Source organism: Telmatherina bonti (genome assembly GCF_933228915.1).
Source record: "Telmatherina bonti genome assembly, chromosome: 12".
Classification (NCBI taxonomy): domain Eukaryota; kingdom Metazoa; phylum Chordata; class Actinopteri; order Atheriniformes; family Telmatherinidae; genus Telmatherina; species Telmatherina bonti.
In genome coordinates, this window is record NC_136610.1 from 7,025,300 (window position 1) to 7,096,502 (window position 71,203).

The 71,203-nt window shown below is 43.2% G+C and overlaps 3 protein-coding genes across 6 annotated transcripts; 1 reads left to right on the plus strand and 2 right to left on the minus strand.

Moving 5' to 3' along the window:
• Positions 1–4,295: 4,295 nt before the first annotated feature.
• On the minus strand, positions 4,296–9,128 carry LOC306763595 (polyadenylate-binding protein-interacting protein 2-like). The gene is made up of 4 exons (XM_079250442.1): positions 9,010–9,128; positions 8,603–8,772; positions 5,115–5,309; positions 4,296–5,027 (listed from the first exon to the last, which is right to left on the minus strand). Exons 2-4 carry the CDS (start codon positions 8,741–8,743, stop codon positions 4,962–4,964), a joined length of 402 nt encoding a protein of 133 aa, XP_079106568.1. The 5' UTR covers positions 8,744–8,772; positions 9,010–9,128; the 3' UTR covers positions 4,296–4,961.
• Positions 9,129–10,698: 1,570 nt separating this feature from the next.
• Positions 10,699–32,813, plus strand: matr3l1.2 (matrin 3-like 1.2). Its single transcript, XM_079250041.1, has 22 exons — positions 10,699–10,759; positions 15,283–16,175; positions 16,710–16,771; positions 17,846–17,884; positions 19,612–19,706; positions 23,474–23,517; positions 23,607–23,723; positions 23,833–23,958; positions 24,039–24,215; positions 25,427–25,551; positions 25,645–25,969; positions 26,031–26,237; positions 28,325–28,418; positions 28,513–28,529; positions 28,806–28,928; positions 29,007–29,135; positions 29,218–29,346; positions 29,418–29,548; positions 31,454–31,700; positions 31,785–31,923; positions 32,045–32,160; positions 32,246–32,813. Exons 2-22 carry the CDS (start codon positions 15,426–15,428, stop codon positions 32,288–32,290), a joined length of 3,237 nt encoding a protein of 1,078 aa, XP_079106167.1. The 5' UTR covers positions 10,699–10,759; positions 15,283–15,425; the 3' UTR covers positions 32,291–32,813.
• On the minus strand, positions 32,738–47,286 carry matr3l1.1 (matrin 3-like 1.1; the record flags this gene model as incomplete). 4 transcript variants are annotated; one of them, XM_079250044.1, is made up of 22 exons in its annotated part: positions 47,133–47,286; positions 43,554–44,550; positions 43,369–43,430; positions 42,120–42,158; positions 41,516–41,589; positions 41,400–41,437; positions 41,119–41,241; positions 40,388–40,513; positions 40,113–40,229; positions 38,908–39,032; positions 38,470–38,825; positions 38,229–38,298; positions 38,055–38,143; positions 37,855–37,964; positions 36,023–36,092; positions 35,910–35,938; positions 35,714–35,833; positions 35,186–35,316; positions 34,749–35,106; positions 33,246–33,300; positions 32,949–33,070; positions 32,738–32,865 (listed from the first exon to the last, which is right to left on the minus strand). In XM_079250044.1, exons 2-22 carry the CDS (start codon positions 44,448–44,450, stop codon positions 32,833–32,835), a joined length of 3,144 nt encoding a protein of 1,047 aa, XP_079106170.1. In that variant the 5' UTR covers positions 44,451–44,550; positions 47,133–47,286. The 4 variants fall into 4 exon arrangements, with proteins under 4 accessions (XP_079106170.1, XP_079106171.1, XP_079106169.1 ...); XM_079250045.1 differs by lacking the exon at positions 32,738–32,865 and having other exon boundaries at positions 32,913–33,070; positions 43,554–43,774; positions 43,847–44,550; XM_079250043.1 differs by lacking the exon at positions 32,738–32,865 and having other exon boundaries at positions 32,913–33,070; positions 43,554–44,513.
• Between the last annotated feature and the right edge of the window lie 23,917 nt (positions 47,287–71,203).

The following is a 71,203-nucleotide window of genomic DNA, read 5'->3' on the forward strand; positions in this document are numbered from 1 at the left end:
GATCTGCTAGCTGTGAGATCGTCTGTCTTCCCCACAGCCTTCAAGAGTAGCTCATGTGTCTGTTTCTGAGAGAATACCTGGCTTTGACCCAACCACCATCTTCGCTTCATCCTTATTGGTACGAGATTGACCACCTGTTGCTGAATCCTGCCTGAATCTGACCCTGCCTCTTGCTCGCCCCTTTTTCTTCCTCTCCCTCGTGTCTTTTGTTTGGACCCTGGACTGTTTTGGACCTTGGGATTTTGGATTGTGGAGATAATTTTCCCTGCTCTGGAGGACCACTCTGGGGCTTCCTAGCCACCCTGCTCCTGGTAAACATCTGTTTTTGGCCTCTTTATTATCATTCCACCCCTGTTTTTGGCTCACCTCTGTTTCTGTTCCAGGCCTCCTGATGACCAGAAAAGCAAGACACCATCATTTTTTCACTAAATCTGTTTCACCTCCACTGTTGGCTGAGTTTTGGGTTCTGGCTTCGACATTAACTCTGCAGTTTTTTCTTTTTTTTTCTTTTTGTCATGACACATAAAAACACAATATTTACAGTTTTGTTTATTCTAAGAGTCAAAAATATACTTTTGTTTAGAGATCTCATTTCAGACCATCTGATTTATACGAAACCGCTTGTCTCTAGTTCTACACAATGAATCGTAGAAACATCCTGAACAGGGGTGTCCAGCTCCATGTGTCCCTGCTCCAACACACCTGACTCAAACTAACCAGTCATTGTGCAGAGCTTCATTGGCTGTTGTATCTATTTAATGGAAGCCAGGTGTGTTGGAGCAGGGACACATAGAAAACCTGCAGGACAGCGGCCCTCGAGGACTGACTTTCGGCACCCCTTACCTAAAATATGCAGTGGAGGCCCCTGAGGACCAGGACTTGAGGTCCCTGGCTTATGTTTGCTGGGATGGGCTCCAGCTTCCCACAACCCTGAACTGGACTTGTACTGGTTAAAAGAAATGGGTTTAGTGGGTCCGCTGGTAAAAATGGTTCTTGTGTGAGTTCACATCGCAGAGCTGGAGCCTGAAACGTAGGATGACCAATCACTGAGCCTCTGTTGATGAAATGAAAAATACTGTGGGAAAATAACTGCTTCCCTGACTAGAACTATTCTGGATCACTGAGTGGAACCCGCCGCAGGTGATCGATCAGAATCACGCAGATCAGGGGTGTAAAACTCCGCTCCTCCAGGGCCAATATCCAGCAGGTTTTTATTGTTTCCCTGCACCGACACAGCCGATTCAAATCAAATGCATCCAGCAGTGTCTTGTCAACCAATTTATCAGTTTGGGTCAGGTGTGTTGGAGCATGGAGACGACAAAAACCCTCAGGATACCGGCCCTCAAGGACTGAAGTTTGACACCTGTGACGTAGGTCGATGTCTTTATTTGAGGCACAGCCGTCTGGTGACTCGGTGATTCTGAATGAATGAAATGAACCCACAGAAAATCAGGACTAAAGCAATAAACATAGAAAGTCTAAACTATATAGGCTAATATGACTGCTGGGTTAACCTGAAATGAATCTAAGCTTAAAATAATGACTGACTGAGCAATAAAATTACTGCAACTAAGAATAGAGGCAGAAAGAGGCGAAATAAAGAATTCTGGTGTCAGCATTAATAATGAGGCAACACTGCCACCTACTGCTCACAAGGCGCATTCTGCTTCCCAAACTGCTGCTTCATCCTCATTTCAGCTTTTATATAACTTGTCTACCAAAACGTTGGTTGTGCTACCAATGCAAGAATGTCAGACACAACATAAATGTTGGAAAGATACATACAAACCAGAGCAGTAATAAGCTTAGCTGCTTTTCAAAGTTCACCAGAAACAGGCTGAATTATCTTAAGAAGTATTCAACTTTGTAATTACACTTTAAAGGTAACGAACTGTCTCTCAGTCACTTCCAGCAGATGACAGCTGCGGTGAAAAACGGCAACACTCCAGTAAAAAGCGACTTGTTTCTGTGCAGAAAGATGCATTAATTAAAAAGCACAATGAGAGGCATGCTCTGATTGGCTGGCTGGTGGGAGTGGAGAGCCAGTGTTAGGCTGCCTTCACAGTCTGATTAACAAATACTTTATTAATCCCCAAAAGGGAAATTCAATATTCTAGTAAATAATAATTAACTAATAAATATAATACAATAAAAAAAAAAGCTGTATAATATATATTTGCCAGGTACATGGCTGCAGAAGAGAGCTAATATTCAGGGTCACTGAAAATGATGTTTATATTTTTGTTGTTTGTTTGTTTGTCTCTTTCTTTATGTACAGCTGTAAAGAACAGTTAAAAATGTGGAAATATGATAAACGGTTGTGGTGGAATTATGCGTATAGTGTAGTTTTAATATGTTACTCATTTATTAAGTTTCTTTTAAGTAGTACAAGATATATTTTCTGCATAGTTAGAGTAGTTCAGTCAGCTTGCTTTAGTAGATTCATGCATAAAACTAAGTGTTCTGTTCACGGCCTGTTTCAGCTTTGACTGTTGTTATCTCCAAGCTAGCAGTTGTTTTGACCAGTGCTGCCAGGCAGGTTGTTTGTGTATGTTTAAAGAACACTGGAGCACTCTGAGCAGGGGAGAGCTCTCCAGACCTCTCGCCCACAACATCTGTACATGATCAATAAATTGAACAGAAAACAGTTGATTTATAGATTTATTTCTCATCGGATAAATTCCACGACAACGGTAAACACTGATGGCAAAGGGGTGGGGTTTAACAAGCTTTATTTTTACTTCCGCCCACTCCTTTTACAGTATGTCTGGTTTCATTGCTACTTTTGGTTTTTCTATGTTTCATTTTATTTTATTGGACACATGGAAATAAACTTTCCACATAACTGGAGGAGGTCTTGTTCCGGAGGCTGATGGCTGCTGGCAGGAATGATCTTCTGTATCTTTCAGTCTTACATCGGACCTGAAGAAGCCTCTCACTGAACACACTTTGTTGTTTCATCACTGTGTTGTGGAGAGGGTGTGAAGAATCCTCCATCTTCATCATCAGCTTGTGCAGCATTCTTCTTTGGACAATCAGCTCCAGCGGCTCCAGAGTTACTCCAAGCACAGAAGCAGCTTTCTGGATCAGTTTGTTGATTCTCTTCAAGTCTCTGGTTCTGATGCTACTACCCCAGCAGATGCTGCAAAGCTGACTGCACTCTCCACAACAGACTTATAGAAGATAAGCAACATCTTGGTGCAGACGTTAAACCATCTCAGCTTCCTTAAGAAGTACAGTCTGCTCTGACCTTTCTTGTAGATGTAGTCAGTGTTGCATTTCCAGTCCAGTTTGTTTTCCAGCTGAACTCCAAGATACTTGTATTCCTCCACCACCTCCACCTCCTCTCCCAGGATGGAAACAGTGCTTTGTTTGTTCTTCTTCCTCCTGAAGTCAACAATCATCTCTTTTGTTTTGCTGCTATTTAATATGAGATGATGTTTAAATTCCTCCTGGGAAACATCAAGTTATTAAACACTGACACGATCAGTTTAATTGACTTAAAAACAGATAATTTTGCTGATTTTATTTATAATTTCTATGAACTTTGTAAAAATATTAAAACAGTTTGATGTTTATTCACTTGTTTCATTGTTTCCTGATTTACTCATAAAGTGTGTGTTAGAATATTGAAGAGAGCGGGTCGTCGAGTGTGTGTGTGTCATAGTGACACTTATCTTTCCGGTGGACAGAGAGAACTGGGAGTAACTGGGGGAGTGTGTGTGTGTGTGTGTGTGTGTGGATGGCAGAAACTACCAAACTGTTCGGAGGGGTATGAATAAGAGGAAAATAGAAAAAGGCTTCAGAGTCTCGGTTCTGCGGAGGATTTCCGGATAAATGAATTGTTCATTATAAACTTTGGTTTCTCATAAAAGTTTGAGCTTTAAAACTTTATTCTGTTTCTGATCTCATTTCAGTCAACGTTCCCGGCAGGATCGAGGGGAATATTTAACTAATTACACTGTTTATTATCGGCATTTATCATAAATATGACCTCATTACCATATGTAGTTATTGATCGCTTTATTATAATTTTAATAAATACTTAATTATTGAAGCTGTATTTTTGTATTTTACTGATGAAACCTGATCGATGCTTTGACTGGTTTGACGACTGATTCAATAAAACTGGTTTTCCCTCTTCTTGTTTGTTCTGCAAGTACAAAATCTGGTTAGAAACCCAAATCTCCTACAGAAAACCTTGCTTCTGAACGCCTCATCATCATGAAAGCTCTTCAGTTTTCAACCAATCCGAGCAGCCCGACATGTTTCTCACAAAATCCGACACATTTTCTCCTTTTTCTCCATAAACATTTATTTCCAAGTAGTTTAAGAAAAAATAGATTTTTTTTTTACAAGTTTTTGTTTTATTTGATTTTTATACAGTACTTTCTGTGCGTTTAGAAAAAAGTCAACACTATATCAGTCAACGAGGCAACAGAAGAAGAAACAGGGAGAACGGCACACCAACACGACCAGCTCAGACCGGATCACGCTCTAAACTACCTGGGTTAAAGCCGGACCAGAAAGCGGGTTCAGGTGCGAGGAACTCGGTGGCGCCTGCAGGACGTCTGACAGCAGCGAACAGAGAAGAAGAAAAGTGCAACAGAAACACGACACAGTTTGTCCTAAACTCAAAGTGACGAAAACTCCTCTCAGCTGATTTACATTCAGAGAGTTCACACACACACACACACACACACACACACACACACACACACACACACACACACACACACACACACACACACACACACGTGCGCGCGCAGGTGGTCCAGCCGGTCTGGCGTCCAACGGGAAGCAGGAAGTGATGCGAACGGAACGTTTGTCTCAACACATGCAAGGCGAGCGCAGAACTTTGGCAACACGTCAGGCTGAAGGTTTGAGTGGAAAATACTGCACACATCCTGGTGATGATGTCACAGTGCGGGCTGGAGCGGAGGGGGCGGAGCCCGGCAGGGTCACATGACGTGTTTCTGGATGCCCGGGGTGAACTCCTTGGCGTTGGGATTCAGGCTGCTGTTCATCTGGGAGGGGGGGGGGGGGGAGAAGAAACACGTCAGTCTGAGATGGAGGGAGCTGAGCCGTGATTGGTCAATGCAAACGGAACGCACCACGACGTCCAGGTCGTCGGCGTCGCCGTGCACGTCCGCGTCCAGCACCAGCAGGCTGATCTGCTCCTGCAGCTGGCTGATGGCGGCGGGGGGGAGGTCTCTGGACGGGATGAACCACTCCCACTCTTCCTCCTCCTCCAGCATCTCCTGGAAGCAGCGCTCGATGAACTCCTCCTCCCAGAGCTCCTCCTCCACCTGCACACACACACACCCAACAGGAGCTGTCAATCTCTTCTGGTTGCTAGGCAACCATATCTCGTATTCACAACCTCAAGCAGAGCGTCTTTCCACGCAAGAGGCCGACAGGCTCCTCTACTGCCTGATGGTGTTCCTGATCCGTTTGTGTCTCCGAGACTCAAACCGTGAAAGATGGGCGGGGCCGAACCAGAACGCAGCTTCATCTTCGTCACATGGAGACCAGAGTCATGTGACCCTCAGCAGCGGCTGGGGGTCACATGACCCTGAGACGCTGCACAGATCTGCAAGCTACAGGTGTAAGCGGTAGGGGTGGGAAAATCGTATCGAAAAATAAAAAATCTGGATTTTTTTTGCTTCACAATTTTAAAATCTATTTTTTTGTGAAAAAAATCTGTTTTTTCCCAACTCAATAAAAAATTTATAATGGATTATTTTTTATTGTTTTTATTGATCTTTTTACTTGTGTTCTTGGGCATTATAGCAGCAGAATGATGGTCTGGCTACTTTGTTGTTTTTTTTTCTCATTGAAATCAAGAAAAATGAAAACGTTTTATTCAATTATTTTGTTTTTTAATCAACCTGAACAACAAAACAGGATTTAGAACTAAACGGTGCTGGAAAACTTTGGCGGGTCTCTGAGCGCCATCGGCTCATCGGGAACATCTGCGTGTAACTCTACCAGATGAATGGATGGTTTTGTCTGGGCGTTTACATCCCGTCCAGGTTTTACACGTCTTTATTCAGACTCTTTCCAGTAAATCCACACATAGAGCCATGAGAAGAACACATTCTGTTTTAACCTGTAAATTATCTCAGACTTTCCACCAATCACGGCTTAAATAAACGGTAATGTCCAATCAGGCGCTGCCAAAGATATACAAGTGGGGAGAAAAGAAGAAAATAATGATCCTCTAAAGCACATATGTCAAAGTCAAGGCCCGCGGGCCGAATCCGGCCCACGAATGAATTATCTATGGCCCCCGGGATGATATTTGATTAGTATTAGAACCGGCCCGCAGGCTGTAGCCACCCGCTGGTGTTTTGCACGCACCAATACTACATTTCCCACAATGCAACGGTAACCCGCGAACTCACTGCAGCGCAGCAAGCGGACCTCGGCTTCATCATTCATTAGCAGTCAGAGCAGATGTCAACTTTCAGCTACCTCCTCCCCAAAAAATGGCTAAACGGAAGGTGGATGCTGAGAACAGGGGGTTTGAAGCTATGTGGGAGGCAGAGTACATGTTCACTGAGGTAAATGGCAAACCTGTGTGTCTTCTGTGTGGAGAAAGTTTGGCTGTAATGAAAGAATACAATCTAAGAAGGCACCATGAAACGTCTAAGAAACACACAGAAAGTATTGTTTTGTCTGTGTGCCATATATTTTTGTATTTTATTTTATTGTATTTTATTTATTTATTTATATTTATTTTTCAGTTAATGGACTCAGGGGGAATTGCAGATAAGAGCCATGAGAAAGAATACAACTGATTTGATTTATTCTATATTTTCGCATTTTACTATTTGAAGCAGTAATTGGTAGGATAATAGAGCAGCATAATATTGCATTTTCAGTTTATAATGCATGCAGTTTCATTTATGCATTTATCTTGATATAAGGAACTTATTTTGTTTCTGAAGGAAAATTGCTTTTTTGCTGTTTGCCTGTTGAAAATGTTTTCTCTTTAACTTACTGACAGAGCCATAAGAAAATATTTATTCATTTAATGTACAGGACATGTGATTTTTCTTTGAAGGCAGTTTGTTCTTGTCTGTGTGTCTGCTGAAAAATGTTTTCCTGATTATTCATTTAATCATTAAATAATATACTGTGTTAGGTCTTGGTTCAATAGACTACGTACAATAATTTCAATATGTTTTAATAAACATTGAACCAATCCGGCCCTCGGCTTATAGCCAATTTGTTTTTTTGGCCCTCTGTGTATTTGACTCTGACATCCCTGCTCTAAAGGCAGGAAGACGTTTCTGATGCTCGGCGGTGCCAAGAACCAGCCGGGCCAGTTCTGTGAGGATCGTAGACACAAAGTAACATAAATAAGATTGTAAATGAGGAAAAGGTGTTTGGGTTTAGTCGCTGCTGATCTGTGTTTTGTTTCTACAAACTTCTGTTTTCTTCTTCTGGCTGCTCTTTATGCTGCTTTTTCCACTCATACATTCATTTTAACTTCATAATCTGACAGCTGAGGTGAAAACATCATGTCTGCGTGCCTACTGGGGCCAAAAGGGACCAATTTCTATGTTTTATATAGAAAAAACAAATAAACATAAAAAGAAAAGGCAGAACTAAACAGCAGAGAGTAGCTCGGGGTTTTAAGGGTTAATCCCAGCCAGGCTGTGTTTACATGCTCACTGGGATCTGAACTAGGTCATCCAGGTCCCTGTTGTTCAGGTTTCACGTCTGCAGACAGAACCAGACCAGGACTTTCTTTTAGACTAAAACAAACTGGTTTCTAACAGATCTGCGGGGTAAGACCTGATCTAGACATGTTTATATCATGTCTGCAGACAGAACCAGACCAGGACTTTCTTTTAGACTAAAACAAACTGGTTTCTAACAGATCTGCGGGGTAAGACCTGATCTAGACATGTTTATATCATGTCTGCAGACAGAACCAGACCAGGACTTTCTTTTAGACTAAAACAAACTGGTTTCTAACAGATCTGCGGGGTAAGACCTGATCTAGACATGTTTATATCATGTCTGCAGACAGAACCAGACCAGGACTTTCTTTTAGACTAAAACAAACTGGTTTCTAACAGATCTGCGGGGTAAGACCTGATCTAGACATGTTTATATCATGTCTGCAGACAGAACCAGACCAGGACTTTCTTTTAGACTAAAACAAACTGGTTTCTAACAGATCTGCGGGGTAAGACCTGATCTAGACATGTTTATATCATGTCTGCAGACAGAACCAGACCAGGACTTTCTTTTAGACTAAAACAAACTGGTTTCTAACAGATCTGCGGGGTAAGACCTGATCTAGACATGTTTATATCATGTCTGCAGACAGAACCAGACCAGGACTTTCTTTTAGACTAAAACAAACTGGTTTCTAACAGATCTGCGGGGTAAGACCTGATCTAGACATGTTTATATCATGTCTGCAGACAGAACCAGACCAGGACTTTCTAGACTAAAACAACAGATTTCCAGGGTGAGACCTGATCTAGGTTTCTGAAGATCTAGACATCTTTATCATGTCTGAAAGAGCTGAAAATGTGCCTTCTCGTGCAGGACAGGTGTGCTGCGGCCTGCTCCTCCTCACCTGCCTGTTGAACTCCTCTTCGTTCTCCATCCACATGTACTCTGCGAAGGGGTTTTCCTCGGAGCTGAACTGGCTGCTGAGGACCACCTCTCCGCCCACCGCCATGGTGGGGACGACGCTGCTGATGCACGGGTCCTTCATGTCTCACGGTCCGGGCTCGGTGTGCGGTCCTGCGGGGAACAGAGGAGGGGTCTGACGGTGAAACAGGCGAAGCTCCGCGGGCAGAGCCGCCGTGAAGGCCTCTGTCTCAGACAAAAACAACAACAACAACAACAACAACAGGGGAGGCTAAAGAACGACGCTGACGTTCATACCGCGAACACACCACAAACTGCAACTCACCGCGACACAGTTCAGCAAAACAAACACACCCAAAATACGCAGGTCTGGTTTTAGCGTCAGATTACCTGGATGTTTGAGTCCTTCTGCTGCTGAAGAAGTCCTACGGTCAACTGTAACAATAATGGCCGCGCTGCCTATGTTTGTTTACATCTCACACGTCACTCGGTGCTCGCTTCTGATTGGCTGGACGGTCGTGCAGCGTTCAGGTACGCCTTGTCCGAGAAGTACTATTTTATGGAGTCGTTCTGGGACACAAAGTCCAGATATCAGGTTTTTTTTATTTGATGCAAAGTTAGAAAAAGAAAATTGGAAATATGAAGTAAGTTTTAACAACGAGTTTAAGTGTCAGTTCAACTGCTGTTAGCATTTGTTCTGTGATTGTTGCTGAAAGTGCACAAGTACTAGCATACTTTTTCCACACATTTTATATTTTACTCAAACATGTTTTTTTTATATTCCTTTTGGAATTGATCTTATTTTTTTTATTACAGATATAAATGTAATATTTCTTAATTCTATCTGTTATGTATTTAGATGAAAGTTATATTCCTGCTCTAAGTTACTGCATACTGAGTTCAGTGTTGTAAGCACTACTTTATGTTGTGCTGATGTGCAAAGTTGTGTAATGTGTCAGCTGAGTGATTTATAAAAAAACGTGGTTGATCTGACTCGTTCAGTTAAAAAAAAGCAGTGCATGAAGCAAATTTTCAATAAAATTCTTTGAATGTTTAATCTTCAGAAATAATTTACATATAATCCATCCATTTTCCTGTCGATGCACGGTGGCTGGGGCTTTTCCCCGCTGTTACAAAGACACAAGGATACACCCTGGTTGGGTTGCCAGTCCATCACAAGACCGATACACCAGACCACCATACAACTGCCTTTTACAAAGTGGAAATAGTACAGTATGGTTTGAACTTTTACATGATTTCACTGAAATAAATACAAGAAAACTCAATCTGCAAGTTGCTGTGGAAAATTCCTCATGTTTCTCTGCAGCTGTCCATGCACAACTGAAATCATTCATAAATATTTGAAGTATTTATCAGGCCCATTTATACAAAGAGACATCTGAAGGTGTAAATGAGAAATAAAAGATGATACTAATATCCCTGCACATGGCATTTCATATAGTCCCATGTACGTCGGTTTGGATAAAACCGTCTGCTAAATGACAGAGGAATATTACTGGCTTGATACAGCCTCAGATTTGGTTCATTTTTTCTTAATAAAAATATTATTTGGCACCATTTGTCTTTATTTAAAAGAATCTTGACAAGAAAGAAGGCAGAAAGTCCGAGACTCACACTGAAATAACTGCTTAAAGAGGATTCAGCCTCTCTTTCTGAGGCACTTGCCCAAATAGTTGAGCTTTACAAAACTCTGTTTTTATCACAGAGGTCATAGAAAATGTAAAAAACAAAGAAAAATCTCAATTTTCAGTCATCGTTCACCGCCAGAAAGGGGTAAAAGTGTAAGTTACTGAAGTCACCTCAATGCAACATTAAACTGTCCACTTCCGGTGGAAACTTACTGACTTTGCTGTGCAGAATTAACCTCATATTTTCACAAGCAGCTGTTTTTAGATAACATTTATACGCACAGAAAATAAGTCGTAAGATCTCCAGCTAGGCTTTTTAGACACAATGAGGAGGAAAAAGTCACAAAAAGCCAGAATATAAAAACAGAAGCTGCGCGAGACGTTTCGGCTATGAAGGCAAATCTCGCGATACTTGACGTCACGCCACGGTTTTCCTTTGAGCTAGCGGCAAATACAGAAAGCTAATCTGCTACGCAGTGAGAAAAGGTGTGGTAGGTGTGTTTAAATATGTTTATTGTTCTAAGCTGTGCATGTTTCTGATGGATAATATCTTAATGCACACGTTGCACGTTTTAAAGCCGGGACATTCAAGCGCAGATTAAACTGAGAGCTAAATACCGACTTGCGTTAGCAGGTGGAGGTTAGCCACGTGTTTGCTAAAGTTAGCCTCAACTGAGAACGTTTCTAATGTTAAATAAATGTGTTTATATGTTTATACAAATATGTTTACGTCTGAATTTAGGAAATATAACGTTTTCCTTAGGAAATACTAAATGAGTTGGTATTTAAATACAGTCACAGTGTCTGGAAAGCTTAGATCTCTGGGTGATGCTAACACTGTTAGCTCGGCTGTTAAAATGACTTTTAGTTTTACATAAAACTTCTCCAGTAAATCTAAACTATTTTATACTTAAAGTTTAAAATATGACACATATAGTTGATATAGTTAACATAGACATACAGATAACGTAAGAACACAGTTGGTGTGTAGAAAAGCATTGGTCGTGTTTGTTGGTTTTGTTTTTTAAAATGGGAAACAAAGATTATTTACGTTAGTTATTATAAATATGTAAAAGCAGATAAGTTTCCTTTTAAAATTAAATACATTCTTGTTAGAAACCTTTTAGTCAGATTGTTAGTAGATTATCTTATGAGTCATATTAATGATAAAAAATTGCTTCCCAGATTTCAGTGGAAACTGTGGAGCAATAACTAGAATATTAGAAATGTAATCAGTGGTTTCTGCTGCACAGGAACATAATTAAAGATAGACTTTAGGATAATAAAACACAAACAGTTTATATTTGCAGTCTGGAGCAGAAGTGTTTCTCCTTGTCATATATGATGACCCCATTATGGAGATGCGTGTGTCTTTCAATTCACAGTGTACATAAAATGTTTTGTTCTCTTTTTCATAAGAAATTCAGTACAAGAATCATCAACAATGTTCAGAGAATTCCTGACAACATTCATGTATTTATGATTATACATTTATTTAATAAACAGAGCAGCAGCGACATGATAAAACTGTTTTTTAGTGTGAGACGAAAGCGTGAGGAGAAAATGTGCTGCCACTAAAAAGTCCTGATCCAGCCTCATTCATCTGCACATCCAGGAAACCACCAAACAGCTGATTTACTGAATCCAGTTTGAGTCAGAACCACAGTCCAGTTCTGCAGTGAATATCTGGTCTGAGATGCTTTATTCTTCATCCCGGTTTGAACCCTCTTACAGAAGCTCTCTGTCAAGTCTTCAGAAACTGTTTAGACTTCCTGAAAGACTTTCCAAAACTCCTTTTTTTCTTTTATCTTTCTGCCATTTTTCCACATTTTCTGTCCAGATAGTCCCATGCTGCATCAGTAATGTTAAGGTCCGGGTTCTAGGGAGGATCTGTCCTTCCACTCGACCTGTTGCTGCTGGTCTTCAATCCAGTTCATCATGTAGCAGACTTCTCCCAGTTTTCCTTCCTTAAGAATGGCTTCTAACAGCATTGTTCCATTTCTGATGAGACTTCAGCCAAGAGTAGATGAAGTAGCTGAAGGTCTACATGGATCTCACAGGACCTGGTTCAGGTCTTCTCTGGATTCGTTCCTTTTTCTTTAGGACATCAGGTTCAGATCCTGATCATCAGTTTTTGGTCATGACACTCCTTCAGCCCGTTAACGTGTGTGATCACATGGCTGAGCCGGCTGGTGAACACGGAGACAGTCTGCAACGTCAGGCTACAATCCAGATTAAACTTCTAGTTCTTCATGTTTTCATTCCTTCAGTCCAGAAATGACCATTTTTCTGCTTATCGCCGCTTTAAGGACACACTGCCCACCATGCCAGTTTTCAGCTGACAGCTTGTTGTTGCTAAAAGTCAAGCTGTCTCTGTTGTTTTCCAAAAGAAATAGGAACAAATGATGTGTTAGGTATGTACGGACACAGTAAGGAGCCTCAGTAGAGCCCTCTGAGATCCGCTTTAGCTTTACCCAGACTTGGTTTTTACCCCTGATTTGTGTGTTTTACTAAGTGAGCTCTTGTGTTCCTGGAGGAATTTACTTGTTTGGAGTGAAACAAGAATGAAGTCTCCTCTTCGTCTGGCATCTGAGGTCTCATCAGCGATGATTGATAAAGTATTTATGAACTTCTGCAGCTTAAGTGCTCAGTCTGAGTGAGAATGACGGCGGCTCCTCTCGTTTTCTGGCAACTCGTTACCAAAAACAGATGCAGCTTTTTAATGTGGAAGCTCTTAACTTCTCTGAGGAGTTTTCCTGTCGGCTTCAGAGCCACCGTGGACCTTCTGGCTGAGGTTTGAGCCTCAATGGAGTGTTTGGGCTTCAGCTGTTGAGATGCATCTAATTCTCACCCAACTTTTCTCTTTCATTCGACTCCGACACCGCAGTTGGTAGGGAGAGTGCATCACGTCCACAAATTCCACAATAACCCATATTTTACACATGATTCCAGTTTCACCATCTATTTCTGAGTTTCTGCCCTTTTTCCACATCTTGGAAATGATTGGTCCTACTTTCCCTCCGTCTGAAGGATTCATAGGTCAGAGTTAAGCTGCAATGTACCCGACCATTACCTCCAAGTATAGTCAGGTACAAGGACTGGACTTATAATGTCCAAAGACTAGGGCTGGGCGATATATATCTTTTGGATGATAGTAAACGTTCATATGAGGCTCTATCGTTTACGCCACGATCAGCTGCTTTGCTGCAGTATTTTACGTTATGCACGCTGCAATATATAAACAAACATGGAGGAAGACGGTAGCAGACGTGTTTCAGAGCAGGATAATTCACTAAAAGATGATCAGCCAACCCAAACCGATGAGCTTGTTCATAAAAGAGAGAAATTTCTGTCTCATGGATGCGGTTTGGATATAAAAAGACCAACGTGGAACCGACAACAGACTGGCTCACAGTCCAACAACGGACTCAGACACAACCAACTCATTTTATCACCTGTGCAGGAATCAGGATAAAGAATACAGAATAAAAAATAGTCAACCAGTAAAAGCAGCGTCAAGTTTGAATATCTGCCCATACCAAATCTGTTCATGTGAATATTATTGTGACTATGGTTATTATTGCTGTTATAACTGTGTAAGATTTTATTAGGTTGTAACAAATGACCCATCCTTTCTGAAGTTACCTCACCAATATAAATATGACATTACAGATCTAACAATTTCAACAAGTTTTATTCTGATTTGGCACATTTTACCTAAATACAACTATAAATGTGTGGTTTTGGAACAAAGATCTCACTTTTAGTTGAACAAAAATGGCACATTTTAACATTTAAGGCATTTATTTCACATCCAAAGCATGTCATCAAGCACATCTGCTCTGGCTTGACTAGTGTGGTATCGGTACACTTTTATTAATACCAAATACAAGTACACACGCTTGGTATTGAGCCGATACTGATATTGGTATCGGTGCATCCCCGAGTACCGAGATGTTTTGCTCCACAATTTTAAAATTGATATCTTTTGTTTAAAAAAAAAAAAAGTTTTTTTTTTTCATGATGAAATTTTAGACATTTTTATTGTTGTTCTTGATGTTTTTATGTGTCTTCTTGGGTGTTGTAGCAGCAGAATGATGGTCTGGCTGCTGTGTTGTTTCTTCCTCATGGAAGTCAAGAAAAATTGTTTGTTTTTAGGCTACAAAAATGATCAATATCGACAAATCGTGAGAATCGCAATTTAAATCGAATCAGCACCCAAAAAATCTGAATCTAATCGGGACGAAAGCATATCACTACAGCCGTAGTACATCGTTACGGGGATAGAAAATGAGTTCTATCGGGACATGAGACTTCGGTCATGTGACCCAGCTCTACAGAAGACCGTGAGAAAAACGAAGAATTGATCAGGACCAGTTTAGATGAGGGTCAGAGATGAAGTCATGAGGACTGGACCAGGACTTTTACACACTGAGGTGAAATATTTCATAAAACATCCAGACTACTTTTTGAAAAACATCTTTGTATCGAGTCTTTTTCTATAATTAAATCAAATAGAAAGATAAATTTCCTGCCTTAAAGTGTCTTTCTGAACCTTTTAAGGTGACTTTTCCGTATAAAGTTAGACATTATGAAGCTGTAAAGCTTCCTCCTGTCTGAGCAGATGTCAGTAAAGAGTTTGAGACATCTCCCTTGACCGGTTGTCCTAATGTAGTTTCTCCTTCATCCACGCGTTTATCAGCCGTTTTCTGCTTTAAAGAGGCCTGATGTAATCACTCGTCTCTGAAACTGCCTGCAGAGGTCCTCCTCCTCCTCCTCAGCGAGGGGCTCTCCATCGTTGTTTTCCATCAGCTCATTTCTTCCTCCTGGTCTGAGGTGAAGTCTTCTCTGTCTCCGCCTTCTTTAATGTCTTCTCATGTTCCCTCTGCAGTAATCTCAGCTTCACCTGCTCAGGTGGACATTGGCTCCTCCCCCTCACCTGGCTGAGGGGCCTCCTGTTGTCTCACTGGACTCTTTGTTTGAAGCTTTTCTCTGCCTCACTGTGTTTCAGCAGAAATCTTCAGAGGAGAAGAGGATTCCCGTCGCTTTGCTCACGGTTTGAATGAGGCGTTCACTGACTTCCTCCTGCGCTGGTTTTTGCCAAACAAACTTTCATTCTTAGCGTCTCCTCCGAAGGCAGCGCCACCTGCTGGTGTTATGTCTCAGAAGCTGCAGTCGGACGGCGGTCAGAAACAGTTTTCTGTGGGTCGGGGGCTCCTCGCAGCTGCAGAGACCTTGAACTTCAACATGAACGAGCAGCGTTCTGGTCAGCAGATGGGGGGCATGGCCCCGGGTTTGTTGATGGGTGGGGTGCAGGGCCCGGACGGTGGCGCTCAGATGTCCCGGCTTGGCGGTAATCTTGGCAGCACCATGAAGCTGTTTGCCAGTTTGGGGCTGTCGCCCTCCGACCTGGACGCTCTGGCGGAACTCCCTGAAGATGAAATCAGCGTGGAAACGCTGCCGCGGATCCTCATGCAGCTGAAAAAGCGCAAGGCGGAGCGGGGGCCGGCGTCCTCCATGGCCTCTGAGGCTGCTTATCGAGGAGGACGGGACGGCTGGGACGAGGGCCGCATGGGAAGGATGAGCGGCCCGTCTTTGGGCCAGGGCCCGGCCCGGTCCACGCCCTCTTCAGACTTTGGATTCGGCTCCATGCAGGACGTCTCCTCCGGCCGCGGCTTCGGCTCCGGTTACGGCGGCGGCGGGAGAGGAGGCCGAGCTTTTTCTGAGCTCTCCCACCAAACTTCCTACGGTGGGCTCGGCGTGGGCCCGTCGCCGTCCGACCCCGTCTTTATGCAGCGGAGGATGGGCTCCCCCTCAAACGGAAAAATCCAAGACTTCTTGGGAGTCATGCCCCCCATGTTCCCCCATGTCTGCTCTCTTTGTGACTTTGACGTTCATTCCATCATGGTGAGTACGTCCTGCTTCTTCTCGGACTAACAGTAAATGTTTGAGCTCACCTGCAGCCTCCTGTCAGCCAATCAGAGCCGCTTACCATCCTCCCGCTCACAGTGCCGGAGTTCCAGTTCATTGAATTTGATGTAAATGTCTTCTCCAGTCAGACCGGAAGCTCTTCAGCATGTTAGATAGATGTTCCAGGTGTTTCTTCTGGTCTCTGTTCAGCCTGAAAACGCTTAAAGTTACAGCTTCGTATATCCTGAGATTCTTCTGCAGATGTTTGTGAAGTCAGACGAGGCGATTCCAGAAAGAATGATTTCATTTCCCCTCTTTTTTTTTTTTTTTTTTTTAACATTTATCATCTGTTAACAGTGAAAACTTTATTGATACTTGCTCCCAGAAACGTGTCGTGGCAGTGTTTGTGGAGAGCAGAGCCGTTAGCGTCCCAGGAGCATTTCTGACCTTCGTTAGATGAAACTGAACCTTCTGAGTGAACATTTAGAAGCTGTTTGCGTTGGTTTTTAGTCTCTTCGTTTGTTTCTGCAGGAGTGGAACCAGCACACCAACGGACTTCGACATGCTGAAAACAAACGGACGCTGCTGCAAATGTGAGTCACGATCTGGTTCAGCTTGATCTGCAACATGTGGATCAATATTCTGATAACGCAAAAACTGGAGTTCAGGCAGGTCAACGACAATAAAGCAGGAAGATGTTTACTGGTCTGGATCTCTGTTTGGCCAGGTCTGCAGGTTTGTGTCAGGTCTCCAGTCTCAGACCAGGTCCTGGTCTCCAGTGTGGACTGATATGTTACTTCTACTGCCAGATGTTTCTCCTGCAGGAGTTTGGTCTCCATCAGGATCTGGTTTGAAGTCAGAAATCCCAGAGGAATAGATGATGATGATGATGGTTCTCTTTCAATTATACTTTATTTATATAGCTTCAAATCACGGCAATGCCATCTCAAGACGCTTTACAGACAGAGAAGAAAACATAATGAAAGCCAATTCATAACAGTCTATATAAGGAAATCAACAGATTGAGCTGGAGGCTCCCACTCAATTTCCCATCCTGAGCAAGCACACGGCGACAGTGGGAAGGAAAAAACTCCCTTTTAACAGGAAGGAAACCTCCGTCAGAACCCGGCTCAGGACAGGCAGCCATCTGCCTCTGCTGTGTGGGGGGAAGAGGACAGAAAGACCACAGACAACAGGAACTGCTACTCCCGCAAAACTAAGGGATGCTAACCATCCCTAGCTATAGAACTTATCAAAAAGATAAGTCTTCAGCCTAGTCTTAAAGGTGGGGAGGGTGTCTGCTTCCCTAACACTAACTGGGAGCTTATTCCATAAGAGAGGGGCCTGATAACCAAAGGCTCTGCCTCCTGCTCGGCTCTTTGAGACTCTAGGAACCACAAGTAAGCCTGCAGTCTGCGAACGAAGTACTCTGCTTGGTATATAAGGAACTATGAGGTCTTTGATATATAGTGGTGCCTGGTTGTGGAGGGCTTTATATGTAAGGAGAAGGATTTTTAATTCTATTCTAGATTCAACAGGCAGCCAATGAAGAGAGGCTAAAACTGGTGATCGGCTCTGGTCTGTGACATCACGTGAACATGTTACCAGTCAGAATGATCCAGATGTTGATCTGTAATGGATGAATGAAGGTTCTGTTTGGTTTTTAGGTATCCAGACTGGGAACCTGGAATGGCTTCAGGTAGGAGGTGAGACTTACACACACACACACACATTTACATCACATGAAACTAACTTCCATCGACTCTACGGCCCTGAAGAGGAGGGCGTGACGCAGAAGCAGCGCATTCTGTCCCTGGAACGGAACGGAGCCTCGCCTCAGTGACGTAGACGCCGGATTAAATGTGACCTGAACGCCTCGCTCACCTGCAGCGCTGATGCTGGTTTTACCAGAGTTCAGATCTGAAACGTTGCCAGCATGGAAATCTGGAAGTTATTAGGACAAAAACTGGATATGCCGGGGTTGCTTTAATATGAAAGGCATAACAACGAATATTAACATAACGAATCAGAACAAGACCTCCTCAAGTTAATTATATACTACAATATTGAATTTCCCTTTGGGGATTAATAGATTATTTTTCATTTCATTTTCATTAAAAAGCGCTTAAAGTGCTTCTCATTCTGTCTGCTTACATGGGAGTTTTATTTCCTGTTTAATTCCAAATAAAAGTTAATTCCGCTTTAAACTAATGAAAAATGACCACATAAACACTTAATTCCTGATGCTAATTAAACTTAATTCCGATGTAAATCTCTGGTTTATTCACATTTTAATTCCAAACTATTTAATTCCTCTGTCATGTAAACCTTCATTCCACTCTAAGTTAATTCTGGTCGTTCTCAGCATGCTCGTTACCTTGTCCTGTCCCGATGTTGTTTTGCCTCCCGTGTTCGGTGGTCTATCTTTCCTCTCCTTCTCAGTTGCTGCAGAAAGTGAAGTAGTATGCTCGTGTTGAGCTGCTACTTCACATTTATAATAAAAATAGCGGCGAAACTGGTTCTTATGTAGTTTTTACACGTTACGACTGAAAAGACGAGAAGCAGGGAGCCAACTTTGTTTAGCTCCCTGCTTCTTGTCCAATCAGAACCCTTCCCCACCCGCCGCTCTAAAGAGGAATTAAGTAAAGACGTGTTTCATGTAAACCTTCATTCAGAATTATTTTCATCTGAACTCGTAGGAGAACACGTTAATTCCGAATTTAAAAAAAAAACATGTAACCGTTGCCATTGAATCCATTCTGCATTCACTCCTCATTCTTGGTGAGGTTGAGCAACATGTGTAGGCGCAGCTGCTCTGATGGAAACATGGCAGATGATCCGTGCCAGCGGCCTCTCCGACCACCGCCCAACATCCATCATACACCATCATAACTGCAGGAAAGAAAGGCGGAGAGTCCAGATTGACTGTGGAGCAGATCTGAAAGTGGATCATCTGATAACGACGTTTTTTCCTATTTAAATGAGATGTTTGTGCAATTTCAGACCCGATATGTTAAAGTAAAAAACATCAGTTACGGCTGCCACACCAGTCCACAGTGTCGCCGCCTCCTGCACTGATTATCGTAACTAATTCGTTTATGTATAGTTTTAATCAAAAATCCGCCTATAAGCATCAAGTTTATGCTTCATAAGCAGAACCCCGTCCATCCACCGCATCATCTCATATTATTATAAAATTAGTTTAGGTAGAAAAGTTAATGATCAGATCGTAGAGGTGAAGTTGTGCTGAAAGTTTTGTCTTCATGTGGGACATAAAGACACGATCGAAAGGTTTTTAATGGTGGAAACAGTTTACCACTGAGGGATTAATAACACTGATGTAAAAGTTTGACCCTTTCAGCTGTTTCGTCCTCATTTTACTTTCAGCTTAAACGTTTCACGGTTATCTGACCTTTAATTGTTGTTTTTGCAGCATGGGACGCCGGGATACTCCCAACCTGTCTGCAGGACTGCTGGGACCGGGCCCCATGGCTTCAGGACCGGCCGGAGGGATGTCCTCCAGCTGGGGTGAGACACTCATCAGGACATGAAGCTGATGGTCTGCTGACTCGGAAGTCAGTAACAAGATCAGAATTAGTTAGTTGTACAGTCATTTCTTCCTCTGAACATAAACACAGATCAGACACGACAGTCGTCATGTAAAGACACATGTTTCTCTGTAAGAACGACGCTCCAGGAAGCAAGACATCAGAGGTTAGAATGATCTGTCTGCGCAGGTTCCTCTGAGACCTTCTGCAGGAACTCTGTCAGGTTGACGTCTCTGGACTTCAGAAGCCAAGACCTTCATTTGTCAACTGTGCTGCTTACATGCAGGGCCGTGCGTATTTAGGGCGCGAGGAGATTTTCCCCAAAAATGTTGAATTTAGCATCTTGGATCCTGTAAAACAGAAGTTTTGTTCCCTTCTGGTTTAGGACTACAGCTGACTATTATTTTAATAGTCGACTAATATGTATTTTTTTTTTTGATTAGTCAGGATTATTTCTGTCCCGCCCACCATCTGTGCTTCCAGTTGACGCAGCTCTTTTTACAGGCTCCAGTATGTTTTACTCCACTCTCTTCATCTGCATCATATGAATGTCCCCCTGATTCCCAGTCAGTCCCAACATGATGTCCTTTAGTCAGTTAAAAGAACGACTCCTGAACCAGTTGAATATTAAATTTAAGCTTAAACAGCTTACTAATTTATTGTGAAACATTCAAACTTAGCTACAGTGTCATATCCAAGCTGTACAGAATTTATCTCATATTGAAAACAAAATAAAAAAGAAATATTTCAACATCTTAATTTTCGTAGAATTGCATTGAAATGATTGTTTACATCTTGAAAAAGCCTGTTTTGTAGGTAAACAAGGGCCAGAATCCTTTAAAATATTCCTGAATCCAAACGGTGATCCGGATCACCACCAAAATTAAATCACTTCTTCCTTTTCACATTTCCAACAACTCCTGAAAAGTCATTAAAATCTCTCCATAACTTTCTGAGTTATCTTGAACACAAACAGATAAACGGCAGTAAAAACAGAAGCTCTTTGGCAGAGGTAACAACAACACATCGCTACTCGCTAATGCTAACTTTGCCATCAGGAATGCTGGAAACCATGACTCCGGGGAGCTTTCCTTCCAGATGCTCATGCATGACTGTCGTACTGCCATGGTCGTACTGCCATTTGGTATCCCCAAACTTTTGAAATAGGTTGCTCCGCCGTCAGTTTCTTCTTTGTTGTTTAAACAAAGACAAAATAACAATACTGCCCCCATCACTTCCTGTGGTGCTTTGTGTCATTTGCTAGAGTTCTTATACTGTCTGAAAAGCCGTGGTTGGTAAATGGCGTTAAGTTTCCTGGAGCAGCGTTTTATTAGCAAAGCCGCTACGGCCATTTATAACGCAACGCGTCGACAATGAAATTTCGCTTCGATGAATTTTCATAGTCGATTTTGACTTTGTCGACAAATCGTTGCAGCCTTACTTCTGGCCTCTCGTTGACACAGTTGATTAGATTTTCGTGGATTAAACCTCAGAGATTTGACAACGGCCTCCAGAGTGAAACCTTCTTGCAGCACTCGGCGAGTCTTGTCCGTGTAAACGGGAGTCAGAATCTTTGGCTGAAGGTGGCGTCTTTCACATTATCTTGCACCCAGACCGTTTAAGCACAACAACAAGGCGTTCCTCCATGTCATGTCTGTTCAGCTTTGGTCTCGTGAAGACAAACCTGGTAGAACATTAATGCCGTCAGTGAAGACGGCGAGGTTTCGTGCTCCAGGTATCTAGCGGTTAGCATGCAACGCTTTGGGAATGTCTCTATGATCTCGTCCAGCCTCTGGGATTTTGGTCCATTTATTACAGTCAACCTAGTCCAGCTCCTTCAGGTTCTGGTTTTGGATTTCCAACACATTTTCTTCCTCAGGATGACGAAGGGGTTAACTTTCCAGTAAGACAGTTCCTACTGGAGGGTGAACTAGAGCTGGGCGATTAATCGGATTTTTATCTCAACTACGATCTGGGTTTTCAACGATCATAAAAATAAAAGGGTGTGATTATTTTCCTCTCTGCAGTTTCCTCTCCTGCTGTCTTCAGCTGCTAATCGAGCGTCTCTGGCGTTGCAGCGCTGTGCTGTAAACTCCTCCCACAGCCGCTTTGCTTTCATTCAGACACTGTTGCCAACTTGGAGACTCTCTCTCTAAATCTGGTGACTTTTTTTGTGAAAAGCGACAAATCTAGCAACCTTTACTGGAGTTATTGGAGACTTTTCTGGTGTTTTGGCGACTGACTTGAAGGCACATATTGTTCTGCAGTTACTGTAAGGAAGGAGCAGCGGGAGCCTCTCCCGTCCTAAAGCACTCCCAGGCGGCCAGTCTCAGTCGGCTCCGGCTGCAGGTCAATGTAGAATAACTGCAGTAGGTTGTGGAAGTTCACCTAAACATAGTTTATACCATTGTCAGTGACAACTGGCTGCATTATTTTCCTATACATAGTTCGGCCAGTTAAACACTGGAATATGCCTCCGTTACGGGGCGTTACCATAGCAACGCTTTAATCAGCTGGTTCAGATCAGCCGTCTTTTAACAGGTGAATGAGAGAAACATGTTGTAGCCTGACATAAAACGTACATCGAGGCCGACAGCAAATGTTGTAGAAAAGAAATACAAATTAAATATTTACTGTGTGGGACCATGGTAAAAGCGAATTAAACTACTCGTAACCGTGTGTTAGACGTTATAATGCCTGTCGCGGAGTTGAGAACACCAGTGTTGTTTAATTCTTACATATATTTATCTATTCAGTTTACATCAGTGTTTGCACTTTGTCAAGACAAAGCTTCATGTTATTTGTTTTCTGAAATATGTGGAATCATAGACATTTTTTTAAAAGTCACGGTTTAATGTTTAAAAAAAATCATGTTGTTAAAGATAAAAGGATAATCGTGTTAAATAATCGAGATCTCAATTTCAGTCAAAATAATCGTGATTATAATTTTTGCAATAATCAAGCAGTCAAAGAGTGAACCTCGGTCCCAGTCTCACATCTTCAGAAGACTCAAACTTTCCTCCAGAATCTTCTTACTTTACTTCCTTCCACCATTTGCCCAGTTTTGACCAGTTTCCCTGCTGATGAACACCATCCCACATCATGATGCTGCCACCTCTGTGCTTCACTGTGTGGATGAGACGAGTTGTTCTGTGATGTCCACAAATATACATTCTTAGTTTCTTCCAGATGTTTGGGGAGTTTTATTTTCAACTTTTCTGTCAGTAATGTGTGAAGTCCAGCTCTGTAGCGTGTCTATCTTCTCATGGTCCTCTGGACGGATCCATCAGTCTCTGATGTGGAGCTTTCAGCTCCTGCAGGACTCCCCTGGTTTGTCCTGTCTGTGACGGTCCTCTTAGCAGGTTTTTTTTATTGTAGTGATGATGTAAAACCAGCGCCGGACTCGTGTGGTCCCTACTTTCATTAGGAACGTCTCTGTCACCATAGCAACCTTTCTTAAAGGTTCCATGTTTGATGCTTTTTTTCCCCACAATTTAAAATATATCTAGTTATGGTGTTTTTTTGTACAAAATATCCCCAAAATTTCAGGTTTTTACAAAGAATTAGCAAAATTTTTCCCCTTTTTTTAATCCAGTGCTGAACTGTTTCATTCAGCTCTGCTGAAGCAGCTTCTGTTGACACAAATACCTCAGTAGAACTCCGGTTCTGCAGTCGGGTGTCCGTGAAGCTGTCCTCAGGTCCAGCTATTTGGTCCCGTCTGATCCGAACTTTGTGTTTGTGTGTCAGGAGGAGGTGGCGGTCCTGGTCTCCCTGGAAACCAGCTAAATACGGTCAGTCTGAACGTCACTTTGCTGCTGCTTCTGAGGGTTCTGACTGTTCTTTGGGTTCTGACGGTTCTGTGATGTAAACGTGTCTTTAGATTAGAAGCAGAGTGGTGGTGGTGAAGTACGACAGGAAACCTTTGAGCAACAAGACCCTGTTTGCCTTCACCGAGCCGTTCGGACGCCTGGCGGAGCACCTGGTTCTCAACAACAAGGTACAGAAACTGGTTTCGTCTCCTCCTGACCCAGTCGCCGGAGAGGAAAACCACCGTTGTCACAATAAGACTTCAGTTTCATCCCATGTTTGGTGTCTGTGTCCGTCAGGCCTTCCTGGAGATGAGCTCGCATGAAGAAGCTCTGGACATGGTGAACTACTACAAGCAGCGTCCGGCGTCTCTGTACGGCAAGCCGCTCAACTTCTACCTGTCCCAGAGGCTGATGGTCATCGAGGTACCGCCGTCCTTCGCTGAGTCTCGAACCAAACCCGTTGTTCTCAGAACCTGACTCTGTTTTCTCTGTTTGACCCTCAGAAAGACAACCGGTCGTCGGACTGGTCCATGGACAGACCTGATCGGGACATGAAAAGTCACGGCAGCAAAGTGGTTTTCTTTTCACACCTCCCCAAAGAGGAGGAGAAGAAGAAGGAGCTGCTGACCATCGCGGGACGCTTCGGCACTGTGGAGAAACATCTGTTCCTAACTGACCGGGTAAGTCGGACCAGAACCGCCTGATTCTGGTTTCACCTGCTTCAGACAGATTAAAGAGAGAACAGATCTATGTGACGTACAGAGAAACTTCAGTACTTCATCCTTTCAGCTTCATCAGACTCTTCGTCTTTAACCGTAGACCAGGACGGCCTGGGTCCGGTCCTCGACATCGACCTGTACAACTTTTAGACGTACGTCTTCTCCATCACACCCGAATCAATCGGTGTTATCTCAGCAGGAGAAGCTGGGTTTGGGCAGACTCTCGCCAAACATCACTTAGATATGCAAGAGTAGGATTACAGGAAGGTTTAACTTATCGATACTGGATTAATTCAATTCAAATTGTTCCAATACCATTTTTTTCTGTCCTAAACACATTACGATATCTGGGGTTTGCATATCTGGTGATAACAAGTACAGATCCAATAGCAGATACTTTATCAAAAAGTTCTTTTAAAATTATAATTGATAATGTCTTGTGACTGTGTGTGGTGGGGCAGGAAAAATTTATTGTTTCCATGGTATCGGATTGGCAGATCGACTAGTATTTCCAATGGTAGTTTCGATATTAATCCAACTCTAATTTGAATTGATTAAAATTGTATTTTTTTCTTGTGTAACTCTTGTGTAAACGTGTTAAAGTGTGTAAATACACGTTAATGTGTGTTAGTTTGCGTAAATGTGCATAAAAGTGTGTAAATATGCCTGAATATGTTATTGCACGTGAATGTGCGTAAATATGTGTTAATGCATGTGTTAATGCACATAAATGTGTTAATGTGTGTTAGTTTGCGTAAATGTGTGTAAATGTGCATAAGTGTGTATAAACGCGTAAATAAGTTAATATGCATAAATGTGTGTAAATATCTTAATGCACATTAATGTGCGTAAATGTGTGTTAATGCATGTAAGTTTGTGTAAATGCATGTAAAAGTGTGTAAAAACACGTTAATGTGTGTTAGTTTGCGTAAATGTGCATAAAAGTGTGTAAATACGCCTGAATATGTTAATGCGCGTAAATGTGTGTTAATGCACATAAATGTGTGTTAATGTGTGTTAGTTTGCATAGATGTGTGTAAATGTGCATAAAAGTGTGTAAACATGCGTAAATATGTTAATGCACGTTAATGTGCATAAATGTGTGTTAATGGATGTAAGTTAGTGTAAATACATGTAAATGTGTGTAAATGTGCATAAATGTGTGTGTTCAGGCCTTCATCCAGATGGGAACCACGGAGGACGCAGAGATGCTGGTGAAGTATTACACCGTCAACCCCCTCACCATGAAGGGACGCCTGATCCGCCTCAACATCTGCACCAAATACAAAACCCTCACGTGAGTCGGGACGCAATGTTCACCTGGTTACCATGACAACGGCATCCAAAAGGATGACGTCGGACAGGCTCCTTACTCCTGGCGTTTTCTCAGTGTGAACCGCAGATACAACGAATCTGGAGGCGATGATCAAAGCAGGAGAAGCAACCGGACAAACGCGTCCTTTTCCAGCTCCAGAACCTCCTCGTCCAAGTCTTCATCCAAGACCAGGGAGGAGAAGGAGGAGGAGGAGGACAAAGTGAAGCCTGCAGAGGAGGAAAGGGAGGAGGAGGAGGTGTCTGAAGTGATGCAGGGAGAAGAGGAAGAAGGAGATGGGGAAGGAGCTGATCAACACACAGAGGAGGAAGAGGAGCCAAAGGGGGCGGAGTCTGTGAAGGAGACATCAGGGGAAGAGGTGCAGGGAGAGGAAAAAGAGGAGGTGAGGAAGCTGGCCAACACAGAGGAGAAACAGCTGACACTAACAAGCCACATCCTGACAGGTTCCTGCGGCTGATGATGTCACTGATGATGTCACTCAGGAGACACCTGGAGATCCGGAGAGGGCGGAAGACGTTGCCACGCAGGAGGCGGCGCCTGAGGTCCGAACTGAAGCCCCCACCGACCAGCAGGAGAACAAAGAGGAGGAGGTGAACCTGGAACCAGCAGAAAGTTCTGAGGCTGCAGAAGGAGACCTGCCCACAGAAATGGTGAGACCTGCTTCATAACGTGGATCAGAGCCGAACCAGAGGGTGGTTCTGTTGCAGCTAACCTCTAGGTGGGTTTACTTTGCCGTTTGACCCGGTTCTGACCATCAACGGTCCCTCTGAACGCGGCCGTGGACTTATCAGGCCAGTTAAAACCAGTAAGCATCATGACATCATTATGTATTACGAGTCTTAATCAGGTGTCCGTAACACCAACCTGTTACCCTCCTTGACGCTACGCAGCGGTGGGACTCGGCCGCAACCGGACGCTTGTAGCAGAGGCTGGACGTTAAGAAAGTCTCTGACAACATCAGGTTCAAACATGGCGCCCACTCTTAAAGGGCCACACCGTTCTTTAAAAGTTAGTTCTCCGTCGCCGTGGGGTGGAACGCAACGCTCCACAATAAAAGACCGCTGACGGTGCACCATTGTGATTTATTCAACAGTTGTGCATATTCCTGGTCATAATAGACGACACATTCTGGTTTTCATTCTGAATCACCATGGTTACGGTTCTGGTCCGGTTCTGATTTGTCATGTTGGACTTTTTCTCATCCATGTCACAGCAGATTAAAACTTCTTCCTGTCAGCTGATTCTGTTGTGTCTCACTGTGTCCAAGCCCCGCCCCTTTTCTGGTTGGCTGTGGGAGTTTGGAGCTGAACCAATTTGACCATTAAAAGAGCTTTTTGACCAGTGCTGGTGCGAAAACCAGTGCTTAGGTGGTAGGGATGGGCGATATAGTCTAAAAAATGTATTCTGATCATTCCTGGCGGTTGTCACGGTAACGATAAAAATGATGATAAACACCAATTTAGCCTAATTTTTAACAATAAAACACAAAAATAACACTAAAGGCTTCTAACAACTTAATTTCTGAGGTTAAATTCCTCCTTAAAAAGATTTGGGGCTGGATGTAAAAAAGTATTGAGCCTAAAAACTGTATTATATGATTATTTTATCTGCAGCCTCTAAAGTAAAATAGTGTGTTATGAGCTGTAATCACTTTTTGCAGGCAGAACCAGTATTTCTGAGATCAAATTCCACCTTAAGAGGAGATTATCTCAAATGAAATCAGGCCATTTGTAACGATACACCCTAAACTATATTTTATCGCACATACCAGGGCTGTGGCGAAATGCTTGTCCCGATTTGATTCCGATTTTTCGGCTGGCGATTTGATTTAAATAGCGATTCTCACAATTCTTTGATATTCCTGATTTTTTTTGTAGATTAAAAACAGAAAAGAAATGCACCAAACTTTTTTTTTTCTCATCATTTTTTTTAAAATTTCAGTTAGGAAAAAACATCACAATAAGCCAGAACATCATCCTGCTGCTATAACACCCAAGAAGACGAGTAAAAAGATCAATAAAAACAATAAAAATTACAAAAAATTCATAATGGATTTTTTTATCTATTTGAAAAAAAATTTATATTTTGACAAAAAAAATTTATTTTAAAATTGTAAAGTAAAAATATCCCGATATTCAACGTTTGATGTGATTTTCCCGCCCCCAACGCATACCCATGAGGTGGTTCAGCTCCGGTGCGAGCAAAGAACCGGTTCAGGAATCCAGGATCTGGAAATGTTGGTTTTTACGCCGTTTGTTGCTCCTTTTTCTGGTCCCAGAAATCTTCTGTAGAATCTGTTGAACTAATTTGTTGACCAGTGGTGGAAGCCATGTTTGTAGCCGCAGCATTGTAGCTGCTCCAACAGACTTTGTCGAAGTTACCTCGGATCTCTTTGGACGACCTCAGAGCCAGGAAACGCCGAGTCTCCTCCTCGGACCAGTTCTATGTGTTCTTGTAGTCCGTTTTGTCAGCTGATGTGAAGATGTCGGTCCAACTGTCGGCCCAACTGTCGGCCAGGTAACCCCGCCCCCAGCCGCCGACGCTCACAGCGGGACGCAGTTCGCCACTCCGGCCCAGCGAAGAGTTGATGCCTGGATAAAACCGGTTTGAGGACCAGGAGCCAGTGTTCAGACAGTCTAAAGATCCAGTTCCAAGTCTGGTTCTGAACCAGTTCTGGAACCAGTACCAGTCCTGTAAGACGTGATCCGGGTTTCATGTTGTCTCTGCTCCGTTTCAGGATCAGGACTTCATAGAGAACATGGAGGACTTCGTCACGCTGGACGAGCTGGAGGAAGACGAGGGCGACTCCGACACAGAGTCCGGCGCCATCGGTACAGGGTCGCTGCTGATGTCATCATGTCACGCTGACATCGTTGCTACTTTTCTAATTGAACTAATTTCTTCTGGTTTTTCCTTTTTCTGTAGACAAGACGAAGAAAGGAGTACGTATCCATGGCAACGCAGTCCTGTTTGTTTACATACAGGATTCCTGCTGGTCCCCGCTTTCCAGACCAGCTGATGAACTCTGCTCCTCATTCATCCTCCTCCTCCTCCATCATCCTCCTCATTCATCCTCCTCCTCTTCCATCATCCTTCCTTCTCCTCCTCCATCCTTCCTCCTCCGTCATCCTCCTGCTCCTCCTTCATCTTCCTCTTCTATCTTTCTCCATCCTCCTTCCTCCTCCTCCTCTCTGATCTCCGTGTTTCTTCCCTCCCAGGGAATGAGGGTCGTCAACATCGTCGGCTTCAGGCGAGGCTACAACTTCCTCAACGAGCTGCTGGGACTCGCCAAACCGTTTGGAAAAGTGGTGAAACACCTGGTTCTGGACCTGCGACCCGAGGTAGCCGACCAACTATTTGTGAAGTTTGAGCTCTTCGTCGCAGCAGACTGACCCTGTCGGACTCCTCTTCCTCCTCAGGCCTACATTCAGTTTGATACGGAGGAGGAGGCGCGGGCTATGGCCCGCTTCTACAACAGCAACGTGACGGCGTCGGTGTGCGGCCGGCCCGTCAGAGTCAGCCACTCCATGACCTATCCCACCATCCAGGTGAGCCTTTGGGTCCCGCTGGTCTGGTTCTATGTCTGCTTGTCTTGTGTTAATGTGTGTGTGTGTGTGTGTGTGTGTTCAGTGTGGATCCAGCAAGGTGGTGTACGTCGGTCAGATCCCCAACTGTAAATACGCAGACGAGGACATCCTGAAGCTTGCAGAGCCGTACGGAAAAGTCCGGAAGTATTTCCTGAACCGGCTCAGAAGGGAGGTATGCAACCAGAACCAAGCCTTGCAGGTCCAGATGCCGGTTCTAGATAAAAACTGCTGGTGTGTCCGTAGTGTTTCATCGAGATGTACCAAGCGGAAGACGCGGAGAACATGGCGGAAGCTTACAAAGTGAAGCTGCCGCGATTCAACGGGAAACGCCTGACCATCTACGTCAGCAGGAAGTACCGGCAGCTGAAACACGGGTGAGGTTCTGCCGTGGAAACGGGTTTTAGGAGCTGCTCCTGCAGGGTGGCAGGTTTTTCTGGATCTGAGGAGCTGAAGTTTGGTTTCCTTTAGCAGCTTTATAGATAAAACTCCATTTATCACTTCCTCTGATCCAAACCACATCCCGGGTCTTGGGTTTGGTTCTGGAACTGGGTCAGTGTTGGGCTTCGTTCTGCTTGAATCCGACTATTCTACAGATACGTGACCCGTTCTGATCTTTTTATTGCAGTCGGAGCCATAACTCCGATGCATATCGGGGGTCTCATGGACAAACGTGTGCGTGGATTTCATACCGACACGTACGATCCAACTTAGAGAAGTACTTGCACCCAAAACTGTTTCCATGTATGAGCCTGTTGGTACGCTCGATCCTGCGCTCTCTGATGAAGCCCAACGGACCAGGGCAGCTTCAGAACCATCTGGTTTCCTCCCTGATGATTGCAGATAATTCCACAGCACATTTTTTCCTTTTAGTCTAAATAACAAGAAAAACACCAGAAATGTAAAACAAGTGGAATATTTTACATCATAAGGAACTCGTTGAGGCGGTAAATGGTTAAAATAGCCTGCACATGCTTTTAGCATGTTGAACATAGACCGTATATGAGACGGTTGGAGCCTCCGGAGGTTAAAAGTGAAGCCTTTGCGGAAGTGCATAAAACTGCAGTTCCCACTTCATCCACTAGGGACTGCAAAACAGCGAATCCCCATAGACTCCCATGTTAAAAAGACCAACTTCACAGCAGAATTAATCATGTTTACAGTCTGGTTCAAAAATCCATTTTAGGTCTAATAGGTCAGGTTTACCTTCATGACAACTGTCATGTCATGGACGTAGCCTCCGTGACATCACCCGTAGGTTTTTGAAGAGCTGAGTTGAAGCTCGGTGGGCGGTTCCTACCATCGCCATCTTGGCAGGGGCATGCGTGTCGTCTCGACACAAATATGGGCAAAGAGGTGGAGCTGAGAGGGGGGCTGTGAGCGTCATGGTGGATGATTGACATCGAGCGAACTCCAAGCTGCCTGTAGCTAAAAGCTAACCAGGAGATAACAGGAGCTAACCAGATAATGGAGGTAAGCGGGCTAAAGCTAAGTCACATTGTTAACCGGCTAAAAACCGCGGTTGTTCTGTGTTCTTACTTGGTACCTGTCAGTCAAAAGGACACGCCCCTAAATATGCCAAAGTTCGAGATTAAATTACTTTTAAACTTTTAAAATCACTCCCCCCCACAGTCGTCATGAAGGTAAACCTGACCTATTAAACCTAAAATGGATTTTTGTACCAGGCTATAAACATGTTTATTTCTGCTGTGAAGTTGGTCTTTTTAACATGGGAGTCTATGGGGATTTGCTGTGTGTTGCAGCCTCTAGTGGATGAAGGGGGAACTGCAGTTTTATGCACTTCCGCAAAGGCTTCACATTTAACCGCTGGAGGTTGCTGTTTGTGTGAAACACAGCTAGAAGTATGAGAATGGCGACGTATGAAAACATTTGAAAGTTACGTCCCCATTTACGTACATAAAGGATAAATGAACCTTCGGCTCTGGTGGCCTCGTTTCTGCTGATGTTGTCACTGCCGCAAAAACCAAACGCTCCATTTTTTTTCAGCTCAAAGTTTATTATTAATGAAATACAAAAACATTTCATCAGTCAACAAAATAAAAGTGAAATAAAACGTGAAGATTAAATGTCAGTTCAGACTGAAGAAATGTGTCATTTCCAGTCTGATGGGCTCTACACAGGAAACTGAAAGTTCAGAGTTTTATCTGGTCTTTGAACATGTCGGGGAGCTGCTGGACTGCAGGGCTCTGAGAGGAGAAGGAAGGAGGTCTGTTAGGGTTTGATTCCCTTAACCGTATTCCGTCTGATGTGTCTCCGTTCAGCCATCGCTGCCCGACTGCGCCAAAGAGGGCGAACAGCTCGCCGGCGAAACAAGTCGAAGACCCTCCAGCCAAGAGGTCGAAGGAGGAGGAAGACGAGGAGGTGAAGGTGAAGGAAGCGGAGGAGGAGGGGGAGAAGAAAAATGTGGAAAGCTGCGACATCAGCAGTGAAAACGTGATGGAGGAGGAAGACAACTCTGAGGAACGACTTCCAGAAGGTTCTGATGAGACTCCGAACGTCGACGAAGACGTGAGTTTCACTTCTTGTTCATCAATAATAAATACAGAGATCAGAAAACCTTGACCTTCATCCAAACCATGACATCACACACAGGAGGAGAAGCAAAAGGAGGAGCAGCAACAGGAGGAGGAGATGGACACATCAACCAATCAGAATGAGGCCCCGCCTCCTGCTGACAGACCCGGTGTGGCGTCTCTGCCGCTGCCGCCGTTTGACCCCGACACCCCGATCGGTGAGGGAACCCTCTCCTCCACACACACACGCACACACACGCACACACACACACACACACACACACACACACGCTTAAAGAAAAGTTTCCAAACAAGCCGGACATAACGCTCTTTGTTCAGGCGTGGAACACGTGAAGATGGGCTACTACTGCCGCGTCTGCTTCCTGTTTTACTCCAACGAAGAAACGGCCAAGAAGACGCACTGCAGCAGCCAGGCGCACTACGACAAGCTGCAGGTGAGACGAAGCTCCGCCCACAACGCCCGACTCATCCCTGAAACGCGGTTCTAATAAAGCGACGATGTGTCTGGTCTCTCTGTAGGAACATCTGGAGAAGGAACTGGACAAAGACAAGACGGCGGAGTAGAAGAAGAAGAAGAGCCCGCTTCGTGTTTTAGCTTTTTTCTTTAGTTTGTTGTTTAGATGTGAATTTTGCAGAAGCTGGATGGTTGCCATGGTGACGATGCTCTCTCACTGGATGCTGCTGAACTGTTTTTTTTTTTTTTTTTTAAATAAATTGAAAGACTCTCAATCCGTGATCAATAACCAACACATGACATCAGTGGTTTTGGTTTGTTACCATGACGATGTGACATTATGAAGACATGTATGATCTCCTTTTAAGGCTCTAACTCCTGGAATCCATCCAGAAAACAGTGCTAGAAGCTGGTTTCTACGTGGAACCTGAATGCATCGCGACGGCCGTGGGAGGCGTTTAATTACCTCCTGAAATGTTGAACCGCTCCTTTAAGTCTGTTGAACTTTGAATTTTACTGTTTGGATGTTTTTAGAAATAAAGTCAGACTTGACGTTTTGTTTATTCGGAAACTGAAATCAGAATTTTCTTTTACGTCAAACTAAAACAGGTCTGGACAAATCAATCAAATTGATTATGGACAGGCATTTTCATCAGACTGTCCACGGATCGTTCCCCGTCTTCTCCTGAAAGACAAGAGTTGAAAGTTAGAAACACTGCAGATTAAATAGTCTCACGCAGAATGGCAGCGTCTGGTTTCTATGGCGACCTGGTACTTCCTGTAGTGTTCCAGCGTGCTGCAGTGTCCGACTTTAGCTTCGTCCTCGTCGATGAAGATCAGCTGACACAAGTTGCAGAAATAACCGACAACCGGACGCACAAACTCTGATCCTACAGCAGGAAAACCGGGGAACAGTGAACGCACCACGGCTCATTAGAATGAAAATGTACAGATCAATAAAATTGATTTTGGAATTAAAAAAACAAACAAACTGTTCCTTATCATTTTTATTTGGCCAGGCCCACACAGTTTAACCAATCAGGGTGCAAGTTTCACATCACTTACCAACTGCTTTAGCGGGTCGTTGGGCCTCTGTGGAGTCGCCGTTTTGTCGCTCCACCTGAAAAGATCACCGGGCACAAACAAGATAAAAAAGAAATAGTTATTACTCAATTATTAGCCTAAAGCTAACTTCTTTCATTGGGGTTTGTCAGACTGTTGCTTGTTACCATGGCAGCATAACGGTAAATCCTACTAAAATGCACCAGCCTCGTTGGAACCATAAACTGTCCATATAAAGATGGACGGAGCCTCCGTGACTTCACCCGTAGGTTTCTGAAGAGCTGAATTGAAGCTCGGTGTCCGGTTCCTACCATCACCATCTTGGACGGGGGCATGCATGTCGTTCTGCCCGGAAAATACAAATATGGGCAAAGAGGAGGAGCTGAGAGGGGGGCCGTGAGCATCATGGTGGATGATTGATATTGAGCAAACGCCGAGCTTTCTGTAGCTAAGAGCTAACCTGGAGATAACAGGAGCTAACCATCTAACGGAGGTAAGCGGGCTAAAGCTAAGTCATGTTGTTAACCGGCTAAAAACCGCGGTTGTTCTACGTTCTCCTGACTTGAAGCGGGAGATTGTGTACCTGTCAATCAGAAGGACACGCTCCTAAATACGCTGAATTTCAAGATTAAATTAAATTAATTAAAATCAGAAAAAAATTCACTCCCCCCAAAGTTGTCATGAAGGTAAACCTGACCTATTAAACCTAAAATGGATTTTTGTACCAGACTGTAAACATGTTTATTTCTGCTGTGAAGTTGGTCTTTTTAACATGGGAGTCTATGGTGATTTGCTCTTCTTTGCAGCCCCTAGTGGATGAAGGGGGAACTGCAGTTTTATACACTTCCACATAGGCTTCACTTTTTACCGACAGACGCTCCGTCCATCTTCGATCTATGGTCTGCGGTTGGTACAGAAGTGGTTTACGTGGTTTCAGTAGCTTTTGAAGTCACGGTAAATGCAGTGTGGAAAGCCTTCCCTTTTAGTCGGGTTTACCGCCACTAAAAGCCGGCATTTAACGATCTTCATGAAGTGTGGGATGACACAGCTTCAGCGTCGTCAAGGCTTTTTGATCCACGGTCAACAGCCAATTTTAATGTTAGATGAGCAATTCTTACACAATGACCCTTTAAACACTCATCTCTTGCTCCTAAACATGTTGCAACTTAGCTTCAAATCTCATTTTTAAATATATGTTAACTAAACTTTCATGTGGAGGCGGAGCCAGTCTCCTGATTGGTCCTCTTCTGTCTCTTACTGTGTTCAGACCAAACGCGTTTTGAGCGTTTTTCATGCTCAAAACGCGTTTGATCTGAACACAACGTTACTCTAACAAAGAGGAAGTGAACACAACTAAGGTGGGTGGGGCCTATTTGGACTTGCTTCAACCAATCAAAGGAGAGATGATGTGGCCCCACCCCCAGGAATTAACCTTACAGATGGGCACACTCGTGACGTGCACATGCATCACGTGTACTGTTTGACATCAAAAAGCTCTAGTTATACCTGCTGAGGAGGATCCGGACTTGTTGAACCCTTCGGTTCTGGTTCAGACCCGTCTTTCTGCTCTCTAGAATCTGATGGTTTTTGTTCTTTAGTCCTCTTTTCTTCTGGTTCTGTTCTTCTGGACTTTTGAGGCGGTGGGTCGTTCTCAGAACCTCCCTTTCTTTTGTCGGGACTCCTCGAGGTCTTCCTGATCTCGGTGCTCCTCGTGAGCTCCGTCTCGTCTGTCTTCTTGCTCGAGGACTCCTTCCTCCCTTTGGACCTCCTGCTGGTCTCCTCCATGTCTGAGGTGCTGGTTCTGCTCTGCCTCCAGCTGTCTCTCTCCTCGCTCCTCTTCCTTTTGTCTGACCTCACCTCCCACCTGAGGAGACAGACGGCAACTCAGTGACAGTAGGGAGATGACAGGAAGGAAACGGGGCGTGTGAGGAGGTGGTTCTGACCCGTTGGTGAGTCGGGTGTATTTGCGGGACAAGGTTCCGTGCAGCCTGCAGCCGTTCAGGCTGACTGATCTGGACTTCAGCTGTCTGGCAGTTTTCAGAGCTTCTGAGTGGGTCGACATTTCCACGAAGGCCTGAAACATAGACAGTCTGAGAAGACGAAGAGGACATCGCAGCAGGAGCGGGTCAGAGAGAATGGTTCTATCGGCTTCTACGACAGCTGACAGAACCGACGCATCACAGCGACCTAAAGCTGATCTGCAGGAGCTACCGGGTCCAGGAGATCCAGGTTCAACCATCAAGTCTGAGATCCAGACAGATGGTTGAAGCTGGAGCTGTGATGGACCCGACCAAAACCCCATGAGGACGAGAAGAACCAGGAGGAAGAGGAGCATTAAAGTGGAGGGTCAGGCCAAGAACACGAGAAAGAAAACTGATCAGAACCCTGAATCTCAGGACTTCTGGACCCTAACAAGACGGGCGAAAACCATCAAACTGCTTATTAATGATGGGTTAGGGTTAGGGTCTGACCTGTCGTCGGTTCTGGATCAGGAGGTATCGAACCACCGTCCCGAAACCCTTCATTGTTTTAAGGAGCTCATCATCTGTGAAACGTAACGGCATGGCGTTGAAGTACAGAACTCTGCTGGACTGTAACAGAACACAAAAAGCTGAACCATCCTGGTCCAACGGACTACAGATTTACAGAACCAAAGCCGGTTCTTACCTCAGATTCTTCATCAGGGTCTTCGTCATCTGCAACAAACAGGAGTTTAAAACATGTCCCATTTTTCATTTTCTGGAAATGAACCACATTTAGAGAACTTTCCGGGCCTTTACCTTGCTCATCAGTCACCACTTCATCCAGAGTGATGCAGTTCTCCAGGTCCAGAGGGAAACCCGCTTCGTCCTGGAGACCAGAACACAAATCTGCTGTTCAATGACCACAAAGCTGACGATGTTGATGAGTTAGATTTAAACTGAACCATCTAATTTAATTAAAAAATGTATTATTATATCGACAATGTCCATCCATCCATCTTCCGCCGCTTATCCGGGGTCGGGTCGCGGGGGCAGCAGCCTAAGCAGCCCAGACTTCCCTCTCCCCAGCCACATTTGCCAACTCTGCGGGGGGGATCCCGAGGCGTTCCCAGGCCAGCCGAGAGATATAATCCCTCCAGCGTGTCCTGGGTCTTCCCTGGGGTCTCCTCCCAGAGGGACGTGCCTAAAACACCTCACCAGGGAGGTCCAGGAGGCATCCTGACCAGATGCCCGAGCCACCTCAACTGGTTCCTCTCGATGCAGAGGAGCAGCGGCTCTACTCTGATCTCCTCCCGAATGACCGAGCTCCTCACCCTATCTCTAAGGGAGAGCCCGGCCACCCTGCGGAGGAAGCTCATTTCAGCCGCCTGTATACGAGATCTGGTTCTTTCGGTCACGACCCACAGCTCATGACCATAGGTGAGGGTAGGAACGTAGATCGACTGGTAAATCGAGAGCTTCACCTTCTGGCTCAGCTCCTTCTTCACCACGACAGACCGGCGCAGAGTCCGCATTACTGCAGACGCCGCACCGATCCGTCTGTTGATCTCGCGCTCCATCCTTCCCTCACTCGTGAACAAGACCCCGAGATATTTAAACTCCTCCACTTGAGGCAGGACCTGACTCCCGACCCGGAGAGGGCAATCCACCCTATTCCGGCTGAGGACCATGGTCTCAGATTTTGAGGTGCTGATTCTCATCCCAGCCGCTTCACACTCGGCCGCGAATCGCTCAAGTGAGACCTGGAGATCACGACCAGATGAAGCCAACAGGACCACGTCATCCGCAAAAAGCAGGGACCCAATCCTGAGGCCACCAAGTCGGATCCCCTCAACACCTTGGCTGCACCTAGAAATTCTGTCCATATAAGTTATGAACAGAATCGGTGATAAAGGGCAGCCTTGGCGGAGTCCAACCCTCACCAGAAACGAATCCGACTTACTACCGGCAATGCGGACCAAGCCCTGACACCTGTCGTACAGGGACAGGACGGCTCGTACAAGGGGGTCCGGTACCCCATACTCCCGGAGTACCCCCCACAGGAGCCCCCGGGGGACACGGTCGAATGCCTTCTCCAGGTCTACAAAGCACATGTAGACTGGTTGGGCAAACTCCCATGCCCCCTCCAGGAACCCAAAGAGGGTATAGAGCTGGTCCACTGTTCCGCGACCAGGATGAAAACCACACTGCTCCTCCTCAATCTGAGATTCGACTATCCGGCGGACCCTCCTCTCCAGGACCCCTGAATAGACCTTACCAGGGAGGCTGAGGAGTGTGATTCCCCTGTAATTGGAACACACCCTCCGGTCCCCCTTCTTAAAAAGGGGGACCACCACCCCAGTCTGCCAATCCAGCGGTACTGCCCCCGATGTCCACGCGATGCTGCAGAGGCGTGTCAGCCAGGACAGCCCCATAGCATCCAGAGCCTTAAGGAACTCCGGGCGGATCTCATCCACCCCCGGGGCCTTGCCGCCAAGGACCATGTCATTATTTTCATTTAAAAAAATCAAAGCGATGAGTAAAAGTAGATTATTACAGTCAGTCGAAAGGACAGACAACAAAACTGTCCAGCGCAACCCTCTGATGAGGATATGTGGACCAACTGGTCCGGGAGTCAGGTGTGCTTTTACCTCATTGTCCTCGTCCTCTTGTGTCCCCTCCATCTCCTCCCCCTTCACCTCTTCCTGCATCCCAGCTTTCTCCTGATCATCAGTTTTCATGTTCCCCTCCTCCTGTTCGTCTGCAAAACAAGTTTGATGGTCATGCGTGTCATTCCGGACCCGTTTGTCTTGAACGTTTTATTATTTCCCACCTTGTTGCTGTAAGTTACCTCCATTAGCAGCTTCTTCGTCCTTGATATCCTCTCCATCCTCTGCGATCACCTCCATCCCCTCGATGTCGCTCTCCTCTGCAGACAAGCTGCAGAAGGAACATATATGAGGTTCTTCGCTCGCCTCTGTTGCAATGTGGATGTAACAGACTGTGAGAAAGAAGAGGAACTCACCCTTCTTTATCCTGCAAGCAATCTTCATCAGCAGCTTCGTCGTTTTCACCTGCAGCCCTGGTTTCAGTGGCTGCAGAGAGGAAGATGATGATGATCAGGTATTGAAGGTTTGCGTCATCTGAAACATCTCAGTCTTCTGCAAAGATCCTCAACAAACAGGATGACTGACTACCAGCTGCTCTGATGGAACAAGCTGCTGAGCTGCTCAGCAGCACTCTCCAGTCAGGGTCTTTGTTCTCACCTGGTTTCTGAGGATCCTCAAGCTTCTCTGCAGACCGGTTCGGTCTGGAAGAACTGTTGCTGGAATCCTCTCTGGTTCTGGTACCTCTGTCACTGCTGGACATGTCTTTGGACCTGGACCAAGCTCTGCTCCTCTGATCTCTGGCTGACCTTTCTCTGGACCTAGACCTGGCTCCGGTCTTTCGTCTAGTCTCTTGCTTTTCTCTTGATCTGTCTCTGGACCTGGATCTAGACCTTTTCTCTTTTCTGGACCAGTCCCTGGACTTAGATCTGGTCCTATCCTTATGGTCTCTGCTGCTCGTTGTCCTCTGGGTTGAAAACTGTTCTTCTTCGTACTTCTTGGCTGATGGAACCCGCCTGTAGGACAGAACCGGTATTACTAACAACCACTGAGGATCAGGACCACCAGACCAGACCAGTTCCTACAGGTCCCACTCACATGAGGGTCTTGTATTCAGAGGAGAAGGCCACAGTGATGCGGTCCTTGTTGATCCTCAGAGTGCTTGAGGTGTAATAATGGATCACTTTATGAGCATCGGCGCTGCTCTTCATCTCCACAAATGCCTGAAAGAGAAAGAATATTAAACATGATCCGTGTCTGAAGGTCTGGTCTGCAGGGTTCCAGGTTTCTGACCTGGAAACTAGCAAGACATTTATGATCTGGTGCAGAGTATATCTACGCCATCTGGTCCAAGTTGGTGAAAAAGTATTTGCCTCTTTCCTCATTACTTATTATTTTGCAAATTTTTTGGAGTTATTTTATGAAAGAAAAAAATGCAGCCTGCATGACTCGATGTGAGAAAACATTTTCTCCCTGGACCCGGTAACTGAGACAAAAGCTGAATTTTTTAGAGGGTGTGTGTTCTGCTTGCGTCTTGTGTAGTCATTACATCAGTTAGATACATAGACAATATTTGAAAGATGAACGAAGCCGTCAGTGGTTAAAAGTGAAGTCTATGTGGAAGTGCGTAAAACTGCAGTTCCCCCTTCACCCACTAGGGGCTCCAAAACAGCGCAAATCCCCATAGACTCCCATGTTAAAAAGACCAACTTCACAGCAGAAATAAACATGTTTACAGCAGAAATAAACATGTTTACAGCCTGGTACAAAAATCCATTTTAGGCTTAATAGGTCAGGTTTACCTTCATGACAACTGTGGGGGGAGTGAAAGTTTTTCTAACTCGCCCGTTTAAAAGTAATTTAATCTCAAAGTTCGGCATATTTAGGGGCGTGTCCTTTTGATTGACAGGTACCCGATCTCCCGCTTCATGTCAGAAGAACGCAGAACCGCGGTTTTTAGTCGGTTAACAACGTGACTTAGCTTTAACAGCTGGTTAGCTCCTAGTATCTCCGGGTTAGCTCGGTTAGCTCTTAGCGACAGGCGGCTCGGAGTTCGCTCGATGTCAAAAGTCAGCTACATAATCAGCTACATCAGGAAGCTAATGCAGTAAGCTACATCACAGAGGTAAGATTTGGTGATTATTTTGGTAAATCTTCATGTAGCCGCTCATCTTGTTGAGACTGACAGTTTTTATGGAGTCGTTTTAAGATGTTCCCTGTTTTTCTTTCATGGAAAAGTCTGAATTCTTCTGTCAGGAACACCGTTTGGACCATTTTCCCAGCTCAGAGCAACGTCGGCTCACCTTGGACGGCAGGAAGAGCGTGTAGAGCGGCGTGCCAAAGCGTTTGATGATGCTGATCAGATCCAAGCGTCCATCATGGCCTGTCGGCGCCGGAGTGAAACTCAGCACCTGACAGCTCTGAGGAGACAAACATCACTATCATGACCTCCTGCGGTCCATCCAACAGAAAACAAAGGAAAATCTGGTGTTTGTTGTTACTCTGAGGGTCCAGGATCAGTTCTAACAGGGCTCAGAGACACGACGAATGGCCGTCGTGGTGTTTTACGGCCCCCCACCTGCAGGAACTTGAAGGTCTTGGAGATACTGAACTCGATCTTCTCTCCTTTCACAATCGGAGGGTAGTTGCTGTGAAACTTCACCAGGTCGTTCGCTTGATCGTTCGATCCCAGCTCCACATACGCCTGCAGAGATCAACACACACACTTCGTCTTCCAAACACCCCACCACGTAGTAAAAAAACACCTCTTCTCTCTTTTCGCCTCGTTCTGGCTTCTTGTGGAGGATGTAACATACTTAATAGAGGTGGGGAAATCGAATCGAATATTGGGATTTTTTGTTTCACAATTTTAAATCGATTTTTTTTGGTTAAAAAAAAAAAACAGATTTTTTTTTTTTTTTAAACAAATAAAAACAATAAAATTTTAGTCATTTTTATTCTTTTTATTGATCTTTTTATTTGTCTTCTTGGACGTTATATCAGCAGACTCATGGTCTGGCTACTGTGTTGTTTTTTTCCTGATTGAAATCAGGAAAAATAACGATAAAAAAAAGGTTATTTTTTACATTTTATCTTTTTTTTTTTAAATCTCCAAAAATCATCAATATCAAAGAATTGTGAGAATCGCAAGTTTAATCGAATTGCCACCCAAAAACATCGGAATCGAATCGGGACGAGAGCATATCGTCACAGCCCTAATACTTAAGACAAGATTTACTGTGAAAGACGCTCTCACACTATGTGTGTGTGTGTGTGTGTGTGTGTGTGTACTGAACAACGTGCACTCACTAAAGATGGAAACATGAGGATCTTGACGATCTTTCCGAACGGTTCCACCAGTTTTCTCAGATATGCTTCGTCCAAAGACTGAACTGGAAACTTTGCACACACCACTTTCCCTTTCTCTAAAGTCTGACAGGAAACACACACACACACACACACACACACACACACACACACACACACACACGCACACACACGCACACACACACACACACACACACACACACAGTCAGGTCAGGCTGCAGCGGCTGAACTCGGACACGGAGAACGTCAGGTTTCAGGTTTACCTTCCGTCCGTTTACATTCTTGTCCGACGGCAGCGCAGCTGGAACGAGGAGAGACTCGTTAGAGCAGAACCACACATCAGAACCACGATCTGATCGGACCAGTGAGGAGGATTTACCTTGGTTCTCTCTGGTTCTGGCTCTGGCGGCTGGTCTGTCTTTGTTGTTCCACCTCCCTGACTGTACATCATTCCTATAACAGCAGAAATATTTATTGAAACAGTAACGCATGTTTATTAGAGGTCCTGATCTCTGGTTCTGGTCCGGCCAGCAGTCAGAAATGTGACCTATGATGTCACCGAATTGGACTTGAAGCTTCAGACCTGATCTGCTCAACACACTCTAGCAGCAGGAGGTTTACTGGGGAGGTTTGACCTGAAGATCACACCTGAAGCTCCGCCTCCTGCAGGGAAACCAGGACGTTTCAGCTGCAGGTGTGACCAACATGATTCCCTCATGTCAACATCCCACTCTCTCTCTCTGCAGTCATTCTGGAGCTCTCTCTATCCATGGAGCTGCAGGAAGGTCTGATAATTCTGACTAAAAACCCTGAAAGTGAAGAGATCAAACTGAAACTCAGACCCCTAAAAGACCCTTTACTCCTACAAGTTGGTCCAAATTCAGCTGCAGGACTCCACACACTGAAGCTACAGTCGGTCAGAGAGGGTTCGACGCTCCAGCAAACATCTGATCGTGATGGAGAACGTTCAGCGTTTCACTGACCTGATGGCGCTCTCCAGGCGACAGTCCCAGTCTGGAAAACTGGACAAGAGGCAGAGTTGTGTGAATGCAAGCAGTAAAGATGCTGAAGCCATTTTTATTAAATCATTCATTCCATAAATTCTAATATTTATGTATATGATTATATAAAGTAGAGCTGGGCGATTAATCGGATTTTAATCTCAACTACGATCTGTGTTTTCAACGATCATAAAAATAAAAGGGTGTGATTATTTTTCTCTCTGCAGTTTCCTCTCCTGCTGTCTTCAGCTGCTAATCGAGCGTCTCTGGCGTTGCAGCGCTGTGCTGTAAACTCCTCCCACAGCCGCTTTGCTTTCATTCAGACACTGTTACCAACTTGGCGACTTTCTCGCTAAATCTGGTGACTTTTTTTGTTAAAAGCGACAAATCTAACAACCTTTACTGGAGTTATTGGAGACTTTTCTGGTGTTTTGGTGACTGACTTGAAGGCACATATTGTTCTGCAGTTACTGTAAGGAAGGAGCAGCGGGAGCCTCTCCCGTCCTAAAGCACTCCCAGGCGGCCAGTCTCAGTCGGCTCCGGCTGCAGGTCAATGTAGAATAACTGCAGTAGGTTGTGGAAGTTCACCTAAACATAGTTTATACCATTGTCAGTGACAACTGGCTGCATTATTTTCCTATACATAGTTCGGCCAGTTAAACACTGTAATATGCCTCCGTTACGGGGCGTTACCATAGCAACGCGTTAACCAGCTGGTTCAGATCAGCCGTCTTTTAACAGGTGGATGAGAGAAACGCGCTGCAGCCTGACAGCGGTTGTTTGGCATAAAACGTACATCCAGGCCAACGTAAAATAGTTCCTATATAAGCAGTAAAAACGGATTAAACAACTCGCCGTGCATTAGACCGTTATAATGCACGACACGGAGTCTAGAACACCGCGACGCGCAGCGTTGTTTATAAATACTGGATAATTGTGTTAAATAATCATGATCTCAATTTCAGTCAAAATAAACAAGATTAGAATTTTTGTCATAATCGAGCAGCTCTGTTAGAAGTAAAATAAGAAAAAAAAAAAAAAAAGAATTAAAGCTTGTATGAATAAAGACGACGACGAGCTTAACTCTGCGTCCGCGTGTCAAATCAGATCCAGCATCTGATGTTAAATCAAAGCCGCATCTCAGTTTGGTGACGCAGAACAGAAAGACAGCATTTTAGAAGCAGCATCCTACGTGTGTGTGTGTGTGTGTGTGTGTATGTGTGTAACTCACTCCTGAAGCAGCACCAGCTGCCCGTCAGCATGAATGGTTCCATTGATGTGTTGAATCCAAACCTGAAACACAAACAGGAATCATCCGTCTTCGTGTCTGAGCTTCCAGCTGACGGCTGAAGGTTTCACCCCCCCCATCATCCCATCCCCCCAGCAGAGAGACTGAGGCAGTGCAGGTGGACTTACCCTCTCGGACAGGACCGTGATACTACACAGGGAGCACGAGTGCGGGTAGACCTTTGGGGACTTCCCCAGAAAGTCCAGGGCTTGGTTCCTGTAGGGGACGGAGCTGAAGGCTCGGGTGGTCCGTGTGGACGCAGAGGTGGAGGAGGAGGGTCCGGACTCCCAGAGACTGGACTGGTTCTGGTTGAGAGGAGCAGCTGATCCGTATTCAGCTGGTCTGGGATCTGACAGATGAGAAGTTGGGACTCTTGTTGCTGGTCCCGCTGGGCTGTAAGAGGGAACCGGACCAGTCTTACCGTAGTTTGGGGGGTGTGGTCTGTGGTCATAGTCCACCAGGTGTCTGGATGACGAAGAGGAGGAGGATGGTGCTGATCGGACCGTACCGACGGTCATGGGATTCCCCCAGCGGTCCAGGAGGGGTGCAGACGAGGTCGTGGTGGACTGGAGAGGGTACTGAACCGGATGGCTGCAGGGCTGGTCCCAGTCGCTGGAGAAGAAGCTGGTCTGATGGGTGGAGCTGGGGGGGTAGGAGGAGGAGGAGGATGTGGGGGGGAACGGTGTGACCTCCCCCCTGTCGTCTTTGATCTGTTGGAGAATGTGCGGCAGCGAGTCGATGTTCAGAACGTCTTCGGGCAGCTTGGTGAGCAGGTCCAGGTCTTCATGCTGCAGACCGCAGCTGCTCAGGAGGGCGGGAATGCCGTCCGCCGAGTTCAGAGCCGGCTGCAGCGGCACGCCGCTCCTGGAGGCCGAGAACGAGGAGGAGGAAGACAGGTAGGAGGAGGAGAAAGACTCCTGAGGTTGTTGGTAAAAGCCTTCGTCGTCTGCAGAGCTGTAAGTCGGCGGGTTGGGTCTGTAGTCCAGGTCGGACCGCGGCTGTCGGTACGAGTAGTTGTGAGACATGATGACAATGACGATGATGATGAAGAAGAGAAGGCGGCTGTGGAGAAACACCCAAGGCGTTTCCTGCAGAAGAGGCGTCAGGGAAGACAGGAGACGTGATCTGTTACAGGAAGACGGAGGATAAGAAGTCCTGAGAGAAAACAGAAAGTCTGACGGTACTCGAACGCAACGCCATCAGCTGCAGATGAGAGAAGCACAACACCAGAGTCACGTCTGCATTTCAACAGGGGAGTTCCTCCTCCTCATCGTCTGAAACACGTTTCAACCCCATCAGAAGGAAAACCTGGCAGACGGTTTCAGCCTGAACCCGATCCGACCCAAAGTTCTGCTCAAGACCTGAACGACTCCAGAAAACAAAACGGGACACATTTCAGAAACATGACGAAACGTTCGGATTAAAGCTTCGACTTCTGCAACAAAGAATTTTTCATGTCGGTTGTTTTTAACAAGAAGCCGCTGTAGCTCAGGAGGAAGAGCAGTCGGCGGTTCGATTCCAGGCTTCCCCTGAAGTGTGCTCAGCCAACACACTGAACCCCTCCGTGTGCCTATCGTGGTATGAGTGTGTATGTAAGATCAGCTGACAGGCTCGGAGGTCGAGGCGGAGCTCAGAGCGTTTCCAGTTGCGGCTCCAAAACTGTGGAATTCTCTGCTGCTACAAATTAGAGAAGCCAACTTTTAAAACACGTCTAAAGACCCAGTTTTATGATCTGGCATTTTATCCAGTCTGAGATTCTGCTGTTTATTCTCTCTGCTTTATTGTTTTTGTTTGAATTTATTTTACTTTTGATTGCTTTTATTGTTTGACCTTTTATGCCCTTAACTTCTATTGTTATAATCCCACTGCATGTCTTTACTGTTCAGCACTTTGCAGCTGGCGCTGTGTGAAAATGCTGTATAAATAAAGTTAAGTTGAGTTGGATAAAACTGTAGAGTAGAAAAAATAAAAAGAATAGAAACAGGAAGTGAGTTGATGAAGAAGACGAAAATCGTTGAAACAAGTCCTGAGAAATCCTTTCAGCTTTTTCTCTGACCAACTTCATGGTCCTGCTAAAGCTTCTCCACTAACATGGTTCTGGAAGATTCTCCAGCCAGCAGATCCGCTGGTGAGGGTGTCAGGATTAGCTATAAAAGCAGCATCCACCAAAGCTTTTTCTTTTTCCAACAAGGATGGGTTTGTTGTCTCACCACTTTGGTCCAAACCCCATCAGAGTCATCAATATGTTCAACAAATTACAGGTTAAGAAGAACTTTGATCTTTCAGCATCTACAGAGGAGAATGTTGGAACAAATAGTCTCAGAGTTTGGAGAAATCTCAGAGTGGACAGAATCCATCATGACAACATAAACACACTCAGGATGACCAGGAACCATTTTAACTCATCACAGTCCACCACTGGATCCAGGACCAGGACTGGATTACACAAGCTTGAAGACAGACATGAACTTTGAGCAGAAAAAGTAAGTCTAGGACGCCAGCTGAGCTCATACCAGATGGACAGCGCGGAGAAGAGTCATGTGGACAAAGGAATCCATGTTTCAGCTGCTTTTAGGACAAACGTCCGCTTCTACGCTTCAATGATCAGAAAGATCCTCCAGGTCATCAGAGAAAGCTGTGGAGTGTCTGTAGAGGACATCATCAGTGGGAAGACACTGCTAATGTTGGAGTTTTGGGGAGTAGTGCAACAACCAAGGCGAAATCTTTTCCCAGGAGGTCGACCTCTAACAGAACGTGTCTGGTGCATCATGAAAAGGACAACCAGACAACAACAAACACCCGGGACTGCAGAGCAGCTGGAATCTGGGATCCAGATTCCTCTGGAAAACTAAAACAACCAGGATCCTCAGTTTATTTGAAAGTCTCTTCAACAGGAAGCTGAAAGAAGACAACAGATATGTGACTCCATCCAACGCCTACTGTTTTACTCATCACCAAATCATGCCTTGTTACTGAGTCTAAAGCCCACCTAACTCTCTTTCTGCTTTTAATTTAATTAGCTGATCAATAATGAAGCAAAGATACAGACAAACTGAAACAAACATCCAAAACAATCTGTCAGGAAAATGTAAACAGTTACCAGTGAATACACGGCTTGTCTGCTGCCTCCTTCTAACCTGATGCCTGCTTCTCATCCAGCTGACTTAAGTCTGGGAAACTTCAACGCAACGACAATGATCAGAAAATATCACCATCCTTATCCTGATCATCATGCTTATCATTATCATCATCCTCAGCAGCAGATTCTGTTTTCAGATACTATGAAGTTGGTCAGAGCAGAAGCAGGAAGTAGTTTGTTTATTAAAAGTTTAAATAATTAATCTTATGAACATTTATTTCTTTAACTTTAATAATCCCGGAAGCGGTTTCTATAAGGAAACTATTGAAAATAAAATGTTTTAATGACTAAAAGAGCTGTTAATCCATCTTATTGTTCATGTTTTTATTTTTACAATCTGACCAACACCCAACATTTAGACAGAAAACAGCCGGTAGAACCAAATAAAACGTGTTTCTGCGTGTGTTGATGAGAAAACAAACTGAAGCGTGACTGAACCTTTTTTTTTTTTGTAACAATATTTTTCAAATTTTTAACACATTTTCACACCTTCTGTTGTCAAATTGCTCAAATCGTCATGGAAATGTTGGCTAACAACATTAGCTGGAGCTAACAGCGTTTCACTCACCTCTGATCAATCGTGAATGTTTCCAGGTGAAGCACGAAGCTGCTAACAACACAAACTAACACACGAATGAATTATTCTGTTGTCAATATTATTGATAACGAGGAAACCCACATAAAATAAACCGATAAGATGCAACGATGTTGTCTGCAGGTGGTGAATTTCTTCTTCTACGGTTTGCAGATGTTGCAAACAGCAGCCTTTGGTGCCACCTGCTGCCGCGGAGGATAAACATGTCAACCAGACATGGGACACATTCAATGATAAACATCTGTGTAAATATTGATATGAGACAATACAAATTACTTGTTTGATATACTTAAATATGTTAAAAAATAAAATAAACAAGCAAACAAAATATGTCTATAGTATGTTTTAAAAGGAGATTAAAAAGAAGAAAATGACAGCAACATTACTGAACTAATTTAGTTCTACAGTTGTTTTATCCAAGCGGTTTGCATGTGGAAAAAGTGATCACTTTACCTAACACAATTTAAAGAAAGGCAACTAAAGTTTTGGAAATGAACTGAATGAATGAATGAATAATGAAAGGAATAAATAAATAGATAAATAAATAAATAAGGTTGCATGGTGGTTATCATGGTGGCCTTGCAAGTGATAGAAGAATGCTTCTGGTTTGAACCTCAGCTGGGGCGAGGTTTGGTCAGTGGTCTTTCTGTGTGGAATTTGCATGTTCTCCCCGGATATGCGCCCCTTCATTGGAATAAGTGGTTAGGATAATGAATAAATAAAAATAAAATCTTTCTCTCATTAATGAAATTCACAGATTAATTTAAGAGTATCTTGTGTAAATTTTGCTGCTGTTTATCTGCAAACAACAGGAATGATGCTAATTAGTCAAGTAGTAGTGTTTACATGAACTTTCTCAGTGGGATGAAATGTGTGAAAAAAGTTTACATCATAAACATCTGAATGCATCATGAAACGTAAGATCTATGATCCTTTCTTCATTATTGTCGTCCCGCCTCTTTACCTGGACGTAGGATGTGATTACCCTGCAGGTGCTTCTGTTTAACAGGAAGTACACAGCAGAAAGACTTTAGACACATCCAGGGAACAAACGCTGCACTCTTCTACTCTGTGTTTTATCCTGAGCCTCCTGCAGTCTATAGATCTGCTTATTCTTGACAGTTATCTGTGCTTAGTGTGTATCCAGGAGTACTTGCTCTGAATAAAATGATTTTTTTTAAAAAGTATATTTGACCTGTTTTGTGTGTTTGATTCACAGAGGTGTATCCAGGACCAGATCCAGGACCAGGACCGTCTGGTTAGTTATCGGCTGTGACTTCAGGACTCTGATGGTTCCATCAACGCTGAGCTTCCAGTCTCCATCAGGCTGAAATGGGGCCAGCAGCTGGTCCCCATTAGGGCCAGATGTTCGCTGGTGCACAATGGAAACATGAACCTGGAACAGCATGATGCACAAAGCTGAAGTCAGATTCAAGATGAAAAACAAAAATTCACAGTTTTTCTGTGTTTCATTTTCTGACATTTCAACACGTTCACGCACGCTGTCGCAGCCTGGAGATGGCAGCACTGCAGCCAGCAGGTGGCGCTGTCCTACTGGTCTTCAGACTCACTCTGGCCTATGACCATCATCATCATCATCATCATCAGTTTTCTGTTTATTTTACAAAGCAAACAGGAAAAATCCAACTCTCTGTAAAAAGAATCTCCAGGAAGTTTTTTCTCCAAACCAGAAGAAGTGATAAATAAACATATAATGCAGTTAATAAATAATTCTATACAGGAATTTATATGAAATTAAGAAGAAAAAAACTAAAATATTTATATTTGATACAATAAATGAATAAATATGATTTATAAAGATATAAAAAAAGGAAGATTTATAAATTAATGTTCATAAATTATTTAAAAATGTATTAGAAATATAAGAATGAGACAAAACTAATCAGCTGATTGATTCTGATAAACTGTCAAATTATTTAAAAAGTATTAAAATGAGTAAATGCTGATTTGATTAATGTGAAAGAAAATAGTAAAAATATGCACAAATAAATAACAACTGGGAACACACAAATATAAAAGTGTAAAAATGTTAAAAGCAAAATAATAATAATAATAATAATAATAATAATAATAATAATAATGATGATAAAGAATGAAAAATATAGTTTAACAAAGAAATATAATTTAAGACATGTTAGAATTAACCTCATATTTTCATTTAACTCAATGAATGGACTAATGAATTGTAATCATTTAATATTTAAAAAGGACAGATTTTTTTTTTTTTTATCTCATCCTGAGTTTAACTTAAAATACCTGCTTAAACACAATAATCCTGATATTAAACATCTTTATGTAACATATGTTTTCTCTTTCTGTTCTCTTTCTGCCCCTTTTCTATCCTTTCCGGTCCAGCAGCATAAACTCTGTAATACGAACAATTATCCAAAACAAATAGAAAAATAAAATAAGAATCCAGAAATACAAGGGGATCATTACATCTATAAAAGTTCCCCTTGGCAAAACAGATTTGCTCAGCAGAACACAGCATCCAGAACATCAGTCTGCTGCTTAAATGCTGGACAAGACAAAAAAAAAAAAGAAAAAAAAAAAAAGAAAAGAAAAAAGCATCTATATGTAAATATGCTGTTTAACACACAGAATCCACAAACATGTAATGATCAGAAATGTCTCCATCATCCATGTTCACAGTCAAAATGTAAAATAATAACATCAACACTGAATGTTCTGTTCAATAAGTTATTTTTGTTCTAATATATTTTTGCATCTCTTCAGTTTTTAAAAAAAATCCTGAGTGACCCCCCCCCCCACACACACAGACACACACACACACACACACACACACAACACACACACAGTAATTACAGCATAATAAAACCTCTCCATGATCATATAATAAAGACAACGTGCAACAACATAAAAAACTAAAAGTAATAAAAACTTTGATTAAAGAAACTTCATGAAGATCATTTAAATGTGACGATCTTCTGTGATGAGCGACACGGTGGTGTAGTGGTTAACGCTGTGGCCTCTCAGCAGCAGGTTGGCTTGAGCTTTAGCTCTAGTGGGAGGGAAGGGGGGGTTCCAACAGTGACCCCTCTGTTTGCAGAAATTATGTGTGTGTGTGTGTGTGTGTGTTCTCTCCGGGTACTCCGGCTTCCTCCCAGCACCCAGAGACATGCATGTTCAGTTAACTGGTTCCCTCAGAGTGTGTGTGAGTGTGAATGGTTGTTAGTCTCTCTATGACTCACCAGTGACCTGTCCAGGACCTGCCTCTCGCCCAGTGATTGCTGGGACTCCAGCTTCCCAAACTGGACTAAACAATGAAGCAAATGGGATTTTCTGTGACCAGGTTCTGTGTTTGTACAGCAGGAGGCACCACAGACCACATGTTGGACACCGTTCCTCCGCTTCTTCCCACATCCACAATCTGAACGCTGGACTCAAAAGTTTGCATCAATATTATCTGATTAAACAAACGAAAAAGTGTGAGTTTGATGAATTGGATACTTAAACAGCAGATAACTCGGATCAGAGGATCATCGAGGTCTTTCTAAGAAACATGTTCTAATTCATGTTTATGTTTCTGATAAAAATGTGAATAAAACCACAGATGGATCAGGAGGACATCAAACAGTTTATTCAGATCTTCTGAGAATCATGACATTTTTATTGGTTTTTAAATATATATTTCATGACTTATAATCAGGTTTAAAGATAAGGCGACCAAATCAGAAAACATGACACAGAAAACAAGTTGGAGTCAAATTCTTTATTTTACATATTATAATTTAATTTAAAGGAAAGGTAAAAATATTTAAAAGGATTCTAAACTCTGACATTTGCTAAAATGTATAATTTTACATTTCTTAAGTTACCATATGTCACTGGGAAGCTGCTGATTAGTCAGATGGAACCCAGAGACGTTAGAAGCAACATAGTGTTTTGACCGTGTGATTCTCTTCATATTTTGTTATATTATTCTTATTAAAACTAAAAGAAAGAAGAACTGGTCTAAAGAAAGAAGAAAAACGAAGTGCCGCTACAAACAGGTTTCTCCATATTTCTCTTATCATCACATACTCACAAAACGTTTTCAAAGTATTCATGGAAACTAAAGAAAAACTAGTTTTTGGTTTCAGGTTGTTGGAATCAAAACCAGTTTGTGTGTTTATTTATTTCCTGTGAATTTAATATATGAAATAACATATTGGAAGCTCCATCAATGCTGAAACATCTGCTCCCATCCAGACAACGTCTCTTTCAGGGAAGACCTTGCAGATTTCACCATGCTGGACCACATCCTGATGGTGGAACAGGAGAACTGGTCTGCTGCGGTCCAGTTCCACCAGTACAAAACATCTGGAGCTTCATGCAGGCAGGAATCCTGTAGAGCAGCTGGAATCCTGCATCAGACCAGAACAGGACAACGTTCCTCTCCTAAAACTCCAGTCCAACTGGTCTCCTTCCCGGATGTTTACAGACAGATGTTAGAAGAAGAGGAGATGATAACGATGCTAAACATCATTCTGGAACTACTTTTTTACAAATTTTATCTGTTCTAGAAAAATGTAAAAATTCATTACAATTTTAGCTGTTGCTTGGTTTTTGTTTCTTATTTTACTTGCTTGTATAAAGTTTGTTGTGACGTCTGGATTCCCGTTTGAGGATTTGCAGAAATGAAAATGTTTGTTTGTAGGAAAGATTTGTCTTTCATTTTTTCCAAATATATTTTAGTCAATTTTTATTTAACTGTTAGTCTCATTTACTGATGTGAAACATGAAATAATCTGCAGAATTCATACTGAAGTAAAAAAAAGAAAATGTTCTGATTAAAACAGAGTATCTTTACATAAATATGTAAAACTTATTGTAATTTATTTTTTCTCTATTAAGACCTTTTTTTTTTAATTAAAAAAATAAGAATCACACAGATCCACAGGTCCACATACACCTATAAATATTTTGGGTATATTTATAAATTTTTATCCATTAAAATGTGTTTTATTTGTAAAAGATCTGAATGGACATACACACTTTTTTTTTTCTTCTTTTTGCTATGAGACAAAATAACTCATATAATCTGAATGAATTTGGTTTCCAGTGAATTCTGCTGAAAATCATGTTAAACATTTGTTTGGTTATATTTTCAACATTTTAAAATATGACTTATTTGACTTGTTTAGTAGATTGTAGTTTGCCATTTAGTAGGCTACATTTAATTTTTTTTTTTTTTTGTTTTTGCATAACTTCTAGGACAATACGAGGATCAACTCTGACCAGCATTAGTACTACATGTTGCCAATAAAGACATGGTATTGACAGTTTTACCTGGAATAAATACATAAAGAAATTGTATGATAGGTTTTTGTTGGTGTAGGTTCTTTCAGTTTCCTTTTTTCTCCCCTTAAATCAAGTTTGAATAGATTACTTGGATTTTTATGGAATCTTTTGATAAATAATATTATTTCAATCAAACTAAACAGCTAAATATTTTGCAGCAAAAATGATCCATTATAGATTGAAGTCATTATTTATGAACTGTACAGTTACATCTGTTGAAAATGACATGTTGTACTTCATTACAGTGAACAGCCTCTGACTGAACATGTTGAATTTAGCAAAGTTCTTCCCTGTTAGCCAATGTTGCTATCTGGCCTAGCTAATTCTGTAAGCTTTAGCCTTATTCCACGTTGTCTTATCTTATTTTATTTTTTTGAGTTGTCACGTTTTAAACAACCTCTCTGCTTTATCTTTTAAAATCCAGCCAATAATCTAAAGCCTGATTCACTTCAAATTAATTAATTTTCCATTAATCACTTAAGATCTTGGAATTTGCTGACAGCATTAGCAGCTTGTTTATGCTAGCACTTGGTTAGCATGTTGTAGCTAGCTGTCGTTCTCCCTCAAAACCTTTAACTAAATGACAGATGTTTTTGTTTTGTAGTTATGTAGCTTTGCTCTTGTTTCTATATACAGGTAAAAAGTATGTAAAGATATGTATTTACTGCTCTAAAAAAAGTCACACATGCACTTTAGTTTTATGTAGCAGGGGCCATGTCCAGCAGAAGGAAGATGTAGCTCCAAGATAACTTCCATCTGAAGATCCTAAAACACATGGAAATACAATATTTTCATAATACATTACACATATAAAGATAACAGCAAAAAAAAAAAAAAAAAAAAAAAAAAAAAAGTACATTGCACATTAATATACGGTAAAATTTTTACAAAACATTAGTAGTTATAAAAGTAAGCATGAGTTGAACATATTTAAATGCTAAAAATATTACAGGTTCGGAAATTTACGGTTCCTCGTCAAATGAAACAAGATAAATGAGCAAATTAATGCTGACGTGTCTCTTTTTAACAGATCTTTTTTGTTTAAAGTGTTGACATATTTAAAATTTTGTTTTAATTTATACATTTATACTGCTTTAATACCTATAATCCTTCACTCTGTTGGAAGGGAGCAATGTGCAATTATCATGAATCATTGTATAGCTGACAAAAAAGCCTTATTTTTAGATTAATTAGCTGTATGTGAGCATCATAGTTTCTGTTTTTGTTATTCCATGACCATTTTTTTCCCCAAGAATCTCTGAATCTCTGGGGCTCAGTTATTTCCTTCTCTTTATTATTGTTATTTGTTATTGATGGCAGGGGAGAAGTGTTGGAGAAAGGCGAGTGTTTGGGAGTAAATGTATTTATATCTCAAGTGAGAAAAGAGAAAACATGCTGAAGTCCAAGAACGCCTCCGTGATCATCAGTGAAAGGAGAGTAAAGAGACGACGTGATGGACAAACTCGTGTCTGATTCGCATTCAGTCGTCTATCAAGTGATTTAAATAGTTTCAATCAGCTGACGGTGTCCAACGTTTGGTCCTGAGGGGATAATTAGGATCCTGCTGCAGAGTTAATATGTGCACATCGAACAGTGTTGGCAGTGGTTATTAAAAGCACTTTCCTGAATCACCTCAGGTGCGCCACTTCTGCTGTTACCTGGGATTTCTTCTGCTGCTTTTAAAGGGATAATCTCCCAAAATCTGTTTGAGCTGGTTGCGCTCAGGCTGATTCCTTCAAGCCTCTTTCCAGATTTTTATTCCTTCATAATGATGATAATGAAGTGGTCCTCTAGCCTCTCCCTGCTGTCTGTCACGCTCACAGTCAAAGAGGATAAATGGATGTTTCTGCATTATGCATGGATGTTTTGTTCATCGGAGCACTTACTGTAGTCCTTCCAAAGCTGATGAGCTCCTCCTTCAGCTTTCTGCCCCATTTCCTTCCTTGGGATATACATCTGCAGCAACATTAATGTTTAAATGAAGTGTTTTGTCTGAGCTGCAGTTTGTTTTGTCATTAAAATGGAAGAGCGGCTCAAACAATCCTGCTAAGTAAAATTAAAGTAAAATATTCATCAGAAAAGTTCATTTAAATTCTTGTAACAACAACTCGAGCCAAAGTGGCTCCTTAAGCCCAACAAGAACACGAGCCGTTTGTCTAATCTGCTCAGGAAAGATGAAAACTGTCTGCTGATGGAGATCAGCTGAGACAAGCTAAATGGACCACGGCTCAGATGCCGCTTCCATCTCCAGCCTTAATGAGAAACATCTGAAGACGCTGTAATCAATATTTTTACGTGTGAATGAAGAGAATCCAAGTAGCAGCACAGAAGGATAAATGCTGCTTGTTTTCACTGCACTGGAATCATCCAAAAGCAAGAATGTTGGTGTTTTTTTCTTTCACATATCTATAAATGTCTGGTTTACCTTCTTCATATCCAGTCTACAGCAGCCCAGAAGGGACAAACACAGACTCAGGCTTGTCTGTTTTAGAAGAATTATTTTGCACACGTGAAGTTTTCCGGCTGCCAGATGTGACGGCAGGTTGCACAACACATCTTTAGCTTTAATCAGCAAACTACTGACATTTTAATTCAGCAAATATTTGTCCAGTTAAGCAGGAAAATAAAGAACGAGAAAATCTAGGTCTACTCAGCATGGTCAAACTGTGCAGAATATCGTAGTAAAAAAAAATAAAAAAATTGATATCTCGCTTAAGGATCCACCTGATCCTTTCACTGATGTGAAACAATATCACAGGTAACCAAAAACTGGTGCTATGAAAACAAAAAAAGGAACTAAAATGTCATTTAATGCTTTTATTCCTGAGCTCAGGTGTGTTACATTAACTTTCATAAAAATAATTAGTCATTTTAACAGGGACAGAATGAAAAGAACGACTCAAATATGTCCATTTACAAAATAAAAGTGCATTTGATAAATGGTTATTGTACTGATCTTTGAAGAAATTGGCCCTTTGCCCACATGGCAGCAGCATCGATGCAGATGGACGGATTGTCACAGCCATAGAGGCGGGATAGGTGCGGTCATGTCTTTGACTCTCTTAAATCTGGTAATAAAATGTTAAACTGGCTCCAGTAACAGACTGGAAGTCAGAGTAAAGAGCCCAGCACGGAGTAAAGATGTGATCATAGTGGTTGTTTCCTGTCAGAAGTCAAGTTAATAACAACTATTATCCATGTATTTAGTAATAAAACCACAGTCGTTCTCTCAGAGTCTTTCAGAAGGATGATGGTCTTCTCCTGAGTCTCACCTGTTAAAAGCTCAACCTGAGCCGCTCTTAGTCAGATTTAAAGACGCATTACGTGACTTCCTGACCTGAAAACGCCGCGTCCCGGACTCTTTAGATCAGCGTTTTTCAGCCACTGTGCCGTGGTACACTAATGTGCTGTGACAGATCATCAGGTGTGCCATGAAAAATAATCCAGTTTCACAGAATTTGTCTAAAAAGCCGCTCTGTGTCCATCCAGACAGACCCAGGCCTGTGAAAGATCATAAAACTCATTTTGTCTTTATTTCATCTCATTTCTATTCAAGACACTTTATCAAGATGGACTTTAGATTATTTACATAGGCTTTAGATAAAAAAAACATTGTTGGTTTGTGGTGTCCCCTGTGATTTTGTGAGTAAAAAAAGTGTACTTTGGCTTGAAAAAGGTTGAAAAACGCAGCTCTAGATGACATAGTGACATCTGTTATGTGTATTTCTGGAGCTGATGCGACGTTACGTTGCAACAGCTTCGCTTCATAACAAAGACAACAAGGAATTGGTTGTTTTGAACAGGCAACGCCGCTGATTCAGCAAAGAAATGCAAGAAGATTAACCCTTAAAACTCCAAGCCATTTGTTGCTATTTTTTGTCCGCCTGATACTCTCTGTCTGTTAATGTATTTATAATCTCAACCCTCTCTCACAGTCAACTAATGATCATCATTTTTTTTCTCAGGACAACCTGAGCAATCATAATATGTATTCTAAAACGATGCCACATGGATGGATCAATAGTTATATGAGAATAAAAACAAAAGACAAAACAAAACAGAAATTGAATGCCACAGAATTGAATTAAAAAAGACACAGATCAATAATGTAGAAGCTTTTTTGTTTTTAAAATGTTTCTCTCAGGCCTTGGCTATCAGGAGAAAAACATCCCAAAATTCTGGCATAAACGCAACCAAAACTATTTACATTTTTTCCCACTCATTTTTCCCCTCACCTCCCCACTCACTTGTGAGACTCATTGAAACAGTTTCTGTCTGGAACAAGACAGAGGGCTTTATCACACTTCTCACACTCCCAGGGGAGGAACTGCTGGACCTGCCTGCTTTTTGTGTTACTTTTTTTATTATTTTGTTTTCGATACTGGAAGATAACTATTTCAACTCACGCTGATCTTCAGCTGCTTGGAATGGATGTCACCATCATAAAATCAGTGGAAGAAGAAATCTGCATCTTATTGGTCGAGAGACCGATAGGAAATTGTCACTGTTTACAAAGAGCTTTAATATAGAGGTCCGCTAACATAATTTACATGTTTTTAATACAAAATGTAATAAATCATGAAGTTATCACAGCGGAATTCATGTACAAAGTTCCGGGAGAAAACGCTGCACTTATTGGCTGGATTTAAAACCTTCTCAAAAGGCTAGAATTGTCCCTAGCTGACGATACATTACCCAAAGTGTGCTTGTGATAGCAGTTTTCCCCATTAAAGCTGTGATAGGTTATCCTGCACAGAGACATTTTACTCTGGGTGAAGTGGTTCCTCGTCCTGATAGTAGTCTATACATTCTGTAATCATGAACAATAAGAAATATAGTTAGACCCCTCAGTTTACTATAAATCTGTAAAAACTCTGACCAATCCAAACGTTCCGACCCAAATGGAGTTGTTCATTTCTTATATCTCGTAAGCTTCTTCTCCCGGCTCCCCTCCTCCCCCTCAGCGCATACCTGATAGCAACACCCTGCATTTAAACAGCGTGTTAGGATGAAAATACAAAGAAGAAGAAACTTGGAAGGTAAACATGGCTGAGAGAATGCAGGAAGGATTTCCCTCCTGCTAAACAGCCGAGAAAGAGAAAATCGTTGGTGAAAAAAAGCTGCGAACTAGAAAAGCACTCAAAGAGCGCCAACCTTTGCCATGACATTAAAAAGTTCCTGGATCCAAATGGAGATCCGAATCACCACCAAAATTAAACCAGTTCTTCTTTTTCACAGTTCCAACAACTCGCTGAAATTTAATTAAAATCCATCCATAACTTTTTGAGTCATCTCGATAAACGCTGGTAAAAACATAACCTGCTTGCCAGAGACAAGGAAAAAGCTTTGGATCACGCAAGAAGTGGGTAGGAGCCAAGACAGGAGGAGGAGGAGCAAAGACAGGGGGAGGAGCCAAGACAGGGGGAGGAGCCAAGACAGGGCGCCACTTTCACATCTTGCTAGCTCCCCAACATTACCTACCCCAGCTTTAAGTTTTGTTGTGTGTTTCCTGAGATATTTTGTAAAGTGTTGATTCTGTCGGGTGAGATCTTCGGTGTACCAGCAGCAAGAGAAAGAATCAAAATAAGACTCATCGTAAGATCATCTTCTACTGGCTGGAGAGAGCTAGCAGGTCAGGCAGGCAAATGGACGCTGAATTAGCCGTCAATAGGGGGCGCTGTGACAGGAAAACGGCAAAAGCTTTTCAGTGTGTGTTTAAAGTCACAAAAATCGGGTCCTCCACTGGTGGGCCACATCAGAACGAAGTGGACCAGATGTTTTGTTCGAACCATCCAGAGGTTTTTGTCAATGTGACAAAAAAGAACCTAAAAGATTAAAGTGTGTAGACATGAAATGAAGCTGATACATCAGAGGACTTGAGGTCGTGATAAATTCCACATAAACTCGCTGACAAACTTCACAAAACTGTTCTGACATGATGGTTTCCAGTTACGGAGAATCCAGCAGCGTCAGAAATGAGTCGGCTCTTCCAGCACAGTGACTGGATCTGCTCAGTGAGGTTTCCTACTTTCTGAGGCCTCCACGGGGCCGCAGGCCTCATGTTGGACCCCGCTGCTGCTCCGTCTGCGGTGAGGGGTCCCAGCGGGAGGATTGGATGTAATCATTGTCCTGAACGCAGATTGCTTATTTAAATTGCTAATTATGATGGAAGAAATAAATAAAACATGACCTTAACGTGTTTTTATGTCACACTGTAAAAACTTGGGTGGAAAGTAAATCTGCTCCCGCTGACTCGCCTGAAGCTAAACGTCCAGCAGGCTGAGCTCTCATTCAGCAGCAGAGAAGCAGGTACGACCATTTTCAGACATTTTTCCTCTTGTTGGAACCATAGACTGTATAGAAAAGATGGATGGAGCCTCCGTGACGTCACCCGTAGGTTTCTGAAGAGCTGAATTGAAGCTCGGTGGGCGGTTCCTACCATCACCATCTTGGCAGGGGCATGTGTGTTGTCTCGCCCGGAAAATACAAATATGGTTAAAGAGGTGGAGCTGAGAGGGGGGCTGTGAGCGTCATGGTGGATGATTGACATTGAGCGAACTCAGAGCCTTCTGTAGCTAAGAGCTAACCGAGCTAACCCGGAGGTAACAGGAGCTAACCAGATAATGGAGGCGAGCGGGCTAAAGCTAAGTCACGTTGATAACCGGCTAAAAACCGTGGTTGTTCTACGTTCTTCTGACTTGAAGCGGGAGATTGCATACCTGTCAATCAAAAGGACACGCCCCTAAATATGCCGAACCTCGAGATTAAATTACTTTTATATGGGCGAGTTAGAAAAAAAGACTGATGCTCCACTCTGTTGGTGTGGATGGCAGTAGTGACCCGGGTGGGAGTACTCAATGGCCCCAAATACCTTCCAACAGAGACTAAATGATGATGCAGCAAAGATCCGAACCCCCTCAGTTTTCTAGAAGGTACCTACTAATCACATTACCCAGTTACGTTAAGTACCACCAACTCTTATCATGCAAGTTTTAACGGCCGATTAAAGATTGGTGGTTAATATCTTTACCTTTCTGACTGGACTGGAAACAAAACCAACAGCATCCCAAACACATCAAGCTGATATAGAACAATTACATTTCTTCCAGTAAACGGAAACTTTCCTTGCTAAATTATAACATTTGATGCAGGTGGACGTCTGCATGGTGGTGTAGTGGTTAGCACTACAGCATCACAGAAAGAAGGTCGCTGCTTTGAATCTTGGGTGAGGGGGAGGCTCGAACAGTGGCCTTTGCATGTTCTCCCATATGCATGGGTTCTCTGGCTTCCTCCCAATGTCCAAAGACATGCATGTTAGGTTAACTGGTTACGAGGGGTGAGTGTGAATGGTTATTTGTCTCTCTGTGATGGACTGCTGACCTGTCCAGGTGTACCTGCCTCTTGCCCAGTGACTGCTGGGATAGACTCCAGCTTCCTGCAACCCTGAACTGGAGCTAGCAACTGGGAAAATGATGGAATTAGGTGGAAATTCATTTTCCTAACTGCTTAATCCAATTCAGGGTCGCGGGGAAGCTTAAGCCTATCCCAGCAGGCTTTTGGCGAAAGGCAGGGTACACCCTGGACAGCTCGCCATTCCATCGCAGGGACACACAGAGACAAGCAACCCCTCCCGCTCACTCCTAGGAGCAATCTAGAGTAACCAATTAACCTAACATGCATGTCTTTGGATGGTGGGAGGAAGACGGAGTACCCGGAGAGAACCCACGCATACACGGGGAGAACATGCAAACTCCACACAGAAAGGCCACTGACTGAACCTTGCCCCAGCCAAGGATTGAACCAGCAACCTTCTTGCTGTGAGGCCACAGTGCTAACCACCATGCCACCATGCAGCCCTAGGTGGAAATTATTCTCATTATTTTATTACAAGTTCTTATCTCTGATGTGACATCGGCTCGTCGTTGTTCAACTCAAACCCACGGACTGTAACGCCCTCTCTGTCTTCCCTCCAGCGCTCTACATCACCAGCCTGCCAATCAACCTGATCACATACATCTGTGCATCGGCTCATCATCTTCACCTGTTCACAGCCTTATATCAGTCCCAGTCATCAACCAATCAGTGTGGTTTCGCTGCTCAGCCTGCAGTCTTCACTGCTCTCCAGCCAGCATGCACCACTTATCCTTATTGACCAGGAGCTACGTTCTAACCCTTTTTCTCGCATTTTCAGCTTCATCTTTTGTTACTTTTGAATGAAGCTGCCACTACTCCAGCCACCTGCATCCTCCGTCTGCGTGCTCTCTGATGTGACACGGACGTTGGTCACATCTGAACTAGAGGGTCCCATCCCACTCCCACAGAACAAATCTTGTCCCATCCCAGTCCTGAGCCAAAGCAAAACAACGAGACTCATCCCAATCCTGATAAATTACTCCCAATCCCCTCAGAATGAGTTCTGCTTCCATTTATTAAAATGTATTTTGGTCTTTATGCAATATGTTGAATTTGATTAAATGATTAGATTCTGCCAAGCTAATCGTTGTAAATCCATATTGGTTTCTCTGATGGGGAAGCAGTGTTGGCTTCTGGGTAGTGTAGTTCTTTTTTTTTACTTGGGTTACAGTGTAGGATTTTTGAGAGAAAACTACAAACCAGCAGCACCTGTGTTTTTTTTTCTTTTTTGTTTGTTGGTCGTTGGTTGGTTGGTTCCTGCTCCCATCAACTTTTTGTCCTGTATCGCCCCTATAGGGGCCAGTTTGTTTCACTGTGTTCCTCACTGTTGCAGTTAGAGGGCGCTGTACTGTTACCTGGGCAGGTGATGCACATAGGGGGAATGTGTCACTATTTGGGCAGGTGTTTGGCCCAGAAGGGCAAAGGATTTTTGACCGGAGGGCGCGAGTAAATGTTTGTATGCCACAAGATTATTTACGACAGGAATAAAGATTATTGAATCTGAAATTAAGTGATCTGAGTGGAAGTCTGTCACAGCCAAGTGGCACGTCAAAGCTTTGTTTCAGTAGCTTCGTTTAGACTTATTCCTTCAGTCCTAATCATGTGATTAATGGTAAAATTGACTCATCCTGTTGAAATACTACAAGGATTCCTGGACAAACATCAGCCTCTAATCTGAACCTCTTCCTGTTCTCAGACAGAACTGCTACATGTTCTGTTTTCTAGCACAGCGAATATTTCCATCCAAACACAAGAAGAGTCGTCCGCCTCTTGTGTCCATCGGCACAAACAAAACTCCTTGTTTTTATGCCTGTTTCAGGTCGTGTCATGGTAAAGACATTTACGGCGGCAGATCAGCTCGCTGGGGAACCTTCCAGAGATCCTGTATGATGATTTATTGCTGTAGCTTTCTGCTGATTGGTCGTTAAATCACAGTCTGATCAGAAGAAGCTGATTCCAGTCTGAAGAAGGATTTCAACTGGATTTGGTTTTCCACTGGTTAATGGTCAGATTTGACTGTTCTGTGGTCTGAAGCTGCTGTTTTCCAGCTGTTTGAGCAAACAGATCCAGATGTTACGTCTACTACAGCGTTATACATTCTGCAGTGACAGAGACATTAGCATGTGAGGACGTGATTTAAACGCTGAAAGCTCTGCACTGATCAGGTTCATGGCTGAGGTCAGAGGTGAAGAAGCCACTTTAGCTCCCATCACGTTCACAGCAAGACAAGAATTTACTTCGTTGTTATGTTCAGTTTCTTCCTGCTGAAAGTTGACGCTGCGTCCTTCATAGCTCCATGTCCCATCTATGTTAACAACTTGATTATACGTGTCGGATCTTCATCGGCACAGCCGCTGATCAAAGTCATGTCTTCCTCACATTAAACACGTTGAGTCGGCATGAAAGGAGCTCAGCATCATCCTGTTTGAGGCGTGACGCACAGTGGGACGACCAGCGTCTCGGCTGCTGTCCCACCGGTCCACAGCCGACAGGACCGTAATCACATCCAGTCTCTGAGGGAGAAGCCGGAACTGGGCTCCATGCAAGGTCTTCACAAGGAGAGGAACATTTAGCTTCCCTCAGATCAGATTTAGTCTTGTTGGATGAACTCGGTTCATCAGCAAATCCAGCTGAAACCTTAAGACCTTAGACATCAGCTGAGACTCAGTGTTTCCCTGCTGCAACACACTTGATACCTCTAAAGCCCAAACTAAGGAAAATTTGTCCAAAAAGTCCAATTGTTTTAATCTGAAGTCTTTATTTGACCCTTTGACAAAATCAGAAAAATAGATTTTTACGATTTACTGCTAGAGTAGATATAAATATATCTCAATTCCATGTGTTTGATGTGTTTTACCTGAGGAGGGTGACTTGGTAAAAAAAAGAGGTAAAAAGAGCTCCACCTCAATGAATAATAAAAAGGTGTTAAGGAGTAGTGAAGGAAAGCGCCTCCAAGAAGTCAGGCACACAAATGCTTCTCAACCTGGTTCCTTTATTTTGGTCGCTGGTTGGGGCAGTGATGGACTGGCAGAAAACTGGAAGGCAGGCTGAACTGGCTGGTACTGGAAAACAGGACAGGGGGTTTCTTTAGACTCTCTTATTTAGTTTACCAACACCAAAAGCTGGTTGGCCATACAATACCGCTGGGAAGAGGACGAACTGGCAATGGCTGGAGAGCAGTCCTCAGTCTTATCAGCCAGGCTGGAACGAGGAACAGCTGCAGCCAATCGGTCAGGACGCACCTGAGGAAAAATATCACATCCCGCCAGGCCCAACAAAAGGTTTATTACAAAAAGTCTAGCATTTAAAATGGATGTGTAGAATCTGTGAGGACTCATGTCACGGCGAGTCGGTGGTGTGGGGGCCCATTTGCAGGATGGAGTTGCAGGAGAGGCAGATGAATTGCAGTGTAATGGCCAAACCAACGGCCACACATGTAAAGGCGGTAACTGCGAGAAGCACCAACACATTTTCATTCTTTATACTGAAACTTAGTTGAAATTTAGCTCCTTTTTATTGTGGCGCGCATTAAAGAGCCACTGTGTTTTCAAATGTTTGTGTTCTGGTTTAACCTTCTGTTTCTTTTTACTGGTGCTGAATGGATCATCTTGGGCACTGGGGAGCAGGACTGGGACAGGAGGAAAGCCAGTGGACACGAAGTGCCATGGGACCTTTTGAAGACCTCAAAAGGTCTTCAAGCTTTGTTGTGAATAATTCAACTAGTTTCTGTTTCTTTGTCTAGTTTGTTAGTATGTTTAATGTGTGTTACCCCATATGTTTGTAACTGGTCTGATCAGCCAGTATTTAAGTTCTCTGTTTCTTTGTTAGGTCAGTTGGTTTTTGTTGTGTTGACTCTGTTACATAATCTGTTTATTTTAGGACTTTGATTGAGGTTTTTGCTTAGTTGACCTCATTTAAAGGCCTTATTCCTTCACATTGTTTGAACAAATAAAACCCTTTTCTTTTGAAGCCACCTGTGTTCCTCTTCCTTTGTCGGCTTGGTTCCTCACATGCAGGAACAGGTTTAATTCTTAAACTAAAATGAAAAAAAAAAAAAAATAAATAAAACACCAAGGTGGCCAGAAAAGCTCACGCAAGAAGCAAACACATGAAGTTAACACAATGAACCAGCAGCAGAACTGAAACAAAGGGCTGTAAATACAGACAGAAACAGAACAAGACACAAGTGTAATGACCTAACTAAGAGAGTCCAGGTGAACTTGACAAACGGCAAGCAAAACAGGAAACAAGACAAAAGGGAACTAAACAAGGAAAACTACAAAATAAAACAGGAAACTAGAACTAAAAACCCAACATGAAACATCGTGCTCTATGTAACGCTGACGATCAGACTCAACCGAATGGGGGGGGGGGATTAGTGCTTCCTGGTGTCTATTGGGGACCAGGAGACCAGTATCAGATTGTGTACGACTGGGTTTCAGCAAAGTTTCTACCACAGAGTGATGCAAAGGTCTCAGAATGAATGAAAGACGATGTGTTCTGTTTGACTTGTGCAGATCTGGTCAGAGATCCATTTCATTCGAATCAGGTTTGTTGCAGCAGGGAAGCAGCTAAAACCTGCGGAATGGGGGGCCTCAAGGACCAGAGTTAAGGATGAAGGCCACAGACAACACATCGAACTTGTTGCTGTAAATGTTCTGTATAAATAAAGTTGTCTTGGTTATCACGATTCTTTGCAGCTCGATGGACCAGACGAGAGTTCTCAAATCTGAACCTGATGAAGAGCATCAGTACGAACCCGATCCCGCGTCAGCTAGAGAAATCTGGACTTGGAAGCCCGCAGCAGATAAAACTCTCAAACTTTCCTTTGTTTTCCTGAAACCAAAGAAGTGAAACAGAGTTGGAGCGGTGCTCTGATGTAATATTGATGACCTCCTCGTCTCCTGGCGACCCACGTTTGGTCCTCTCATGTTTCATCAAATATTCACGAAGCTCTGCGGCCCCTCGCCCTCCTCCCTCAGATCCCATAATGCATCTGTAATGTTGTGGCAGGTGAGGCATGATGGAGTGAAGCTCCTGGAAGGATGGTGGGATGGAGGGGGGTGCTTCTGATCTCTGTAGCTGAAGGAGGAACTCAGAGGAACAACACACTAGTTTTTATTTCTTTGTCTCTTTTCTGTTTTAGGATTTTTTTTATAAACAGCTTTTCCTGTCAGACATTCCCGTTCTGACTTTTTGCATTGACAGTTTTCCACACAGAAGAGTTTTTTCTTCTCTAGCTGTACTCAGACTTGCCGAAACGCTCCTTGAATCCCATCGGCACCGACATCATATGCTTCGCCTTCTTCCCACTCCTTTTGAACAAGCCATATGTTGTTGCTTTTTTCTTCTTTTGTTTCCATAAACTTTCAGATAAAAATCAAATCATGAGTCCAAATGAGATGATTTATGAGACAGAAGCTGTGTTTTTCATCACCTCCTATAAAACCTAAATATCACAATAAAAAACAATATTAATGCAAACATCTTTATTTGGAAAAACCTCTCACGACAGTCTCACGAGGAGCTGTTCAGGTGTTGATATGGACATTTATTGTAAAGTAATGGAAACACTTGTTTAGTGTTTACGGCTCGACACACCATGTCGCTACTTCATGCATTTTCTATGGAAGTTGCACGCTAAGGCAAAAATCTTTGCCCCCCTCCCACTTTAAAATGTCTAAACTCCCTACAATATGACAACCAATCTGCAGATGCCCCACGCTACCGCCATCGCTGCTGGTTGTTGCGTTCCATGTGTTGGGTTTCACCTGGGTGGGTTTCACCTGGGTGCCCTCCCTGAATGTCTCAAGCCCGTTACCTGTCTCCAGACATGACGTAGGAGTCAGGTGGTCATAGATGTATGGTAACAACGTAGAACTACTTCACTTCTGTATTTAACTAGTAAAATGTGGAATCTTCACTCATTGAAGTATTACTTTTTCTCTCCTACTTCTAGTTTTACTCCACTACATATTTTGGATCACTATGATACTTTTACTCTGATACATTTTATTATCTTGTGTCGTTAGTCGTTACGACAGCAGAAAAACAAAAACAAAAAAAAAACTATAGTAATTTGTTTAAATCCATTATACTTGTCAGAGTGCAATATGTGTCACTTTTGACAATCTCTGAAGGCAAGTGTGTAAGTTTCTGTTTAGTACCAGTTAAAAAATAAAAAGAGTGGGACCTCTTTCCTTTAGTAAAAGGATCTCTAGCAGCTTTGCTGTGCAGGACCATAGACTGTATATAAAGAGATGGGCGGAGCCTCCGTGACGTCGCTTGTAGGTTTCTGAAGAGCTGACTTGAAGCTCGGTGGGCGGTTCCTACCATCGCCATCTTGGCAGGGGCATGCGTGTCGTCTCGCCCAGAAAATACAAATATGGACAAAGAGGTGGAGCTGAGAGGGGGGCTGTGAGCGTCATGGTGGATGATTGACATCGAGTGAACTCCGAGCTCCTTGTAGCTAAGAGCTAACCGAGCTAACCCCGAGATAACAGGAGCTAACCAGCTAACTGAGGTAAGCGGGTTAAAGCTAAGTCATTTGTTAACCAGTTAAAAACCGCGGTTGTTCTACGTTCTTCTTACTTGAAGCGGGATACGTGTTACCTGTCAATCAAAAGGACACGCCCCTAAATATGGCGAATTTTGAGATTAAATTTTGAGATTTTTATGAGGAGTTAGAAAAAAAATTCACTCCCCCTACAGTTGTCATGAAAGGAAATGTGAGGGGGGAACTGCAATTTTTGGCACTTTCGCATAGGCTGCGATCTTAACCGCCGGAGGTTGCTGCTTGTCACCAATAGATGTAAGTAACTCTTCTTGCTGCACCTTTAAGTTTATTGCTGTTGTAGTAAAGTGATTTATTACCAACAGAAACACAGTTTTTAATGATCTTAAAAAGACTCTACTGTCCTATTTCAAGTTTTCTGCGCTTTCTACAGTGTTACAGTTTTTTTTTTTAGAAATTATCAGACATGTGAGTGGCGCTGTTTTTATATCCTAAACACATGTTTGAGTTTTCCAGCAAGCTCTACGTTCCGTTTCCATGGCGACCAAACGATTGGTTTTAGAGAGCTTTTTCTACTGCAAAATTTTAGTGACGTCCCAAGGGAATGACTTAGTGATTGGTCATCTTCTGTAGGTTGTGCACGTTCATGAGAAGAAAGCCGCGCTCACCTTCACTGCTCAGGATAATTACTCCTAGCAGTTGACCAATCAGACGCAGTCTGCAGGAAATAGGGCGGAGCTTTCTCTGTTTGATTGTTTCTGGCAGAAGCTGATCTGAGAGGATCAATACAATATGAATGAAGGAGTTTGTGAAAAATGCTTTATTATTTCTTGCCCTTATGAACCTGCATATTAAAATAAATTACACTGAAATGTGCAGAATAGAGACACTTTAATGTACTCTAGGATTGACCTTTTGTTTTGTTAGATGATGCAAGAAATGCAGCATTTGCATGAACAACACTGAGGATGAGGATCCATCTGACTCCCCAACATAAGGTCCAGATCTCCGCTGACACCATGAAGGACCTCGATGAAGAAGGGACTTCCAGTCAGTGATGAAAAGATGGAAGTATAGTCATGAAATGTTTGACTAAATTCAGATATTTCATGTTTTTATGTGTTTTTTATTTGTCTTCAGTCACCTGGGATTCCTCTCTGATGCCAGGAGGTGAGTCTCCAGTGAAAAGTCACCTGATACGACGAGCTGAGGAACAAACATGATGAATAAAAAGTTTGTGAAGAATTTCAGTGAAACATCTGACTGGAAGTCTGCGATTAAAGTCACATCTTCCTGCTGCCTCATCCTTCTTTCTGCCTCATGCTGCTTTCTTATTTATCACCACCACTAATATCTCTCACCTCTCTCAACCTTATGTCCCCCTGGAGCCTCACCTCCCTTCCTCACCTGTTCCTCCGCCTCCTCTCATTAACACTGAGTCCTGATGGATGTTGAGGCGAGGCCCGGATCGGCCTCCGCATCACTCTCCCCCCTGTTGCTCATTGCAGGAAACCCCTCACCTTTTTGTGGGGGTGGCAGTCGAACTGGTTGACCAGTTCCTGCGGGACAGTCGACCATCTGTCACCCCCACACCGTCGCTACCAGAACCGGGTGACTCCTGACGCAGCTGCTGCAAGGAGGCGATGATGGAGGAAGACCTGCTGCTGCATTCAGGGCCCAGATGGAGGATTGTACACAGGAGTTTTCTGAGAGATGCAGAAACATAGAAGTGCTGTCAAGAGGTGGACTGGAAGCACTGGAAGTACTGGAAGTACTGATCCAGGCAGAGATCTGGAACAGAAACCAAATCTCAGACAACTTTAATCTGAGACTCTGGACTCACACAGAACAGAACTCAGTAAAACCTGAATTTATTTCTTATTATATATTAATATTTTATTTGCAGGATCCTTTATCAAGTCCTGAGTCTGTCATGTCATATTCACTTAAACTTTATTTATACAGGAAAAACTGACATTGAAATAATCAATTTTAGTTCAATTATAATCCAAAAAAACTACTCTTTCCTGTGCAGAGGTGGAGCTAATGGGGGCAGAGGGTGGGCACGGGAGAAACTATATAAAGAAATTATTGTATTCCCCTCTCTAACACTGCTGTGATAACTGTGGTAACATCAGAGAAACATGAGAAATAAAACATATTTATGTTAATAATCTGGATCCAGTGGAAATATTTATTACATGCACAGAAAGCTAAGTTGGACGTTTTGGATTCAGTATGTTCAGCTTGATGTTCCCCCTTCATCCACTAGGGGCTCCAAAACAGAGCGAATCCCCATAGACTCCCATGTTAAAAAGACCAACTTCACAGCAGAAATAAACATGTTTACAGCATGGTACAAAAATCCATTTTAGGTTTAATAGGTCAGGTTTACCTTCATGACAACTGTGGGGGGAGTGAATTTTTTTTTTAAACTTTTCCATTTAGAAGTAATTTCATCTTGAAATTTGACATTTTTAGGGGTGTGTCCTTTTGATTGACAGGTACCCAATCTCCCGTTTCAAGTAAAAAGAACATAGAGCAACCGCGGTTTTTAGCTGATTACTAGCGTGAATTAGCTTCAGCCCGGTAGCTGGTTAGCTCCTGTTAGCTCTGGGTTAGCTCCTGGTAAGCTTGGTTAGCTCTTAGCTACAGGCAGCTCGGAGTTTGCTTGATATCAATCATCCACCATGACACTCACAGCCCCCCTCTCAGCTCTACCGCTTTGCCCATATGTGTATTTTCCGGGTGAGACGACACGCATGACGCAGAAAAGATGGTGATGGTAGGAACCGCCCACTGAGCTTCAATTCAGCTCTTCAGAAACCTACGGCTGATGTCACGGAGGCTCCGTCCATCTTTTTATATACAGTCTGTGGGCGAGCTCCATGTTAGGAGATGTTAGGGCAGCTGATACTGACGGTGGAGTCTTGTCCCAGCCCATACCTGTCAAGTTCTGAATTCTAAAATAGGGGAAAAATATGGGAAAAAAAAAACAAAAAACAGGATGACGTAGGTAAACAGGGAAAAATACGGTAGCCTCCCGTCTGAAACAGAATACTTGACAGTTATGTCTCAGCTGATCTGTATCCTTCCTCTTTGTTAAAAAGTCAGAAATACCTTAGTTTCTTTTCATTTTTATACCTTTCTCTACAAAATCAAACTGATTACAGGATATATTTCTCCACATTTAGATGCTGTAACTACTTTAAAGCCAACAAGCAGCCTTGCTAGCTTCCTGTTTAAATAAAACAGGTAGCAGTAGCTTAGCGCTAAGTAATGAGGAAACTGAGATTTTTCCTTTGTTTCAGCATCAATGTGAAAAGCTTGAATAACTCAGTTGATGTGTTGTCACTAAATACACCCACTGAGAACTAAATATGGTTTCCCCACATTAAAACTAATCTAGTGCCAGCATATAACCAGATTAGCAGTGCTTCGAGCTAACATCTGATTAGCCATACACTGTTGCATCTGAACAGGAAAAAAATCTCTTCTAGAAGCATGCAGCCTTAATTCAAGAGTTTTAAATAATAATTAGGAAACTACTTCAAACTGGTGTAATGATACTGGTACTCCATTTCTGTCCTCCAGTGTTAATCACCTGAAGTAACACCTGGTGTCTCCAGTCAGAGTTCAGAGGTGGCCAGTGCAATGCTGGACCTACTAGTTATTAAAAAAGAGTAGGTTCTAGCTATGGAAAAATCTTCTCTTTGATTCAATCTTCCATCCTTGGCTGCACAAGGAGACAGCAGAGAGGAAAACTCCATCAGAACCAGACCCAGAGCCAGGAAACAAATGGGTGGATAAAAATAAACACAATGACATAGTTTTACATGAAATGTTTTTCAGACAAGCTAATCAGAAGAGTCAATCATCTTCATCTTCCTCACAGGTAAACACTCGTGAATCTGTTTAGTGTTTTCCAGCATGAAGATGAAGCTGTCCAATCAGCTCTGATGTTCATTCAAACTGCACAGACATGACGATAAGGAGCGATGAAGATGTCCTGTTTTAATGTGACAGGATGACACAGTTTCACTTCAGTGTTTTCTGTGTTTACAGTTCGTCCTGCTGCTTTCAGCTGATCATACTGAGGATGATGATGATGATGATGATGACCATATAGTCATTATAATTCCCTTCACTCCCACTATCCTCTACTCCAGCTCCAATTGACGTGGGATTGTACACTTGGCATGGGAAGCATAATTACCGTCCTGCATCTCTGCCAACCAAAGCAGCCAACACTCTGTTTGTGCGTCGATCTAAACATCATAACAACAACAAAAACACAGTTCTCCGTTCAGACGTCCCACGAGAGCACCTCCATTCACCGTAATGGCGGCAGCGGCGGCGGCGTGGAGCTCCTCTCTGATGGACTGCAGGACGCTGTGGGACAGCGCTTTGTGGCATGGACAAGAGGGATTATGGGAAAACATGCCAGGAGAGGCTCAGATGAAGGCTGAATGTGTGTGTTTGTGTGTGTTGATTTAAAATATTCAGTTAACTCTTGGCGTGATGAATCCTCACGTCCTCAACATGTGTGATAATTTTACAATATTTGTAGATTTAAATGTTTCAGTTTTCTGGAGGAAAACACACAGCAGATGTTACACGATGATTCGCCATTCTGTTCTTCTTCCTGGTCCTGGTTCTGATAGAGATTTTCCTTCTTGGTTCTGGTTCTGATGCAGATTTCCCTTCCTGGTTCCTGTTCTGTTGGAGGCTTTTCTTCATTTTTCTGGTTCAGATGGAAGTTTTTCTTCCTGGTCCTGGTTCTGATAGTGGG

What these genes read in the sequence shown, in the direction of transcription:
- LOC306763595 (XM_079250442.1), bottom strand. Translation starts at nt 8,743, where the DNA reads ATGAAGGACCCGTGCATCAGCAGCGTCGTCCCCACCATGGCGGTGGGC. An exon ending in AAGAGGAGTTCAACAGGCAG is followed by an intron (nt 5,310 to 8,602) that starts GTGAGGAGGAGC and finishes GTGTGTGTGCAG; the next exon opens with GTGGAGGAGGAGCTCTGGGA. An exon ending in CCGACGACCTGGACGTCGTG is followed by an intron (nt 5,028 to 5,114) that starts GTGCGTTCCGTT and finishes CCCCCCTCCCAG; the next exon opens with ATGAACAGCAGCCTGAATCC.
- matr3l1.2 (XM_079250041.1), top strand. Translation starts at nt 15,426, where the DNA reads ATGTCTCAGAAGCTGCAGTCGGACGGCGGTCAGAAACAGTTTTCTGTG. An exon ending in AGGGAGAGGAAAAAGAGGAG is followed by an intron (nt 25,970 to 26,030) that starts GTGAGGAAGCTG and finishes ACATCCTGACAG; the next exon opens with GTTCCTGCGGCTGATGATGT. An exon ending in CGCACTACGACAAGCTGCAG is followed by an intron (nt 32,161 to 32,245) that starts GTGAGACGAAGC and finishes GTCTCTCTGTAG; the next exon opens with GAACATCTGGAGAAGGAACT.